Source organism: Homo sapiens, chromosome 13 (genome assembly GCF_000001405.40).
Source record: "Homo sapiens chromosome 13, GRCh38.p14 Primary Assembly".
NCBI lineage: Eukaryota > Metazoa > Chordata > Mammalia > Primates > Hominidae > Homo > Homo sapiens.
In genome coordinates this window covers 44,284,562-44,337,552 of record NC_000013.11, presented here as the reverse complement: position 1 = coordinate 44,337,552, position 52,991 = coordinate 44,284,562, and the positions used below count along the sequence as shown (strand labels likewise).

The 52,991-nt window shown below is 43.3% G+C and overlaps 1 long non-coding RNA gene across 1 annotated transcript, besides 7 other annotated features; it reads right to left on the bottom strand.

Annotated features, from left to right (window-relative positions):
* Positions 4,281-4,780: an enhancer, noted in NCBI's record as "H3K4me1 hESC enhancer chr13:44906909-44907408 (GRCh37/hg19 assembly coordinates)". NCBI's record gives its function as "activates a minimal SCP1, AML or CMV promoter by ChIP-STARR-seq in primed H9 embryonic stem cells {active_cell/tissue: H9 hESC(primed)}" and the evidence as "EXISTENCE:reporter gene assay evidence [ECO:0000049][PMID:30033119]".
* Positions 7,375-7,876: an enhancer, noted in NCBI's record as "H3K4me1 hESC enhancer chr13:44903813-44904314 (GRCh37/hg19 assembly coordinates)". NCBI's record gives its function as "activates a minimal SCP1, AML or CMV promoter by ChIP-STARR-seq in naive H9 embryonic stem cells {active_cell/tissue: H9 hESC(naive)}" and the evidence as "EXISTENCE:reporter gene assay evidence [ECO:0000049][PMID:30033119]".
* On the bottom strand, positions 19,285-26,311 carry LOC107984552 (uncharacterized). The gene is made up of 3 exons (XR_001749973.2): positions 25,462-26,311; positions 20,832-20,905; positions 19,285-20,320 (listed from the first exon to the last, which is right to left on the bottom strand). It is a non-coding gene; the product is annotated as an uncharacterized LOC107984552 (long non-coding RNA).
* Positions 24,386-25,585: an enhancer, noted in NCBI's record as "CDK7 strongly-dependent group 2 enhancer chr13:44886104-44887303 (GRCh37/hg19 assembly coordinates)". NCBI's record gives its function as "activates an origin of replication core promoter dependent on BRD2, BRD4, P300/CBP, MED14 and CDK7 cofactors, with strong dependence on CDK7, by STARR-seq in HCT116 cells {active_cell/tissue: HCT116}" and the evidence as "EXISTENCE:reporter gene assay evidence [ECO:0000049][PMID:35650434]".
* Positions 30,231-30,854: an enhancer, noted in NCBI's record as "NANOG-H3K27ac hESC enhancer chr13:44880835-44881458 (GRCh37/hg19 assembly coordinates)". NCBI's record gives its function as "activates a minimal SCP1, AML or CMV promoter by ChIP-STARR-seq in naive H9 embryonic stem cells {active_cell/tissue: H9 hESC(naive)}" and the evidence as "EXISTENCE:reporter gene assay evidence [ECO:0000049][PMID:30033119]".
* Positions 30,231-31,629: a biological region, named in NCBI's record as "MED14-independent group 3 enhancer GRCh37_chr13:44880060-44881259".
* Positions 30,430-31,629: an enhancer, noted in NCBI's record as "MED14-independent group 3 enhancer chr13:44880060-44881259 (GRCh37/hg19 assembly coordinates)". NCBI's record gives its function as "activates an origin of replication core promoter dependent on BRD2, BRD4, P300/CBP and CDK7 cofactors, and independent of MED14, by STARR-seq in HCT116 cells {active_cell/tissue: HCT116}" and the evidence as "EXISTENCE:reporter gene assay evidence [ECO:0000049][PMID:35650434]".
* Positions 35,982-36,171: an enhancer, noted in NCBI's record as "active region_7673". NCBI's record gives its function as "activates an Ori minimal core promoter by ATAC-STARR-seq in GM12878 lymphoblastoid cells {active_cell/tissue: GM12878}" and the evidence as "EXISTENCE:reporter gene assay evidence [ECO:0000049][PMID:35858748]".

Below are 52,991 nucleotides of genomic sequence, written 5' to 3'. Positions count from 1 at the left end.
TATACTTGATGTTTCTTTGTCTATATAGTCAGGCAATTGTATACTTTGTCTGTACAATTAGATTGCAGTTTCTTCTAGGACAGCGGCCATACTGATATCCCCAGTAATGCCAAGGACAATCCTGGGCATGTAGTTCAGATGCGATTCAGTTCTCCATGCAATTTTTTTAAAAAAGATAACAGGTAGGATAATCCACTACCTCCCACACCACCATTTTCCTCATTATAGTCACCAAATTCCCAATGACTTAAAGTGTAGATTGCTCTTGTTTCTATATAGATCCAAAATGATGGCTGGCCTTACTGAGCACTTTCTTTGTGCAGTGCTGTGCTACAAGAAACACCTCATTAAATTTAATCCTCCCAGTAACCTGATGAAGGAGATCGGTTTACTCTTCTCATTTTACGGATGAGGAAACTAAGGTCTGGACAGGCTGAGCAACTTTTCCTGAGGGCACATGGCTGGCAAGTGGTGGAACCAGATCTCACACTCAGCTCTGTATAAACCGAAGTCCATTCCTTCTGCATTTTGATGGGCAGCTTCCCGTTTGTCAGTCTTCCTTTCTGTTCTGGGGTGAAACAGCAAATGATAATGTTTATCATTTACTTGCACAAGATGGCCACATTTAGACTTTGTTGTAAAGCTTTATTTTTGTTGTGTAAAAGTTAAACCTCCAGAGTTCTGGTTCTTGCTCTGATTTCAGTGTGAGTCTGTGGCCAAGGATGCTTCTGGATGTGTGCAAATGAAATCTAGAATAGATCTCTGAAAAGAATTGATGGGAACTCCGCCTTCTTTGTCATCTACTCTGCAGAACTCAGTTTCCTGTGGTTTGTGAAGATGTCAAGGAGGCTGAGAGATGCTTCTACCTGGGACATTGAACTTTGGGGCAAGTGTCTGCTCCATGAGTCTTTCCAACAGAAGGAAGAATACGTTGTGTCTTCTAAGCACTTTACTTAAACTCATAGTTTAGTAAACCTCTTTTTTTTTAAAAAAAAAAGCAAAATATTTGTCAACTTGCTTTTCATGTCAGAGGGCAGATGAATTTGGGAGCAGAAATTCTGTCAAGGTCCAGAGTATTTTCTGCCTCTGCTGTCTTTCTCCACATTTTCCATTTCTTTGTGTGTGTGTCTAGAGAAATTGCATCTCAATGGTATTGTCCCTGTTTTTTTTTTTTTTTTTTTTTTTTTTTTGAGACAGCGTCTGGCTCTGTCGCCCAGGCTGGAGTGCAGTGGCCCTATCTCGGCTCACTGCAAGCTCCGCCTCCTGGGTTCACGCCATTCTCCTGCCTCAGCCTCTCAAGTAGCTGGGACTACAGGAGCCCGCCACCGCTCCCGGCTAATTTTTTGTATTTTTAGTAGAGACGGGGTTTCACTGTGTTAGCCAGGATGGTCTCGATCTCCTGACCTCATGATCCACCCGCCTCGGCCTCCCAAAGTGCTGGGATTACAGGCGTGAGCCACCACGCCCGGCCAGTATTGTCCCTGTTTGACCCAGTGTGACAGGGTGGAGGAATGCTCTAAATCATTCCATGAAACAGGCTCAGTCCTCTCTTGAGAGAATTCAAGTCACATATGTGCAGCCAGACCCACCCTTTACTCCATAAACAGGGCTTTCTGAACTCCTAAGATCTCCAGAGAAGAAAATGGCACAACAGCTTTTATGGAAATGAACTTCAGTGTCTCACAGCCCAGTGAATGCAGTCAGTTTTATTAGCTAACTGAAATCCTAGCTTGAGAGGAAGGACATCTTCAGACTGTTCTCCCTTTCGTATGGCCTGGGTTGCTGTCTCTAATGTTCATCTTCTCGTAGAATTATCTTCTGAGAGTGACGACCCAAACATCAGTGCCAGAGCCCATCTGTGTACACACACAGATAAGTGAGTTGACTCAGCCTCTCTGGGAGCCTCTTGGTGGCTGGGACCATGGTTGCAATGGAGCACTGCAGCAGTCTCCTTAGGACTGCTCATGAATGGTCAGGCACTGATCTGATTTTGATTGGCCTCAGCAGGTGGACATTTTGGAGCTATTGGGCTATTGGGCTACAGAGCTATTGGGCCCTGTAACAAGTGCTTGTGGGCTCGAGTAGTGGTTCTCCAGCATGGGTGTGTTGGAAAGAATACAATGCTGAGACTCTTTGAAATAGGATAGGACCTGCGCCTTTGTATTTTATGAATTCTCCGGGAGATTCTGTTGCATACCATTGTTTGAGAATCACTGTTCTAAGTTCAACACTAATTATTATAAATGTTTTAACTTTGTTGGCTGGCTAGCTAGATGTTGTACTTATACATGAAAGTATATATATATATTTTAGTGACAGGGTCTAGCTCTATTGCCCAGGCAGGAGTGCTGTGGCGTGATCATATCTCACTGCAGCCTCGAACTCCTGGGCTCAAGTGATCTTCCCTCCTCAGCCTCCTTAGTAGTTGGGACTACAGGTGCATACCACCATTCCCAGCTAGAAAGTATATTTCTTGAGGGTGACCTTTTACAAAATTATTTCTTATTGCATCTCTAAGGGAAGAGATAGAAGGTACCAAAGGTGCTATCTTCTTACAAGGCAATCAGAAGAAACCCTGAACCACTGATAAGGACAGTTACTAAGCAACCACATGCTGGCTAGCAGGATTAAAGTGCCTCACATGTGAAACCGCTTGGCCTGGGGATCCAAAGCTCTAGCCTCCACTTAAAGAATTGCCATTCACTTTATTTTGCTTCTATGATTATTCCTGGTAAACACGCCTTAAGATGCCATCCTCATCAAATACTTAAATTCTAAATTGTATTTCAAATGAAAGCTGCATAAATTATGCAGAAGGTGCAAACAGAAGACTTAAGTAAATAGTTCTTGATGAAGGGTAATTGGGTAAACTAATTTGCACTTGTATGTGAAGTTTTGCTAAACGAACATTTTCTTAAAGAAATGGGTAACAATATTGTCCATGAAGATAACAGAATCTTGCAAAAGAGCTTTAGTCAGTAGATGCCCAAACAGCAAATCCTTGTCCAAGTTCCTCTTATCCATGCCGTCGGAGCTGAATGGCTGTCAGCCCTGCTGGGATCAGAACATTTGAACTTTGGTTTTGCAGTGTGGAGGGGTTTCCATGCTGCTACTTGCTCCTCAACACCCTCACCGCCCTGGCTTTATTCCCAATGACAGGACACAGCAAGCTACATGTGGAAATTTAAAAAACAAGAAGAGAAAGAAAAAAGTCAAAACCAAAAGGAAAACTGCCACCAGATGCTTCAAGAAGCTTATTCCTTTGCTGGAAAATTTTTACAGGGACCCAATAACTGCCAATGTCTCCATAAATGAAGTGTGTATTTTTAAAAAAGCCCTAAGCTTAGAGTCCGCAAAGAAAGCAATGTCCTCAAAGGTGAGTGGTTCATGCCCACATCCTGTTAGCTCCTGAAGGACACACTGTGAGTCTTCACAAGAGTCATTTTCAAGCCCAACTGTTCAAGCCAGGACTGATGATCCCCCTTCCATGGCAGACACAGTGGATCCATGTTTACCAGGTTGCATTTTCCAAATCCAAATTTATAACCAGGGTAAATATTTGTTTTTGGAAGCAACTACACAGAATATTTGAAGCCAGAATGGTTGTTAAAAACTGCAGATGTGTAAATATGTCACCTAACTTGGTACTGGAGTTCAATGACCACATTTTCAACTCTAAGACAAGTATAAGATGACGGTTTTGGACAGCTTGCCCTCCAAACTTGTTCCAGCTAGGAAGGACTTTGAGGGGCCTTATTTGAGGTTGTATTTGCTTGTGCTGTGCTCAGATTCTAATTCTGTAAAGAGACTGTGAAAGGGCACCTCCTGTCTTCTCTAGGCACCCCCCTATTTCTTTCCTTTGGGAAGAGAATATATTTTCTGAATTAAAAATATATAAATGTCATCTTTGGTCTAAATGGTTATGAATACTGGACTGGAAAAGTCCATTGTTCTTCTTTGTTTCTGCTTTTTTTCCTTTCCGTGGTCAGCTTTATATGGGCAGCTCTGCAGAGCCATGAACTTGGACCAGGGTGCCTCAGCTGTTGGGGCTGCTAGCGGGGATGGGCAGAGTTAGTCAGGAGCACACAGGCTCCCGGGCAATGTGTGTATCAGGTTGTTATATGGCCTACCTGTGTGCTATTTGGGTCCACATCTAACATACCAGTCTCCTGCTGCTGTAGAAATGCAGATGTGGGCTCAGTATATCTTCCTCCATTCAACAAAGACACGCCTGCCACTGCCAAGCCCAGTGCTCACTGTGCCCCAAGTTGGAGATAATGGGCCAATGATGACTTGGAAACTTGGTAGAAGGAGGAGAAAGCCAAGCACATTTATTAAAATCCTGCTCTGGGCCAGCTGTTTGATATTTCTATTTCCTTAAAAACACCTCCAAACTACTTTGTGAGATTTGACATACCTACTTATGGACGGCCTACGTAATGGGTGAGAAAACTGAGGGCTTGATTAGTTAAATCATTTATCCAAGATCAAACAGCCAGTAAGTGGCTTAGACAGGATTTCAGCTCAAATCGGCCTGATACAAAATCTCTACCATCTCTATGGTCTTACAGTGGAATTGGGATATTGTATAATAGAATCCATCTGATCTGGTAGGAGAGCAAAACGTTTATTCAGTGAAGCTTCTTCTGTTAGACAGAGCTAAGGGCAGCCATTCCTCTCTGTATCTTGTCTGCAGGGGACATTTGCAGGGAGTAGGTGGGGAGTGAGATGGGTGGGAGCTGCCTGTCACTCGCGGGCCTTCCTCTTTTGGGGTAATTCTCTGCTGCACTATGTCCTGGCTGGAGGCAGCAGCAGCAGCAGGGAGGGCTGTTTTCAGAGGCGTGGGGCCTCCTGTGACTGCAGAACTGGCTCCTAATTGGATCATCCCCTTGGTGGGTTCTTGGCTGTGTGCCCAGCTTCCCAGACTAACTGTTCTCTAGTCTTCTTGCCAGTAGCCTTCTAACAAGCCCCATTTCTGCTTAGTTTAGCTCAGTGAGTTTTCGGTTGTTTGCAAACCAAAAACCCTGACTGGGCCATCCTCCTGGATATCTCTGCAGACCTGCCGCACACAGCAGCCAGGATGCAACCTCAACATGTGGGAGGTGCAGTTGCCTTTTACTCCTCTCCACTCTCCCTTCCCAGACTCATTTGTCTTTTGGTAGGGAAGGTACACAGTCCAGACTCCTCTCATTTTCCCATCAGACCCTCAGGAAAGACTGAAATGTATTGTATTTATCTTAAAGTGAAAAGGCTGATAAGAGCTTTAAATAGACTCCTAGGGGAATTTGCAATTTAACAGGACAGTAAAGAAACCCTAAAGGCAAAGGGCTGAGCTGCATCTGTGGAAACTGAGACCCCCCCGGAGACTTAGGAGGTTTCTTTTTTGAAAAGGGGGCTATGTTCCAAGACTCCTGTGGCTATGACTAAGCAGGCCCCTGTTGGATCCCAGCCCAGGATATCTGTGGAACTGCAGAGAACCTCTGAGAGCCAGAACGTTTGCTGGAAGGGCTTGTTTAGCTTCTGACAAAGGAGGTGGTGGAGGGAAGCCATGGTGAGAAGAGCTTGTCTCACTTCCACCTGCCATGAGGTGTGCCACTAGGGTGGGATTTGAGAGCATTCTCACTTTTAATCCAGACAAGCCTTTCCTCCTTCAGGGACTACCCCAGGTGGTCTTGACTGTAAATCCTGTCTGTGAAACCCCAAGTAAGTTTCTGAAAATATACAGGAGAGATGTAGAGGTAAACTATGGGTGAAGCCGAGTTTCTGTAGCATGAGTACTATTTTCCATTCACTGGAGTACTCTTCCAGGCACTGATAGGGTGACAGAGGTACCACATCATCCAGGCACTGATTGATAGGGTGACAGAGGTACCACATCATCTCCTCCCATGGGGAGGCCACCAATGAGACACCAGCCCTCTAAGGGGGTGGTGATGGGTGACGGGAAAGGAGATTTCTCTCTAGGGTACTATCTATTACCAGAAGATTTCAAAATCTCTGTATCCAGACTCCCTCTACACACGGGCTGTGGAAAAGTGACTCAACCACTCTGAAAACCTCAACACAACGGAAACCTCAGTTTCTTTTTCTGAAAAATAGGCAAAATAATGACATTTACCCCAAAAGGCTATCGGGAGGACTCAGTGAGATAATAAAGCTCCAGAAAGGCATTTAGAAGATGGTAGAGAACTATTCAAATGTAGATTCTGATGCCAGATTATTTTAATGCTAAACTGAATGAGACATCCTTCCTAATAAAGACAGCTTCTTCTATATGGTCACTTCTGAGACTCTGTGTCGGTGGCTTTTTGTTTTTTTTCCTGTTACCCGCAGGGAAAATAGAACTTCTCAAACCCCACTTAGTCTCCTTTTACTCTCTTTGACCCAAGGGTGAGAAGAAAGGGGCGGGTCTGCCCTGGGAATGGACGCTTAGAGGAGAGTGCGGGAAACTGGGTTTTCAGAACTAGAATTTCACTGAAGAAAAGGATGACATAATGGTTAGGTTTAAGTTTTTGGAGTAGAAGCCCGAGGGGAGAGCGTCTCTACAGTGGGGTGTAAGCTCTGTTTCATAGTAGAAGGGTCAGGCTTTGCCCACAGTCATTGGAAAGCTCTGCACTCTCACCTCCCTGGGAGGGCTTGTGATTCCGATCAAGGGGACATGGAGGATCCTGGCATTGGATCCTAAATCGGGGAGGGTGTTCTCGTGGCTACAAGCCTCAAGAAGCCAGAAGGCCCAGCCTGCGCACCTTTTGGAGCAGTGATTAAGAGGATGGATTTGAGGTTTGAACAATGACCTTGACACAAGTTGTATGAAATTGAATGTTACTTAACCACCACAAGCATCATTTTTCTCATCTGTTAAATAAGAACAATATTAGTACCTGCCTCACAGGTTGTGAGAATTTGTGAATATGCATGTAAAGGACCTGAAATTGTCTATAAAGCATGTAAGTAGGGTGACCAACAAATCTGGTTTGGCTGGGTCTGAGGAGCTCCCAGAATGTGGGAATTTGCAGTTGTAAAACCAGGGCAGTCCAGGCAACGTGGGACAAGTTGGTTATCCTATATGTAAGTGCTAAATATGCGGTAGTGATAAAGTCATGGGCCATGGCCACAGGGATGGAAATATGAGAAGGAGCCTTGCTTCTTACAGCAGACACTGACCCAAGGCACCTGTTTGGGGAAATCCCCCAGTAGCCCACAGTGAGGGAAAATTGGTGGCAGCCTCTCATGAGGCTGGGACCCTTCCATGGTGGAAGAACACAGCTGGAGCAGCCCACACAGCAGGCTGCAGGGGGACAGTTCTACCAGCAGCTCTAGGGAACGCAGGTCCAGCCAGCAAGGGTGGATCTGGGCTGTGCACCAGCCTTGCTAGTCTGCCCCCGATCTGCAGGGAAACCAGGGCAAGCGTGCTGCTTGTGGCAGGAGTGGGCCACTGCACTGGAGGCCTTGGGGGCAGAAGCCAGCAGAACACCAGGAGCTTTCTCCGAGGGCCGCAGCCCCACAGCCTCCTGGACGGAGATGGGCAGGCAGGTGGTCTGCCAAGAGGAGGTCTTCAGAGAAAACACAAACAATCTCTGAATGATTGGTGACTTGAAAATATCGACAGGGGAAAAAGAAGAGTTAGACTCCTGGACTGAACGTTGAAAGACCCCAAAGCTCATCCTCACCTCACTGTCACCGTGTGCTATGGCCTGAGCAAAGTCTCTTCTTCTTCCTGGGGCCCCTGCTCTCCATCCATGAACTGAAGATGTGGGTTGGCTCATCCCTGGTGGCAGTGCCCTCAGCTTTAACATTCTCTTACTCCATGATGCCCCAACTCAGGCGGAGGGTGCGGGGCAGACCTGTTTCCTTTCACTATTATGGAATATGTGAGTTCTGGATTTAAAAATATGTATTCTCAACTGAGGAGGAAAAGTACTTTATAGCACAGTTTTCAGCCCCGCCCCCCTGCTTTTTCTTTCTTTTTTTTTAATTATACTTTAAGTTCTGGGATACATGTGCAGAACGTGTAGGTTTGTTACATAGGTGTAGATGCACCATGGTGGTTTACTGCACCCATCAACCCATCATCTGGGTTTTAAGCCCCACATGCATTAGGTATTTGTCCTAATGCTCTTCCTCCCCTAGCCCCCCACCCCTTGACAGGCCCTAGTATGTGATGTTCCCCTCCCTGTGTCCATGTGTTCTCACTGTTCAGCTCCCACTTATGAGTGAACATGCAGTGTTTGGTTTTCTATTCCTGTGTTAGTTTGCTGAGAATGATGATTTGCAGCTTCATCCATGTCCCTGCAAAGGACACAAACTCATTCTTTTTTATGGCTGTATAGTATTCCACAGTGTATATATGCCAGATTTTCTTTATCCAGTCTATCATTGATGGGCATTTGGTTTGGTTCCAAGACTTTGCTATTGTGAATAGTGCTGCAATAAACATACATGTGCATGTATCTTTATAGTAGAATGATTTATAATCCTCTGGGTATATACCCAGTAATGGGATTGCTGGGTCAAATAGTATTTCTGGTTCTAGCTCCTTGAGGAATCACCACACTGTCTTCCACAATAGTTGAGCTAATTTACACTCCCACCAACAATATAAAAGCATTCCTATTTCTCCACATCCTCTCTAGCATCTGTTGTTTCCTGACTTTTTAATGATCACCATTCTAACTGGCGTGAGATGGTATCTCATTGTGGTTTTGATTTGCATTTCTCTAATGACCAGTGATGATGAGCTTCTTTTCACATGTGTGTTGGCCACATAAATGTCTTCTTTTGAGAAGTGTCTGTTCATATCCTTTGCCCACTTTTTGATGGGGCTGTTTGTTTTTTTCTTGTAAATTTGTTAGATTCTGGATATTAGCCCTTTGTCAGATGGGTAGATTGCAAAAATTTTCTCCCATTCTGTAGGTTGCCTCTTCACTCTGATGATAGTTTCTTTTGTTGTGCAGAAGCTCGTTAGTTTAATTAGATCCCATTTGTCAATTTTGGCTTTTGTTGCCATAGCTTTTGGTGTTTAGTCATGAAGTCTTTGCCCATGCCTATGTCCTGAATGGTTTTGCCTAGGTTTTCCTCTAGGGTTTTTATGGTTCTAGGTTTTATGTTTAAGTCTTTAATCCATCCTGAGTTAATTTTTGTATAAGGTGTAAGGAAGGGGTCTAGTTTCAGTTTTCTGCATATGGCTAGCCAGTTTTCTCAGCACCATTTATTAAATAGGGAATCCTTTCCCCATTGCTTGTTTTTGTTAGTTTTGTCAAAGATCAGATGGTTGTAGATGTGCGGTGTTATTTCTGAGGCCTCTGTTCTGTTCCCTTGGTCTATATATCTGTTTTGGTACCAGTACCATGCTGTTTTAGTTACTGTAGCCTTGTAGTATAGTTTGAAGTCAGGTAGCATGATGCCTCCAGCTTTGTTCTTTTTGCTTAGGATTGTCTTGGCTATACATCAATGTGCAAAAATTCCAAGCATTCCTTTACAGCAATAATAGACAAACAGCAAGCCAAATCATGAGTGAACTCCCATCACAATTGCTACAAAGAAAATAAAATACCTAGGAATACAACTTACAAAGGACGTGAAGGACCTCTTCAAGGAGAACTACAAATCACTGCTCAAGGAAATAAGAGAGGACACAAACAAATGGAAAAACATTCCATGCTAATGGATAGGAAGAATCAATATCATGAAAATGGCCATATTGCCCAAAGTAATTTATAGATTCAGTGCCATTCCCATCAAGCTACCATTGACTTTCTTCACAGAACTAGAAAAAACTACTTTAAATTTCACATGGATTCAGCCCCTTTTATTGCCGACTGCTCCTACCCTAAATAACTCATGATTTCATTATTTCTGTCAAAGGGCCCTTCATCTTCTCTGTCAGCCACTTTCTTCACGATACTTAACAGGTCTTCTTTTCCATTTTTCCTGCTTGAAAGTGCCTGCTCAACATGACCAGCTAACTCTACTTTTACCAGCACCAATAACAGCAACACTAAAGAGAAGAATCCTCCATGGCTTCCGCTTAGCAAAAGGACTGAGTCACCACCTCAGTGCTCCAGACCACCCCCTTTCTAGGCCTGACAGCCCTTTCTCAACATCCCCCCTTTCTCCTGCTGCAGGACTTGCCAAGGGAGCCAGGACCCAGGAGCTACACCCTGAATCTCTTGGCATCCCCTTCTCTAAGCCTTTGCTCAATGTGTGCCCTTTTACAAGCATGTCCGCCCCATATGAGGGTTAAGCCCTTGACCTACCTTACTGTGCACCCCACCCTTGCCACTCCAGAGCAGCCTCCTAGGCTCCTGACTTCCAAGACCCTTCCTCCTCTCAGCCTGGGCTCATCACTGCTCACAGTGGGGTCTGTGGACTACAGCATCCTGTAGTCCTGGGGTTCTGTTAGAAACACAGGGCTCAGGCCCCACTCAGGCCTCCTGAGTCAGAGTCTGCATTTTCACAGGATCCCAGGTGATTCCTTTGCAATGAGTGTTGGAGAAGTGCGACCTAGTGGGAGGCATTTTGCTTTTCTGCACTGGCTTGTTTGAAGTCCCCTCAAAGCCAGGCCCATGTAGTGTAGCCTTTTGCTGCCTGAGAGCACTCAGCACAAAGTCTTAAAACAATGGGTAGAAGTTAAAACAGTTCTCGTAATGGGTGGTTATTACACTTTTACCAACTGGAGTGAGATAGACCGTCAAATGCATGAAAGAGAAGTAGTGAAAATGGGTTCTCCTTTGTCCTTTCTCTGTCCCCCAAAGACATGCGCATGCACATGCACACACACACACACACACACACACACACACACACACACACACACAAAGCCTATATAGATCTCCATGGGAATCCTACTGACTTCAAGGATGAACAGAGTCAGTCAGCAGCGACCCCACCAGCAGACATCACTGAAGTGCTGCCCACCAGCACCAGGACATCTAGTCACCACCTTGGCATTTGTTTACTGATGCAAACCAGGCACTGTCTGGACACATCCTTGTATCCTGACTTGGCTTCTCTCTCTCTTTCTCTTTTTGAGAACCTCACCCATCGCTTGTTTAAACACTAAAATGAAATCTCAGCAGGCCTTGCCAAACCCAACTTTAACAATGATGATGACTCTCTGCGAGGTTCTTCCTTCCAAGGTCACAAACACTTCACATATATGATCTTAATCCTCATGCCTTCTTGAAGAATATGAAGCAGAGAGGACTCTCCCAGCACCTTTTAAATACAGATCCAAAATAAAGGCACAAGATGGAAAAGTGACTTTATCATGACTACATATCTAACCCCTAAGTTGATCATATATGATCAGGTCCTTTACATGTGTTAGCAAAAACCTTATGGGGAATCCTTTACCATCGGTTGTCAGAGCAGGAAAAATTCGACATTGGTTTACAGCTAGGTCAACTAAGTGGGTGCTTGTCAACTGAAAATGGATGACACCGGGATTTCGGCCTTACTTGGAAGTGGTCTTGAAAGATGGCTACTAGGGAAAAATCCTCCCAATGTGTGGGGCTTCAGGTGGTGCACTGGCCATCCACTTGATGTGGAAAGAGAAGTGGCCAGGTGTTAGAATATATATATATATATAAACTTCTGGGCAGTGATGAATAGATTGGATGGGTGGTCAAGCTTGGAAAGAGAAAGATTAGAATAATGTCTGGAGTAGAGACCCTTTTATGGAAGACATATCTGTGTGAGATCAAAGTATGATGTTTGTATCATGTTTGAAAGCCCTCCTGAGAACCACAGAAGAGGCACTAAGAAACCAAGTGGGCAGAATGGCACAGCCAGTCATCATCAGCCCAATTTGATCATTGGTGATCCCAGTGGTGGCCTGATGGATGTGAATGGAGTAGCCGTGGTAGAAAAGATGGAGGGTTCATATTGGCTCAGCAGAATGGGCTTCCACTTACTAAGGCTGATTTAGTTACTGCTGCTTCCAAATATTAGCTTGCCAGCTACAGAGATGAACTCTGGCCCCTCAATATGGAGCCAGCCACTTGGTGGCAACTTGCTTACACTGGGCTCCTGGAAGAGTCAAATCTTTGTTCTAATAGGAGTTACATATTCTAAGTATAGGTTTTCTTTTTCTTGACCACAGGTCCTCAGCCAGCACTACTATCTGAGGACTTAACAGAGTTTTTGAACCACCAACATCGAATCCCATACAATATGGCAACTGACCAGAAATCCTTTTCTTAGCAAGGACATGTGAGAGAGGGCCCTGTGAATATAGGACCCACTGGTTATACTGTATACAATGCCACTCAGAAGCTGCTAGCCTGACAGATCTTTTGGATGGTCTGTTGCAGGCAGAGTTATAGAGCCAGCTCCAAGATGATAATCTACAAAGATGAGGCTCCATCCTCCAGGATACATATTGAATCAAAGATTTTTATGTAATGCTATGTCCACAATGGGAAGAATACATGGGTCTGGGAACAAAGAGGTAGAAACATAATAGTGACATTTACCATCACTCCCAATAGCCCACTGTTGGGGGACGGAAATTTTTCCTTCCCACTCCCACAAATCTGAGTTCTTCAGGGTTAGAGGTTATGGTCTCCAAAACTGGACACATAAGAATCCCATTAAATATAAAGCTATGGCTGCTAACTGGGAATTTTGGACTCCGGGTATCTAGGTACCAGCAGAACAAGAGTCACCATCTCGGCAGGGAAAGTAGGGATCCCATTACCCAGTGGAGCCAGGAGGGAGATGAGTGGCCTGCAGATGATATACTTGGGTACATCTTGATATTCCCTTGCTCCACTGTGATGGTAAATAAAAAAGTGCTACAACTCTGGCCTGAGAAGGTCATGGTGGCCAGAGACTCAAATTCTTCAGGAAAGAGAGTTGGGTTCATGACACCAGGGAAGTCACGGGGGTCAGCAGATGTGGTGGCTGAAGATAAGAGGAATCAAGAAAGGGGAGCAGTAAAGGGAAATGCTGCTTATTGCTGTGTTCTTGATAACAGGTGCAGCATTGGGGGCTACAGTTCATTCCACTAGAATGGATCCTAAAGGGGTTGTGGTTGTCCCCCAAATGGATACGCTATAGTGGATCAGAGCAGTGCAAGAGGTGGACTGTGGTGGATACAAAATTGCATTGCTCAGAGCCTCCCTTCAAGGAATGGCTTGTTGCCCTTCTCATCAGCATGTATCTTCAAGCTGTTGGCTCCTTTAGGGTTTGCCTGAGCTGCAGAAAGCTGCTTCCTCCGAGGGCAGCCCACATCCAGTGACTGATTGAGGTGAGTATGCAAGCCTATCCATTTCAGCCCCATGTGAGACAACCTTGATAGGTTATTTGCCCTCCACAGTGAGCTGCTTGTGGGGCTGGCCAAGATTTTGCTGTGCCAGCATTGGTTTGTTTTCCCCTCTGGAAAATCCTCCTCCCCGTCTCTTCCACAGCTGTCGATCTCCAATAAATACTCTGTACATCAAATTCTATCTCAGAGGTTGCTTCTGGAGAATCCAGAATCACCACTGAACTGCAGGAGTTGGTACCAGGAGTGGTTCAGGAAAGCAGGCAATAAGGTGGGGTTGTGAAGCTGGATCACTCACCACCCAGCTTGCAAAGAGGGAAGAGGGAGTGCAGGTAGCTCCTGACACAATGTGGCAATCCACTTGCTTAGAGCAATTTGTCATGCATTTGAGAAGATTGAAGGAACCAGTAATTGTAAATACTAGTTTTACTCAGTGATTTTTAGAAAAGCCCTTAGTATAATTCAGATATCTGTCTTAAATTAAAGATCATAATTCAACCTCATTGTAAAATTCAAAAGAATTCTTGGGGGCTTTAAGAACTTTTATTGGCCAGGAATAAGTACCTAGGCATTCTCTGGATACCCAAGAAATAAGAATTGACTCACCTTGAGTAAAGAGTGGCAAATCTCGTGCTAGATATCACATTTTAAATTTCTGCAATTACTAGGTAATGTTTGGCTTACCCAAATTTTATTTTAATTGGTGGAAGTGACCCACCCTCTCTTTAGTAAATACCAATACCTGGGCATTAGTGAGTAGCTTCATGCAGAAATCCTGATACGTCTTGGTATTCCCTTGCTCCCCCTCACTGTCCTTCATGCTTTGAGCTGTCTAGAAGCCTGCCTTGCAGGCCCCGCATGCATTCACCTCCCTGAGTCCCGACCGGCTTGCAGTGCTTTAGGAAAGGCAGAGCATTTGGATCCCTTGGTGCTAAAGACCATGCTGTAGAAAATCTTGCCTACCTGCCTTTGTCAAAAGGCTTTTCAGCTTAGATTTCAAGCCTTCTTCTGTAATCAGGTGCTTGTAAACAGTTCTGGGAAGCTTCAGTTTCATGAGTGGGCAGCTGCATTTACCTGGACCTGGTTTTTTCCCAAATAGCTGAGCGGAGCCCTGAGTAAACTTGTTTCTATGTGTTTACAGAGACAGTGATGCAATGAGGCAGGTTAAATTCTGCCGCATGTATGGGAATCCCCAAGGAACACATCTAGGTTATAAGTCATTACTCTTTACCTGTAAGTACATTTCTGCCAAGAGGCCTGAACACACAGGCTGGGAGGTAGATACTGGCTAGCTGTTTTGTTTTTTTACTTGTGCTTGTTTTATAGTAAATACTGTTTTACTTCCTTGATTTTATGTAACAAATTATACTTTCCAGACCTCTTTCAACTGTTATCACATTTCATCTTCTTAATAGCCTTGTGAACTAAACAATTATCATCTCCATCTGATATATGAAGAAATAAACTTCACATTCATTTACTGTGATGTTTGGAGAACCTGAGGATGAATATCTTTGAAAAAAATTCTTGGAGATCCCAACTTTTGATTTAAATTATTTTTATTATAGCATTACATAAAAATGCACAAATATGAAAGTAGCCATACATTTCTTATGGTTATGTTTATTATAGAACCATTAAAAATGCACTAATTAAATACAAACAAGACAACACCAACAATAACATTCAAGTTAACAACACTGATTTCATGTGTTAGGTGATGTTTTGCTGAAACTAAATTGCTAATATTGGGCTAAATGGTAGGCTGATGTATCTACATTTTTATAGCCCACTTGTCAATATGAATCCTTGGATTAGTCTGAGTCATTGTGTTTACCATAGTCACTATTCTTCCATTTTGACATGACCTCATTTTAAACTATGAATCCATGGTTGTGAAGGACCAATCAATTGAAAAGTATAAATCAAATGCCATGCTAAAATTTAAATATTTAATGAAAAAATCTTCATTGCATATTTGCCATAGTATTTACTGTTAATGAACCATTGGAGACTGGTACAAACCAAAACAGGATTCAGAACTATGGCTGTAGGGTGATGCCTCCATCCTTCCACCATGATGGTTAATTTTGTGTGTTAACTTGACTGGGCTAAGGGATGCCCAGATAGCTGGTAAAACATTATTCCTGGTGAGTCGGTGAGGGTATTTTGGGAAGAAATTAGCATTTGACTTGGTGAACAAAATAAAGCAGATGGCCCTCCACCATGCCTGGGCATTTTCCAATTATTTGAGGGCCTGAATAGAACAAAAAGGTGAAGAAGGGGCCAATTTGCTCTCTCTGCTTGAGCTGAGACATCCGTCTTTTGGACTCAGACAGGGACTTACACTATTACCATCCTCTTTCTCACCTCCTCGCCCCCTACTCTCAGGCCTTCTGACTGAGTTATGCCACCAGCTTTCCTGGTCTTCAGCTTGCAGTGGTAGATCACGGAGCTTCTTGGTCTCCATAATTGCATGAACCAATTTCTACATCTCTTCTTATATATGTCTCTCTCTATATATTCTATTGGTTCTGTTTTCCTGGATAACCTTGACTAAAACACCCACTATATTTCTCCATTTGAAGTACCTTCTGTTAGTAAAGTTTTCTGACACCCCCACCCTTCTATGTTTATGAAAATCTGTCCCTGTTAAGTTGGGAAACTTTTCATAATAATTGAGATTCCTAAGATGACTAAAATGTCCTGGTTTTAGGGAAAACCAAAGTGAGAAGCCTTCGTAGGATGTGCATTTGAGCTTCACAAGAGGCAGAACTCTCTCTAAATCGCTTGCTTTCTGATATGTTGTAAAGCTCTCAGCATAGATTGCTTGATACAAAATTTTAAATGTTCAAAGCTTGAGCAGATTTAGGACTCATCTAATCCAATTCATCTAATCCAAATCCCTTACTTTATATAAGGGGAAACCAAATCCCAGGGAAATTAAATAACTTGTGCAAGGAAAGGTCACACAGGCAGATATTGGTGGCATCAATAATTACCTCAACATCACAACCTCTCTGCTGCATCAGACAGCTTCCCTGCTTTCAAGTCTACTTATCCGCAGAGAAGCCATTCAAAACAGAGTCTGCTCACATCTCAAAGAAAAGGCTGGATTCAATTGCTCATCACAAATTCTTGAAAACTGATTTGTATTGCCTGTCTCTTTCCAGTTTTTAATTTTCTTAACCAATTTCATCTACGTTATCAAGAAATGTAGTCTTGAGTCATACTTAATGGAGATAGGGCTAATTAAGAGCAGAACTGTAGGCAACGAAAAATCTTATATGCCTGGTTGAATGAACATCCACTTTCTAAATCCCATGATAAAGACATACATTGAAGATGTGAACCAAACACAAACTGAAAATTGGAAGAATACAGAGCTGATAGTCAGGAGGTCTTCCCATCTTATTATTCACACAGTAAGTAGAGTAGGGATTGGCAAACTATGGCCTTCAGGCCAAATCCAGTGCTTGTGTTTGTTAATAAAGTTTTATTGGAACATGGCTGGGCAACATAGCAAGACCCTGTCTCTACAAGAAATAAAAAATTCTGTGCCCCATTTGCTTACCAAATGCCTATGGCTGCTTGCATGCTGGTAGAATTGGTTAGAACAAAGACCATATGGCCCCCAAAGTCTAAATTATTTACTATCTGACCTTTTCCAGAAAAAGTTTCTAGACCCTTGAACTTGATGTGTGTCATAATCTGGGGTTTGTGACTCCATTAGGATCTCTAGACATACTTTTGAAATTCTACCAGGGCGTTTAAATGTTGTGTTCCCATGTCTATGATAATCTGGAGGGAGAAAAAAACATAAGCCTGCTCCACATCACTTGAATGACTACCCTAGACCTAGTCATAGTGCCTTGCATTTTAATGTTTGCATTTAGATTTGATTTTATGGTCATGTTAGAAACATGAGAAGGTGGAAAGACCTCACAGCAGGCTGGACAAAGTCCCTTTAGGAGCATCCAAGTGTGTTAACCCCCTTGCCTATGACTTGGAGGCATCTGCCCTGGAGTCAGGTAAATTTAGCACCAGAGAAAAATACTCAGGCTTTCTCTACCCCCGGGAGACTCATCCTGGCACAGCCAAACCCACTGTCCTGCTCAAAGGGAAAAGAAGCTTAGTTGTTTTTGCTGCATGGGAGAATGAGGAGGGGTCCACAATAAACTTTGTGTGGGGTGCATTTTTCTTAGTTACTTCACCAATTAATGTCCAAGGAATTCATGAAGCAGTCAGTGGTTTTCCAAGGACCTAGGCTTTTGCTATAGGAAACCGGTGTTACTCCGTCTGGACAGAGTGATTGTACTACTCACTCCCAGATTAGAAATGTGCCTCTCACAGAGAAGTAGGAAGTTGGGTTTGATCATCCATTTAAAATGGTGTCCTTGAGGCATTTAGGCATCCTTGGGGGTCTATGATAATTAAGTCAGAGTCATGAAGAAAAATAGGGAGATAAAACCAGACAGACTTTTAAAAGTTCACAGCCTTTGAAAAATAAGACTGATTGGTTCAAGAGGGAACTTTTAGTCCCTCAAGTGAAGAAAGCAGAATTTCACTTATAAAGCTTGAAACCCATGGCAAGGCAATCAAAATACTGATTTCCCCAAAGTATAAAGGCTCATGTGATATTTCAAACCAAGTAACTGCTTAGAGGAACTCAATTTCAGTCTTGAGTAGTTAAGATTAAGTTCACATGACAAACTGGAACATTCCTTTTGGAGAGAATTATGTAGCAGGAGGCACTAAGACAATTCATAGCCCTAGACCCAGAATTCCATGCCTAGGAATTTTCTCTTTAGGAAATAATGCACAGAAAACAAAATATATAAGCCAAAATGATCACTGCTGCGTCATCTCTAAGACAAAAAATAAGAAAGCAATTTATGTCAAAAATATTAATCCTGGGGGAATATATAGTAAATTATATCAATCTTATAAAGCTATTAAGGCAAATAATTATAAAGAACATGTCAATATATGCTATAATTTAAGTGAAAATAATAGGAAGCAAAACAGTATGTTCACTATAATTGTAGGTATGTGCATTTTACATGCCAGAGGTAATATCAAAAAACAAAAATTGTTTAATTAGGTAGCATGATACTATGGGTGACATTTCAAATATTTTTTTGAATGATGTGTTCTTTCAATAAGGAATGAGGCATTTTCTAATTAAAAAGCCAAAAGCTCAGACAAGGCCAAACATTAAGAAAACATTTTTTTTTTTTTTGAGATGGAGCCTCGCTCTGTTGCCCAGCTGGAGTGCAATAGCACAATCTCGGCTCACTGCAACCTCCGCCTCCCAGGTTCAAGCGATTCTCCTGCCTCAGCCTCCTGAGTAGCTGGGATTACAGATTGCCACCATGCCCAACAAATTTTTGTATTTTTAATGGAGACGGGGTTTCACCATGTTGGCCAGGCTGGTCTCGAACTCCTGACCTCAGGTGATCCACCCACCTCGGCCTCCCAAAGTGCTGGGATTACAGGTGTGAGCCACCGCGCCTGGCCACATTGTATTTTTATTTTGGCATAGATGTGATATGTCAGGAGAAAGTAAATGTTACTCTATTCAAAACATTACAAAGATTCTGATCAAAAGAATCTAGCCACCAAAAATCATTCAGTTCCCCTGCTCATGAAAACTAATGATCACTGAGCACCGACTGTGTGGAAATTTCCTTTGGTCTTCAAACAGCTCTTTGTGGCAGGTGCAATGATTATCCCCATTTTTCAGATGAGGTAACAGGCATAAAAAGGAGAGGTAATTTGCCCACAATCACCCAGCTAATTAGTGGCAGATCTGGGATTTAGTCCAAGTCTGTCTGACTCCAGGACCACTGCAGCTGTTGACTTGGAAACCCTTCGGGACTTTATGCATACCAGAGACAGACTAGAAAACTCTTGGAATGAGTAGGTTCTTGGTAATCACACAGACCTGGGTTTGGATCCTGGCTTTTTGTATCAGCCAAGATGCTTTTGATGAAAATGAAAGAGAACCTGACTCATCCCAGCACAGATGCTTAGGAAATTTATTATCTCATAACACGAAGTCCAGAAGTTGGGCTAGCTGTGGGTTGGTGGGGTTGGCAGCTAAGTGGTGTCATCAAGGACGCTTGCCATCTTTCCCCCTTGCCTGTTTGCCATCCTCGGTGTTATTCTCCTCGGGAGCAGAATGCATTCACATTGTTGCTAGACCAGAAGAGAGAGATCTCTGACTGGGGAGCCCGCTCTCAGGAAAGGGAAACTTTCCCTGGGAGACTTCCAGCAGAAATATGTCCCAGGAATATTCTTGAACTCATTCTTGGCTGGGGATCATGTAGCCTGATTACTTTATATTAGCATGATGTGCATGAATGGCAGGGAGTCAACCACGATGCTCATTACACTCTGTTCTTAGTCACCTAACTTGTTTACATTTCCATTTCTTCATCTGTAAGGTGGCAGATTTGAGGATGCAGTGGGATAAGGGTTGGATGCGGCTGGCCAATGGGCAACATTCAGTAGTTATTAGTTGAGTATGTCAGTTAGTGGGGGAAGTGTGCTGGTTGTATAAGCCTGGGCTCTCTGGGGTGCAATCTTAGTCTGCTTAATACTTTTCACCAATCCTCACGCTTGCAGTGATAGAGTGACAACTTGGTAAAGAATGAAGTGCTAGTATTTCCCAAATTTTTAACTGTTCTTTTCTCCTTCTTCTTGTCCTGAACCTTTACTCCACTTCTTTATTGAATTTATAGAGTTGATAATAAAAATACATAAACCCAGAGTTTTAAGATGTTATAGAGCTCCATTATTAAAAAGTGAAAATTGGACTTCACTGAGAATTCACAATTTTCAAGATCCAAGCAAAATGTGGTAATTTCTGCTGTTTCCCACCCCTGCCAGGCTTTGTTACTTGTGTTCCTTTAAGGAGATTTCTGGTTTATTCTTTAATGCTAGAATTTATTTCTCTGTGTTATTATTCAATTCTTACATATACTAGGTGAAAAACAATGAGTTTTTACAAATTGTAGAATTCATGCACCTAAACAGTTGTGGTTCTTCCTGTAAAAACAGAAAGCATACATGTTATGGACTGAACGTTTGTGTCCCTGCCAAATTCATGTTGAAGCTTTAATTCCCAGTGTGGCTATATTTGGACACAGGGCCTCTAAGAAATTAATTAAGGTTAAATGAAGTTCTAGGGGTGGCACCCTGATCCGGTTGGATGTGTGTGCTTAGAGGAAGAGACACCAGAGAGCTTGCTCTCTCTCTTTTCCCCATGTGAGGACACAGTGAGAAGGCAGCAGTCTGCAAGCCAAGAAGGGAGCCCTCACCAGGACCTGACCATGCTAGCACCTTGATCTTGGACTTGTAGCCTCCTGAATTGTGAGAAAATACATTTCTGTTGTTTAAGCCACCCAGTCAATGGTATTTTGTAATGGCAGCCCAAGCTGAATAATATAATTCATTTTCTCAGTTAAGTGTTCCTGTATGACTGAGTCTCCCCTGGAACAGTATCAGACACTGCCTCTGACTATTTTGCATACTAATGTGTGGGCTGAGCTACTCTTACCCATTCTGTGTGTTCTCCCCATCTCTGGTGCACATGCATGTGACAGAATGTTATCTGGAGGTCAACTTTAGGATCTGTGAAAAACAAGAAAAAGAAAACTGGTTTGCAGTGCATGTTAGCATGAATACATGATTCCTTCCCTCCTTCTGTCCTTTCTGCCTCTCCCTTCTTTCCTACCTCCTAGTGTCACATGGATCAAACCACTGAATGTAACTTGTAGTTCCTGTCGAATCAATCAGTGAGGTCACAGAAATCATAGGCATGTTTTGTCATTTGAGTGAATGAGCCTTGGTCCCACATTGAAAACAAAGTACTAGTGCATCTTACCAGTGTATGTGGGTACAAAGACACCACTGATTTTGGCATCCCTGGTTGAATGTCAAGGGATACGGATAGGAAGTATAATGTGGTTACTTCTATAGCCAGTTCTTGCTTAATTCTCCAGGCTTTACCCGTTTGTTGCAACCCCAAAGCCCTGCAAATACATTACAAACTATAAAATATCAATGGATTAAAGGCAACGGGGTTCAACCTACAAGAATATGACAACAGGGTAATAAATTGTTTGTGTGCATTTTATTGTGAAAAAAATACATAATACTTAGAAATGTTTTAAAAGAAAACTACTACCTAGATTTCTTTCACCCAAGTACAATTGTCTTTGTTTTTTATGTTTCTGGACAGCTATGGCTGTATGTCTAAATTTTCAAATTGTTGTAATCATAACGCATATGTACTTCTGAATAGAAGTAGATTGGAAGCATTCTTGAACTTGACATTCTCAATTTCAATTATTTGCCTAGGACTTCAAAGATCACAGTGGTTTGTAATGTTGAGGGCTTTGATTTGGAAATGGCTAGATTTTAAAGCTGATGGGCTGGGTGTGGTGGCTCACACTTGTAATCCCAACACTTTGGGAGGCTGAGGGGGGCAGATCACGAGGTCAGGAGTTCAAGACCAGCCTGGCCAACATAGTGAAAATACAAAAAATTAGCTGGGCATGGTGGTGGGCACCTGTAATCACAGCTACTTGGGAGGCTGAGGCAGGAAAATCGCTTGAACCCGGGAGGCGGAGGTTGCAGTTAACTGAGATCGCACCATTGCACTCCAGCCTGAGCGAACGTGCGAGCCTCCGTCTCAAAACACACACACACAAAAAGCTGGTGTGCAAGAAAGTAAGAATCACACAGTCAGTAAACAAGCCCAGCCCACCATTGGTGGGACCAGCATTTCAACACAGCTTTTGTGCTTTCATATGAAGCTTGCAAAGAACTCTCATGACGTGATAAAGACGTTGTTTCTTTGCAGATTTAGGTAAATTTAGTTAAGTAGCCTAATGATGTAATATAATGCATTCTAGAATTTATTTTATTGGCAGAATTTATTTTTATAGCTTTATAAGCAAATCCTGAGTTTATAGACTCCTTAAGAGTCTTGAGGGGTTACTTAACATTTTTAGCTATTGCATTTTAAAGGGAAAATTGTATGCTACAATGGTTTCCACTTATTTGGGAATTTGCAGAGATATTAGGCTATACACCTTGTGAATATCAATAGTGTACTGTATTCTATCTTTTCACGTGACAGTTTACTTCTTATAAATATTTTCCCATGGTGTTACATAATCCCCATAAAGATCATATTAAATGGCTACACAATATTCCATTGATTTGTTGTATGATCATTTACCAAACCATTGTACTACCACTCTACATTTAAATTGTTTTCAGTTTAGCACTACTCAAGATAATGTTACAATGATAAACTTTTTGTCTCCTTTTGAAATATTTTCTAGGGATACATTCCTAGAGGTGGGTAAAAGAGGATGGACATTTTAAAAGAGGGTTGACTTTTGGTATATATTATTATATTGTTTTCCAAAAGATGTATGACCATTTACAATATGACCATCAATATATTAATACCAGTCGAGTGATGCAAAGTAGACAGCATTGCACATAATGACTAAGGTTTTCTGTTAGTTAAATGGGTATATAATGATTCAGTATTATTGCTTTACTTTCCAATGCTTTGACTTGTGCCTAAGTTGAACATTGTAAATTTATGTAGAATTTAAAGTTCTCTTTTAAATGATTGTTAAAGCAAACTAAATATAGACTGAGAATATATTCCATATTTGAGTCCTTGTGGACAGACTGCAACCAATTTAATAGGTAGACAAGATTGAAAACCTAACTTAGGAGTATGCACCTGTAACAATAGCTGAGTCTTGGCCAATCCTAGCAGCCATACTTCAACCACTCATACACTGCTGAGTGTTCAAACTGTGTTCAAGTAAGGCAAATGCAGAGTTGTAACCAATCCAACTGTTTCTGTATGTCACCTTTGATTTCTGTATGTCACTTCCCTTTTTTTGGTCTATAAATTTGTGTTCTGACTACGAGGCACCCCTGGAGTCTCTCTGAATTGGTTGTGATTCTGGGGGCTACCAGATTCATGAATCATTCATTGCTCAATTAAACTCCTTTAAATTTAATGCGGTTGAAGTTTTTCCTTTAACATGACGTATTTGTTCGTATCCTTTGCTGGACTTCTTTTAGAGGCTCATCCTGAGCTTTGGAGTCGAGGATTTGAATCCCAACTCTGCTATTTACTACCTGTGTGATCTTAAGCAAGTTAGTAAACTTTCCCAGTCTCTGTTTCCTCCTCTGGAAAGTGAGGATAGTCATGTGTCTCTCATAGAGTTGTTGAAGGATTCATCAGGATGGCACATGTGCAGAAGTACTGAGCACACACATTAAAATGACTCATTAGTTGTTAGTCACGCTACATGGGTTTGGTTTGTTGGTTGGTTTTTACCCCAGTCTGATCCCTCAGTGGCTTTCCTGTGCCTCTGGAGATAAACCCTTCTTGGCCTCTCAGTAGCCTGACCACCTCTCTTGTCTATGCTCATTCTGCCAAATCCACCCTTCACGGGAAGTGTCTCAAATATTTCTCTGCTTCAGAATTCTATCTATGCCTTCCTACCAGCAGTCCCTCTACTCATTGACCCCACCAAACTTCTTTATCTAGAAAACTCTGAATCACCCTTTAAAACATAGCCTCCAGAAGCTTCCCTGCTCCTCCAGCCTCCCTTTACTCCTCTCTCTTCCGTAGACCCATGTGTATCTCTCTATAGCATTTACTGAACTATACTACATTGTCAATTGACTTGTTATTTTCCTCAGATAGACTCTAAACCTCATGTGAGTAAAAACCATGTTTTATTTGATTTTACAGCCTCACTTGTAGCACAGGGCTTGCCATGTGGAAAGTGTTCAATAAATATTTGTTGAATGAATGAATCAGTACCTACATTACTCATCAGGCATGGATCCAAATGTCTCAAAGAGGAAAGAAAAGTCACTTTCACAGAGCAACCATTTGCCATCACTGGAATTGGTTGGATTTAGAGCAGCATAATGAGAGAAAGGGTTTCACTCAACAAGGGACAGCTGGAGATGTGTAAATTGTGGAACTACAAAATATCTATGTATGTGCTCTTAGTAACCTGCAATCACCAGTCATGGTTCTGAATGATGTTCTAAAACCTCTGAGACATTGCTGTAGGCTACCGTGTTCAACAGTGGGTGATGCATACACTGAGGGCAAACCACAAAGAGGAATCCCTAAATTATGATGGGCAGTGGTTGCATTGAAGGAAGTGATTAATCCCCCAAGATGAATATTTTCAAAGTGGCAACATCTATTTGGATGACTAAGTTCTGATTCAATTGTCTGAAAAATAAAAATTGATACATGCTTTGGCACATCTCTTAAGTGGTTAAAAAATACACACGTAAGGGGCATGGGTAGAGTCTAGCATGGGAAACCTTGGAATAAGCAAAACTAGAGTTAGATCTTGAAAGAAATGGGTAAGTGGGGAGTAAGCTTTTCTAACAAAAATAAGACATGAGGTGGGGAAAGAGTGAGGGGTCAGTTTCGGGTGAAGCAGAGGGGTAAGGGTGGAGTAGGATAGGGGGCTTACAGAGGTGCTAGAAGGCCACCTCAGGAATTCCTTGTTAGTGCAACTGTGCAGCTGAATGAGGGAAAGCCAGGGGCCTACTGCCTTCTAGGATGGGCTCCTAGAAGCAAAGCCTTGGATAGGATTTGGATGTGTGTGCTTTACTGAAGAGGTGTTCTCAGGAAATATCGACTAGGGAGTGAGAGGAGCAAGATAGAAGAGGGGAAGGAACTCAGCGAAGATCAGGTCTCAGGTGGAGATTAACCTCAGCTCTGTCCACTGGGGGGATTGGGTAGTCTCTTCATGAGCCCACTTCAGAATTGTGCCTGTCTTGAGGCCAGGGGGCTGGCCCTTTGTGCCATCACTGGCTGTTGGCCATCCTCAGAGGCAGAGTGCGGTTAACCTCCCCGCTGAGGTGCTCTGGTCAGCCAAGGGCAAACCTCCAGAAAAGGGGAGCAGCTGTGGGTAGAGAACAACCAAATTCTCAGCAGCCAGGAGATGGGAGCCCCACAGGGCAGAGAGGGGATCTGGATGAGGCCCAAACATCTCTATCTACATTCATGGTCACAGCTGATGAATTATTTTCTTCCCATTGCACATGGCTGCATCCCTGCCCCTTTTTAGGACTTTACTCAAATGTCTCCGTAAAGCTGTCTGTGGACTTACCAGTATGGAGGAGTGATCTCTTTCTTTAGATGTCCTAAGATGCTTCATCCATCCATACGTCACCTGCTAGATGGTCAGCTCCCCAGTATCAGGTCCTGTGTCTCATTCAGTTTTGTTGATCCCAGCACGGTGGCCAGCACATGGGCAGCGGGTGGTGGGGGGAGGTTCAGGATAAATGTGGTTAGAATGACAGAATGATGCTGTAGCCCCAAACAGGAAAGACTTCGGCTGTAAATCCATTTTTTTCTAGGTTGGGTCCTAAATGCTCTTGGTTTATTATCAGAACATAGCTCTGCTAAGTCCTTTATAATCTTGCTTTTCCCCCTTGAGCATTAATATAATCTTTTTTCTATCCCTTTGCCTGTGTACTACTAGTACAGCTTGCACAGTCGTGAAATTATAGCAATTCTGGAACGGCAACTTCGGGTGTTTTGTAGGATGCTTTCAGAAGACTAGCTTTTGAGCTACCCAGTGTTCAATCTCGCAGATGAATGTTGGGCCTATGAATTTCGTATTGAAGTGATGTATTTGACATGCCCATGAATACATGCGTCTGCCACACTGTGGCCTGCAGCCAGGCTGCAATGCTGAGCCTGCCTTCTGGATCCTCTTTTGAGAAGTCCCTGTAGAAAGCCTGCTAATTGCTTACCAGCAGTGGAGCAAGATGCCTTGGAAATTGCCCCATTGAACCTTCTTTTGCCCTTCAAAATGTCCTGGTGTTGCCTCTGTACTTCACATACTGAAGAAGGACCATGTAGAGGTCATGTAGGGCTTCCCAAGGCAGCATGGAGCCAGTCACCGTGGCCTGCAAGCTTCAGCTTGCTGAGTGTTTGGTCTCAAGGTGGAGAGTGGTGGGGGTTGGCAAGGAGCCTGTATTCTGGCAGAAGGACAGCATTTTCTGTACATGTTCTTTTGGAAGAACATTCAGGATGGTATGTGTTTCATCACACTATGCAACCTGATATATCCTGGGCAGGCTGGATTCATTATTTACCTTGTATAGTTTAATCAAACCGAATCTCCTTAAAAATGTTATTGGCAGAGGTGGGGAGTAGGTATTCCATGAAGCCTCTGCTGCCAAGTGTTAGAGTGCTTGACTTTTCATAATCCACACCGTCTGAAGGCCAAACATGTCATCTATTCAACTTAAGGGAAATTAAGTGATTCAGAAAAAACAGTGAATTCTGATTTCTTTTCTAGATTGAGGATCTGTATGTGGTCAGGTTTTTTTTTTTTTTTTTTTTTTTTCTTGAACAAAGCTACTTGCTGGCCAGAGAGAGGCAAATAAATAAGTCACTTACCACAGGCAACCAGGGTGCCCATTTGGGACTGGGTGATGTTCGTCGTGATGGGACTAATTAACTCTGGAAATGCTGAACAGGTCATGGTTAAGACCCTTTTGAAATGATTGGTGCCAGGCTTTTCCTGGGCATTAGTCCCTGTCCTCCCCAGATCCCTCACTCCAGCTACTGCAGGATGCAATTGACCAATGGCCAGAGAGACACAGCTGACGCCACGCTGAAGTGCTGAAAGCAGACAGCGCTGTCATTCATCTCTCTTCTGCTCCCGGGGCAAGGGGTGGTGACAGCTTCTTGTTCTTCTCAGGTGCCACCAACCCCCTTTTGATCTTCAGTCTGGTTAAACTAAAAAAATGTTTTAAATGACTCCATCTACTGAGAATTTCAATGTTGGCTCTATTACATTCCTTAATTTACGCTTGTTAATTTTGTCTGACTTGGCTTGCTTAGATTCCTTTGGACATATGATCCTTATGAATAAAACATTCAAGGGCCAAATGTTTGAGTGGGACATCTTGACGTGAATATTCCTGGAGAGTGGCAGAAAGCGTGGATCAGGGCAGGTGCCTCTGTCCCAGAGTGAGACCTAGAAACAGCTGTGGTGTGCTGGAAGGAATCCTCAAACCTGGAGTCTGACGATGTTTAAAGGCTGATTCTGCCACTAATGAGCTACTTGATCAGGCGGATTGCTTCCCCTCAGTTTCTTTAGGAGACGGTGTGCTGTGTAGTACTAGCACTCTCATTTTGCTGTCTCTGGGGGAAGATTATGCATCCTTGTCGCATTGTACTAGGTGTGGCCATGTGATTTCTGGCACCCCTCCCTCCTGCTGGCGAAGGACTATATATCCCTGCCCTATTGACGTCAGGCTTGGCTGTGAGATTTACTTTGGCTGGCAAAAGTGAGTATGAGGAATTGTGCCACTATTGTATAGATGCTTTAAGAGACATTGTGGTTCTGCTATCTCCATTTCTCTCTGTTACTGAGTCCTGGAGCAAAGAAGGCATGGACAAGGGCTGTAGCTGACCCATCATACATGTGTGACATGAGTGAGAAACAAACCTTTGTTGAGGCAAATGCTTAGATTTTTGGGGTTGTACATTGTTGTAGCATCGCTTAGTTTAAACACATTAATGCAACAGGGAATAATGTGATCTACTTGGTGGGCTTTTTATGAGAACTATTTGAGAGAATTAACCAAAAAATGCATTGCTTGCCTATGAGGTCCCAGGTACTGTATTCAAGGTATAAGGGCCACAAAATTGTGTAAGGCATGGGTCATGTCCTTCAAAGAGCTCATAGGAGAAGAGACAGAGATTTCTAAAAGTTATGTCAGTAACATTGTATAGTAGACCTATGCTTTTTGCAAGGCATTCAGACTGGGCCGTCACACATTCTCAAATTAAGGAAAACCTCTTAACATTTGACATCCCCCAGAAAATGCTGAAAGAACAGTGAGTAGAAAACAAAAAAGGCATGATGATGTGGATGCTGGGCAGATGGATGGGACCCCTCAGGAATTGAGTAGCTCACTCATTAAACCTAAGCCTTACAGATCAAAATACTTTATCAAACCCTCATGGAAATATTTTAAGCACGTGGTTGCTTGCAAGAAGTCAAAACCATAAATGTAAATGATCTAAGAACGAAGAGTATGTGGTATTTAACCTGGCAGTACATGACATGCAGTATAGTTTATTGCTTGATAAATGGCTGGTCTAAAATTAGAGAATTGGGCTAAAGTTAGAGAATAAAATTCAAGGAGATCCACGATGTTCTTGTTCTAATCAGAGGTTGTTCAGTTATCCAAAAGAGAAACCCACTCAAAGCAGTTCAGTTTAGAACTGGGGAGTGGAAGGATAAAGGGGAATCTTGTGCACTGGAAAGGCTCCCAGTCTCTGGTACCCCTGTCTGTCTCTCATCTCCATTTCTCACTGAGAATGTCCCATGTTCCTCTCTTGAAGCTAGCTTTCCCAGCAACCCTGCAGCCTCCTCACTCAGTCTTGCCTCCTTCTGCCTTGCTGCTGTGGCTGTGCTGACCTGGCCCCTGTCTATGTGATGATGATGGTTAATTTTATGTGTCAACTTGACTGAGCCATGGGGTACCCAGAGAGTTGGTCAACATTATTCTGTAGGTGTCTGTGAGGGTGTTTCTGGAAGAGAGGAACATGTGAATGTGCAGGCTGGGTGAAGAAGATGGTCCTTCCTAACGCGGGTGGGCCTCATCCCATCAGTTGAAGCTCTGCATAGAACAAACAGGCTGACCCTCCCCTGAGGAAGAGAGACTTCCCCTAGCCTGTCAGCCATTGCCTTTTTTCCTGCCTTTGGATTTCGGGTAGGTCTCTCCTGGGTCTCCAGCTTGCCACCTGCAGATCTTGGGACTTGGTAGCCAACCTCCATAAGCATGTGAATCAATTCTTAATAAAAAATTTCTCTCTCTCTCTCTCTCTCCCCCTCCCACACACACATGATGCATATTTATATCATATATATATATACACAATGAACTACATCCTATTGACTGTGTTCCTCGGAGGAGCTTTTACTAATACAGCCGTTGCATGGATTCAGGCTCACAGATTCCTTGGCTGTACTCTCTAAGTCTCAGTAGAATTCCTGTGGAAGAGTGACTCTGATTTTCTCTCAGCCGGGTGACTGTGGCCCCATCAGCCCTGGAGGGGCATCATGTGGCCTCTGGGAGCCACCCCACTCAGATTAGGGACAGGGCAGGTTCTTGAAGGTATTATGGGTGGAGAACAAATGAGTCACATTCTCTCACAGATTTCCTTTCCAGTTAATAGAACTAACTTCACTTTTATAGACTTGAGAAGAGATTTTTGCACTCTTTATGAGGCCACCATGGGGCTTATATATCTGAGTGTTTCATTTCCCAAAAGGCTGGTACAATAAATGGCTCCCTTCTGACCTTCACTTGCTTTCCAATTAAAAAAAAAAAAAAACAGGAATAGCAACACTTTGAGCTTATTCTTGCAAATGTCCTTTGATGCAGTTTAGGAACAATACTATTGTTCCACCATTGCCCTCCTAGAGCACTGGGCCCGGAATCACCGGGGCCAGGAACCACTAGTTCATTATGGGCTCTTCTCTCTACCAGATATGTGACATGGGGCCTCAGTTTTCTCCTCTGTAAGAGGGGGTTAGCACTCACTGCTGGAGATACAACGAGTGTTGTACAAAGCCTGCTGACAATTTCATTCCATTTAAATGTTAAGATTGTTCAAGAATTCCAGGATATCTTAGCTAGAAGCTACGTTCATTGTAAAGATAATGAAACTGAGACTCAAAGAGACAGTATTATTGATGCGGACATAAACAATGATTCTCACAATTCTCTGGTTTGTTCTGCTCTGACCCTTTCACCTTCCACAAGGCGGTTTGTTTTCTTAGCTGGGAGGGTCAGGGATCCCAGGCTGCCTCACTTCTTTTCTTTTCTCTTTTTCTCTTTTTTTTCTTTTCTTTTCTTCTCTTTTCTTTTTCTTTTCTCTTTTCTTTTTTCCTTCCTTCCTTCCTTCTTTCCTTCTTTCTTTCTTTCTTTCTTTCTTTCTTTCTTTCTTTCTTTCTGTCTTTCTTTCTCTTCCTTTCTTTCTTTCTTTCTCTTCCTTTCTTCCTTTCTTTCTCTTTTTTTTTGTGTGTGTATGAGTGCAGCTGAAGCTAGCAGGTCTCTTCCTCCTTTTAAGGACTTTCTTCCTTTCCCTGGGGCCACTCATTGGACCCCCTCTGAGGTTAGGTGTGCGATCTTCCTCCTTTATAAGGAATCCAGGGCAGCAAGCTGCTCTTCTCAGGGCAGACTTGCCTACGGCAGGCAGGGCTTAGACTCCTATGACAGGAAGAGTCAAAAGCTGTAGATCTGAGTGAGGCTTCAGTCTGTGGCAGGGAAAAGGCACACCACACAGGCGTGCCAGCCCTGTGGCCAGGTTTTTCGGGATGTACGGTTTGGCAGAGCCGAGCCTGGGGTGCCCAGAAAACAGCTTTTGATGTAACGCCATAGAGGTTTTTGAACTCGGCCTGCAATGCCTTTAATCTCTCTTGGCTCCGATTTCCCAGGTTAATTTCCTGACATCTAAGGAGCTTTGTTTAGCGTGTGTAGCTTCCTGCCTTTTATGTCAGAGCCTGCGAACTGACGGAATCGTGGAGTGAGCCAAGAAACTGGGGGTGGGGGCAAGCCTTGGAGGCTCTCTTCCTTCTTTATTTTCCTTAGTCGCACACTCACCCTTAGTCACTTTTTTCCTTGGATATTAGCACAATAGAAGCCTCCTTATGTAAGATGTAAAAGCAGGGAGGGAGGGACCTGGGAGGGCTTGGTGAAAGAGCCTGGTCATTGTGTGAGTGAAGTCCTGGGGGAGGTTTTACTCTGGTTTTGCTATTTTGCAGTGATATCTAATTAATGCCTTTGGGGAGCAGTCACTGAGGGCCAGGGCCCTGTGTCCCCCCATCCCAGTTCTCTCCACTCTCTTTTCTCTGCCATTCAAAGACCCTGGCAACCCCAGACTGATGGAGAGAGACAGAGTGAGTGATTACCCCCACTCCGTTGCCTGGCGTGTGCTAACTCCTCTCTTTCCCCTCTCACCTCCATCTTCTCAAAGGGTGGCCTCCTCACCAGTTCCTCATTTACATTCTCTTTATTTGCTTGACATTACCATTCTATCAGAATTTGCTCAGCTGCTTGTTTATCCTTTGTGTGGGTGAGTTCCAGCGTTTCTGGCCGCTTCTGGACAGCTGGCCTGTGCCTCTTTGACTTAGTGCATAGGCACTGAGCAGGCACCTGAGTAAGTGTTTTAAATTGTGGCAGATGTTGCAACACTTACCTCTTTCCAGGGGCTGTGGTGAGGCTCAATTAACATTTCAGACACCCACACTGCAAGTGCAAAGTAGTTAAGTTTGAGAACTCAAATGTAAAGAAAACAAACCGATCTCTTACTCAGTAGCGGCCGAATTCATTAGCTGGGGAGATGTAGGGAAGCCCTCCTGCCACTTAGGAATTATTTAGAGAATATTAGATGAGAAGGGACATCAGAGAGCATCTCCTATAAGCCCACTATTCCTGGGTCCATGTTGGCCATTTTGCTCTTTGTTTTTATAGCCATTGAGTCCTCAGTGCCCAGGGCAGTCCTTGCCATTCAGCAGGGGCTCAGAATTGATTGTTGAGTGAATAACTGTGACTACTCACACCCTGGCATCTCACAGAGGAGCACAGATCTACTGAAGTTAGATGGGATTAGGAAGATTACAGCCTGTCTCCTGCCTCCGAAGGGAGTGACTTTCCACTTAATTGACTTGTTTGTTTTGGTTGTCTAGTGTGGATCCCTGACTGCTTCAAAGGCACTCAAGCTCAGTCTGAGGGCCTTTAGGAAGCATCTCAGAACTCCCCCACTTGCTGAGGAAAGCCCAGGTGGGCACCAGCAGGACACCTGAGGCCATCTTTGTGGCAATTAAGAAGACTTGTTGAGATTGGAGGTGCGAGTGGGGGTGAGTCTCCCTCAGGCTTGGCTGGGTCTGACAATCCGAGTATGCCGTGATATTGATAGCGACAGGAGGCAGCCAAATGCCTAGGTAGATAGGGGCAGGTCCCTGGTGAAACCTCACCTCCAAGCTGAAGAGTTTAAAGCCTGAAAGTCAAGTTGCAAGTTAAATCCTTGGGCTGGATTGAGAATTTATATTTGGCGTGCTTTCCTCTGATTGGTCCTCGCACTTCACCTATTTTACATATACCTACTCTTTCCTAATTGGTTTTCTATACTGTTGGGCCCACCTTTGAGTGATGTCTTTGCTTTAATCTTTTTTGCATACTCACAAACCAATCAGCACACACTCCCCATTCTGAGTCCATAAAACCCTATGGACATAAAAGACACCAGCCCAGCCACATGGGGAATGTTCCTGCCTTTGGGTAGGGGGAACAACCCCGTGTCCTCTCTCTGCTGAAAGCCGTTTTCATCACTCAATAAAATTATTCTCTGCCCTCCTCACCCTTCAATGTCCAGTGTATCTTCATTCCTCCTGGGTGTGGTACAAGAGCTTGGGAATCACCGAATGTGGGTACAAGGTATAACCCAGGTGAGCTGGGGAACGCCAGCATGGCTGAGTGAGGCCCGGGGCTGGCAAAGTGACCAAGAAGAAAAATCCTACATCAATATTTGGCCAGAGACAAGTGCTCCTGAAGGCAATGCTGTTTGCGATAGCATCCCCCTGAGGGTTGTCTTCAGAGAAGTTGTTAAGGGGGCACACAACCACACAAATGTGCAGGGCTGGCTTCGGTGGAGCCCAGGGTATTTTTCACTTGAAAGTCTACCCTTCTAGCAGTTAAAAACAAACAATGAAATTCTTAGAAACAAAACCACTGTGAACAAGAGATTGTCTTGGTTCAGGAATTCCCACAGCCTCTGTAACTCTTGGCCTCTCTGTTTTTCTGCCTCTGTTTCTTTGTTTCTGCCACTTTGCCTTTCTGTTTGACTGTTTTTGACACACATATATGCACATGCATGCACATGTACACACACACACACACACAACGCAGTTAATTCTTTCCCCCAACTTTCATTATCAGCAGCCGTGTACCTTCTGCTCTGCAGCACAGACAAATCTTGGGTAAATGGGGAGGATACCAAGCATTAAAGTTAAGCTGACTTGTATTCCAAAGGACTGATTTGAAATTGTCCAGAGCCTCAGGAGGAATTGCCAAGGACATTCAGAGAGGCCATTTGGATCCCCAGGGGGATGATGCAGCAGGTGCAGAGGGGACAGTGGTGTCACTGGCGAGGAGCCCAGGAATGATCATCAGGGACCACTGGAGTCACATGGGAATGAGCCCTAACATAGGTCCCTGCTGCTTCTTGGCAGGCCCATCTCCTTTCCTGCCGCTGGCCATTTGGTGACCTCCCAGAGGCTGTGGAGTCAGACAGGCTTGGACTGCAAACTCCAGCTCCGGCCCAAGTTAGGGGCTAAAGCCAAAATAGCAAGGGAATGCAAAAAAAAGGTAGCTAATGGGAGGTTTTCCCTGCTTCTAGGCCATGCCTATGGAAAAATGCCAGTGATGGGAGTCCAATTCTAGAAACTTCTTGAGCAAGACACTTTATAGTCCTGAAGTTAGGCTTTCCTATGCTTGTTTATGGTACTGAGGCAAGGCAATGCCATGATTTCTAATTCAACTCTTTTTTTTGTTCATTCCTTCCTATTTCCTCTACCACCTAGCTACCTCCCCAGGGTGTTCATAGGAATAAAGAGAGTATGTGGAATTGCTGTGAGCTCCTTATAAGGAAAGTGTTACATAAACACAGAGTATTTTTATGTGTGCATATAAAATATATCTTCTCTGGCTAGAAGGGCCTTATTCACGGAGCTAAATAAAACAGGTTTATTTGGAATAGTAGCAATCCCAAAGGACCTGAGTATTGCAAAAAGCTTGTGTTTTGGGAAATATTAGTCAAGGGGAAAACTGTTTCTAGCATCAGTTTTTTTCCCCCATCTGTGAAGTCTTTTTTTTTTTTCCTTACACCACCGGCCACCCCCATCTGTGAAGTTTAACTTGTCTCTTACTGTCTTTGTTTTATCTTGATGAGGTTCCCCATGCATACTCATACGCTGGCATCTCTGCATAGTCCCTAATGTGGTTTGAGGCAATGGTGTGCTGGTAAATGTTTTAACAACTCGCTCTTTGTGGGGGATGACGGGGGCCTTATTTTGTAGTATTTGCCAGTTTTCATGATGTAAATGCTCCTTACCATGGCCAGTTTCAAGCTATCAACATGAGTGATTGCAGAGTTGGCAAAGATCCCCTACAGTAAGCTACCATTATATGGCTTTCCCACCACACAGATAAAGTATACATAAACAACTTCAAGAGCACAGGCAATACTAAAGTGTAGTAATGAGAAGTAATGAGTTTTGAGAGTTTATTACATTTTCAAAAATATAATTTATTTAATTCTTTTGATTTAATTTTTATTAATGGCTGTGTTAACAACTGGCTTGCAAAATTTCAGAATATTTAATAGTTGCTTCCCTGGAGCTGGTGTGAGCTGCCCCCAGCACAGCACTGGATGAGGTGTTGACCTTGATATAGCCTTGACTCCTCTGAAGCCCGTGGTTCACTTTGCCAAGGCATCTATTGGGTATTTCCACCTGGATGTCACACTATGATGGCAAAGTAAATGACTGTGAGAATAAACTCCTCATTTCCCCACTCACATCCCTTTCTGCCTTCATCCAAGTTAAAAATCTTAAAGTCACCTCTTTCCTCCTTCTCTCTCGGTCTTCCCGCTTGCTAGCCAACTATTACCAAGTCTTCCTTTGAAACATCTCTTAGTCATTCTCAAACTTGGCTGCACACTAAAGTCACCTGAGGAGCTTTAAGCAAATCCTGATGTCTGGGTTCCACTCCTACGTATTCTGGTTTAATCAGTCTAGGGTGCAGCCTGGACATCATGATTTAAAAAAGCTCCCAAGGAGAAACTAATGTGCAGCCAGGGCTGCCAATCACCATTTTTTTCTTTCTCGTTGTTATTATCTTCTAATTCAGTATAATGAAACACAGACTTGGTGATCCAACAGACTTCGGTGTGAATCTTGGCTTTGCCAAAGGGTATTCTTTTTAAGCTCCCTGAGATTCTCTTTCGCCAACTGTACAGTGGGAATAATGACCCTTTTAACATACGGTTATGTAAAAATGCCTCAGCTGAGCAGATATACAAAGCAGCAAGCAAAGTGTGACATGGAGGCTTGTATCATGGACCAAGTGAGGAATCACTAAAGCCTGAAATACAGTGATTGTCTACTGATATGTCTTTCTAAAATCTGATGTTTCACACCTATGCTCCAAGTCCTCTGTTTTTTCTCAATTGCCCAATGAATTAAGTCTGGACCCTTTAACCTGACCACATGCCTTCATATCTCACCCCAACCCACGGTGTCAGCCTCATACCTGCCCCATTTGCTCCCGTGTAACCTGTGGCCCAAACTCAGCAAAGTTTTCAGGGGTCTTCAAGCTTCCACATCTTTGCGGCTGCTGTTCCCTCTGTCTTGAACACCGTTCCTTTCCTCTCTCACCTGAACTTTCCAACACAGCTGTTAAAGTACAACTCAGAGGTCACTCTCTACAAAGTCTTCCTTGACTGCCTCTGACAAAATTAATGATCCCTTCTTTGTGTTCCCACAGCCTTTGGTACAAACCTTATTTAGCATTTGACTACATTATTTTAATGATTTGTTTTCATATCTGCCCTCCTTCAACTGTGGCTGAGTCATCTTGGTATTCCCCAATGGCCCAACGCAGATGTTTGCGAAATAAATGGGTGCATTTCCTGTCTCATTTTTCATCACTCTCTTGTCCTCCTGTATAAGAGATATGCCAATAGACTAGGTGGAGCGATCCTAGATCAGAAAACAGTACTTATAAGTATCTTAAAAGCCCCATTGAAAAGATATTTAAAACTCCCAGAAAAAGACTCCTCTCAGATCCCACATGGCAAAGCATATTGAAGTGAGTGGTGGCAGACAGGTGAATAGCATACCCTTCACCCTCAGAGAGGCTGTGAATATTAGTCACCCATGCAATGCTGCCAGGAATCCCTCTGGGGCTGGCCCAAGTCACAGAACATGTGTGGATTGTTTTCTAAGCTGTGCTGTGTTAAAATAGCAACTCCCGGTTTGCCTCAGGTGTAGAGTTTAGGTTCATGGTTCACTGGATATTTTAGGAAAATAGGAGTGAACATTCCAATCGCTTCTCTCCCCACTCGTAGTGTGTGAGGTTGTTTGTTCACATGGCTCAGACTCCGCAGAGAGCAGATTGCTGATAATGGCCATCCCGTCTCCTGGCCCTCTCCCAGAAGAACCATATTTAAGCTCTCAGTTGATGTGAATGCCCGGAAAACATTACTCTCCAGGGTAAGCTCAGGGGTGGTGTTGAGGGGCTTTGGAATCCCCGATAGAGCCAGAGCCCTGGGCCTACATTAGAGAAGAGGCTAATTTAGCTGTTTTCTGGGAGGCCATAGGTCTAACCAGATTGTAAGAATGAATAAATGAATTAACAGAGGAATCCTTCCCCTAAACTTGAAAAAAGAATTTGAAACCCTACTGTAGATTTAACCATTAATTCTCCCCTCTCATCGGTCTTCCCCAGTCTCTCCTCCAAAGATTCACCCCCTTGCTTTTGAGCACTGACTTGTTGAATGCTCTTCACTGAAGATCATTTGACCAGACTAACCTTCAGTGGCAGACAGTAAAAAAGGCCATCAGTGACCAACTCCAGGTATGGAGGCTGGACGGCTCTCTAATGAACTCCGGCTAATGCAGAAGAGAAAACACTTTAAAAACCAAAACAGGTGAAGGTCAAGGAATGATGATAGAGTAGAAAATGCCTTCATTCCTTTCATTCAAGAAAATGGCATGCAGGTGGTTGTCACTGGGTGGATCCAGTGGGCATATGTGCCAGAAATGGCATTGATGGGATGGAACTGGAGGCTGGGGACATGTTGGTGAAGTGGTGAGGTAGTGACAGGGAGGAGGGTTTGCAGAGTTCCTGCTGATTCTTATGAAAGCTCCAACAAGGGTGAAGAAAATGGATCATAATCATAGAAAACGGCTACTCCAACTCCACGTGGTTAAGTAATGGACAGGGGAGTGTCTGGGAGTGAGGGCAACGCTACCTCGTATCTACCTGGACAGGCATGGATGACATTTACTTGTCAGAATCTTCAGGTGCTAAAGAGTATACGTTCTATGAAAACAAGTGTGCTTAGAAATGCGAATGCAATTAAATTACAGGATTCAATTAACAAATACTATGTGGGATGGTGAAAGATATTGTAGGATTGCAGAGCTGTGGTTTGAGGTGCGATACCCCACAGAGAGTGTGCAGCCACCACCTGGCAGTGAGGTGAGTCTGCTGAGACAGGCTTCTCTTGATTGCCTCTCAAGGTGCTCAGAGGCTCCTGCCATCTTGGAGCGTTTGTCATTGTGATTCCAAGATAGGAATTTGCAAAGTTCTGTTTACTGGCTGTACCCAGGGATGGAGGTGGAGGTTCAGAGGGCATAGTCTTGGCCACACCACCATATTATGGGGCCAAATCAAACACCCAAATAATAGAGTGCAGGGAGTCACACCCTTATGTCACTTGATTCTCATTATATCCTTCTGAGTAGACAGGGCATTAGTTGATTCATTCAGTCATTCATCTATCCATTCTACACATACTAAGCAACATGTACCAAACTTTGTGCTAGGAATTAAGAACATAGACAGACCTTGGTTTCAAGATGCTCAGAGCCTAAGAAAGAATATTAACTTTGGTACCAGAGTGTGAAAACATCAGACTAGAGAGCTATACAGGATGGTCTGAGGACACACAAGAGAGGTGCTGGATCCAGCCTTGGAGAAAAGTCCAGGCAGTCTTGAGTTGACCTTGAAGGATGAGTAGGAGTGAGTCAAATTACAAGGAGGCAGGGGGTAGGGTTCAGATTCCAGGAAGTGGGAATTGCATTTATAAAGATATAGAGACACGAGAAAGTGTGATGATGCGGAGGGAGTAGGCATTAGAGTATGACTGGAGCAAACCAGGCGGAGGCCTAGAAAGAAAAAGTCAGAGAGATAGAAGGGGTCATATCATTGAAGACGTTGTATATCATACTAACTTTTTAAAACTTTTTTCTAAAGTAGTGAGAAACAATTGAATATTTGTTTTAAATCAACTTCATTGAGTTATTTTTACATGCAATAAAATGCACTTATTTTAAGTGTGCAGCTTGATGAGTTTTGATGGACACATTTACCTGTGTGGTAAATAGAACATTCTTATCTCCTCCAAAATTTCTTGAGCCCCTTTCTGGGTAACACTTTGCCTAACTCCCAAATCCAGACAACCACTTACCTGCTTCCAGTCACAATAGATTATTTCTGCTTATGCTAGAGTTTCATATCAATAGAATCATACAGTATGTTCTCTTTTATATCTGGCTGCTTTTACTCAGTATAATGTTTTGGAAATCCATCCATACTGTTGGCTGTGTCAGAGGTTCATTCCTTTTTATTGCTGAGTAGTATTCTGTTGTATATCACAACTGGTTTATCCATTCATCTATTGATGGCTATTGGAGGTTCCAGTTTTGGACTATTCTAAAGTTACTCTGATCATTCATGTACAAATTATTTTTGGTATGTGGATGTGAAATCTTTTTGCCATGAGTTATTATTTATCTTGAGTAAATAACTATACAAATATCCAATAAGCACATGAAAAGATGTCCAACATCATTAGTCATCAAGAAATGCAAATTGAAACTACAATGGGAGACTAGTACATTCCTATTAGCATGGCTAAAATTACAAAGACAGACCATAACAAATGCTGGTAAGGGCGGGGAGGAACTTGGGCTATCATATACTGCTACTGGGAAAACAAAATAGTACACCCACTTTGGAAAACAGTTTGGCAGTTTCCTATATATATTCATATACTCACCATATGACCCAGAAATCCCACTTCTAACTTTTTTTTTTGAGACATAGTGTTGCTCTATCACCTAGGCTGGATTGCAGTGGCACAATCATAGCTCACTGCAGCCTCAAACTCCTGGGCTCAAGCAATCCTCCTACCTCAGCCTCCTAAATAGCTAGGACTGCAGGTGAGCACCACCATACCTGGCTAATATAATTGATCTTGTTTTTTATAGAGACAGGGTCTTGCTGTGTTGCCCAGGCTGGTCTTGAAGTTTTGTCCTCAAACAAAGCTCCCACCTTAACCTCCTAAAATGCTAGGATTACAGGCATGAGCCACCATGCTCTGCCTACTAAATTTTTAACCATAGAATAACTTTGATAAGGGTAGCAACAGGAACAGATTTGGTTCTTAAAGGAACACTCTGGCAGCACTGAAGATGATAGATTCTGTGTTTAGTCTTCAGAAGCATTCATTTTGATTGTTGAAACATAGCCCATCGTGTTTAAATATTATTTGTGACTAATTATTTCCTTATTGTGGATAGTTAGGTAATGTTAGGTATTTTGCTATTGAATAGTATTCTGAATAAACGTCTTCATGCACAGAATGGGTTTGTTTCTGCTGAATTGCTTCCTTAAAATGAGTTTCTAGGATTGAGATCACTGAGTCATTGTTCTTAAAATTTTTATGCTTTTTTGGAGCCAAGTGTTGTCTGACTGCCTAAAGATTGTACCAATCAATAACAGCATTTATATTATTAATTATTTTTCATAGATCAGAAAAGAGAAGCTCAGATTAGTGAATTAGCTAACACAGGTAGGAAAATACACAGCTGTGCTTTGGAACTGTGTCCTGGACCCATCCTTAGTCTAGTGGTCCTTTCTCTCCTGCTTGCCTCTGTTAATCAAATTGTTTCTTCTAGTCACACTTGGATCTACATGAGAACCCGTCCTCTGTGCCACGGACCCTGCTAGATCCGAGGACTACAAAAGAAGAAAATGCAGTTCTTTTTTTCGAGGACCTTATGGTCTAGGGACCTTCCCCATTTCCCTCCTCTCTGCCTCACTGGCATGGAGAAAATCTCAAGTGAACAGACTGAATGACAAAAGGAAGGAAAGAAAAAGTGTTAAAGCCATATGCCAGGCTATGGCTTGGATAATAATTTTGACTCAGCTTCCAGGACCATGCTGAGAATAGCGAGCAAATTGCATCCCATGTTGTGCCAGCATTTGGCTGGGTCAGCCAGCCACTTGGGTGAAGGCCTGGAATTAAAAAACCTATCTCAGTGGGACATGACAGCAGAGATTCAGTGTGAGCTTAAGAAGGAGGGAGAATACAGAAGCGTTCAGCGGGGAGAGTGACAAGTTGAAGCAATAGCCGGGGGAGTCTGATGGAGGCATTCTGAATCGAGTGCATTTTATTGTGAACAACTCACATTTCTTGAGTTCTTTCTGTGTGGTTGGCATTGTTCTAAGTACTGGAAGAAAGTAGAAGAAAAGGGTTTGGGGGCTGGAGATCAAGATGTTCCAAGAAACATCTGGCAGTAATCAATGCAAGTAAGGTAGGAGGTGGAGTATGGAGGTGGTCCCGTCACATTTTAGTGTGTTTCAGCTCTCTCCCTCCATCCCTCACTCCATTTCAGCACCCCCTTTCTCTACCGTCTCCCCAACAGCATGTCCTGGGCCTCCAGACTCACAGGTAGCTCTGTGCTGCTATCCCGGCCCCTCACAGAGACACCTTGCCCAAGTCTGCCCCCCTATGCTAGGATGACAGCCCCAAATGCCTGCAGATGCCAGTCAGGTCAGATGAGTGAGTAAAGAGGGGTGTTACAGGGGACCAGTGGTGGGGGCTGTGCGGAAATAGATAGCTCCTCACCATCTCAAAGGAGGAGCTGCTACTGCTCTGCCAGAGGAATACTGTTGATGTGAATGGAACTGGGCATTACTAGATAGCCCAAGGTTCCAGGAGTGGGGAAATGAGTTTATATGAGATTTTCACTGTGTTTAAATTTTGGAGATCCAGTGAATTTAAACATTTTTTTCCCCACAGTTAGTATTGGCTAAATAAAATAAGACTTTGGGCTGGCCTCCACTGGGGGCCTCTCATCTGCGCTTCTGTTTTAGGCAATGTCATGTTTCTTTTTCTTTCTCTCTCAAAGACTGTCTCTCACTCCTAGGGTCTGCTCCCTCAGGACCCAGGGAGGTGGCTGATCAGATAATTAAGTTCTGAGCTTCATAATGGCTTCATGGTGACAAATTTGCCATTGCCTTCCAAGCTATGACCTGGAGGTACTGGGGCTGATAGGGAAAACTGAGGCCCCATAGGAGGTGGGAGTGATCTCAGGGTGGGCTGGCCCTTTTGGTCCTAGCCCTCAACAGACCCTATGGGCAGCCCATGAGCTCTGACCCTATCTAGAGTTAGTTCCCTCTTCAAGTTTTCTGGGGGAACTCAGTGATTATTTACAAATGGCTGCACGTGGGCCTGGGGCTTGGGATGGAGAAGGGTTGGCTCTGGGGGAAGGCAACTGCAGAAATGCAGGAGTGACTGGCCCAGAAGCCTTCTCTGTGTAGCTTAGGTTTAGCATTAAGGCCCTATCTGCATTGCCCAATATAGTAGCCACTAGTCACATGAGGCTATTTAAATTTAAATTCATTAAAATTACATAAAATTTAAAAAAATGTTGGTCCTCGGTTACACTAGCCACATTTCAAGTACTCAATAGGCACATTGAGCTGGGTGGCTACTGCATTAGCTGGTGCAGATCTGGGACATTCCATCACACAGATAATTCTATTGGACAGCACGGCTGGGCCACCAGCCCATGAGGAAACAGGCCTGGGGATCCGGAGAACTGAATTTTGGTCTTAGTCCAGGTACCCACTGGCTTTGTGACACAGTCAAATGGTTTAATTCCTCTGGATCTTGTTTCTTCATTGGTAAAAAGGAGATAACATTTTTCTACAAGATTCCCTTGAGAATCAAATAAAAATACAATCGTGTTGGCATTATAGTGATTAATAATGTTAACAAGGCCCATGACTTCCTAGCCAGATGCTGTCCTGAATGAGGGGAAGAAGCCTTTACTCCTCTCACTTGGTCTTCAATCTAATTCTTGGATTTTACTGTATTAACTTTGCTTAGCATAACCTCAGAAAGATTCCCTAGGTTCATGTAGGCAGGGAGGATGAGCAAGAAGGAAGAACTGTGATGTGGATGCTGCTCCATGAGTTGGGTAATGCCCAGTTTGCACAACTGTCCAAGGTAGACTGGGGGAGGTTCAGGGTTTCTTCACTGGAACCAGTGAAGAAAGGAGAACTGGAGGGGTCAAGCGGATCTGGTTAGCAGTGGATATTGGTAATGCTGAAAAGCTGCAGGGGATCAGCTCTAGTGCCTGGCATGTGGTAGAAGCTGAAGAAATACTTGTTAAATGAATGAATGAACCATGCAGAGGGTAAAGACTAATGGGCAATGGGCAACTTCTGATGACCTTGGCTGCTCTGCTGACTTCTCCATCAATATAAAGTCTTGAGTTAATGGGGCAAGGGAGTGGAGCAGGATTAACCTGCAAATAGGATGCAGAAAATACAAAGGATGTATTTCTTGGGCATCTGCTATGTTCTAAGTATTCTGCATGTTTCTGTGTATTTCTTACAAATATCCTGCAAGGTAACTGTCTTTATCTCCATTACGTAAGTGTGAATTGCCCAAAGTCACATATTCTTGTGCAACCATCAGTTGCAGATCCAATATTTAAACCTTAAATCCATACCTTCCTGCCTATGCCAAATGACCCCTAAACAGGTAGCATGTTCTCTCTGAGGACATGTTGCCCAAGCTTTAATGCAATAAGTTGCAGTAATCTCTGAATTTTAGGGGGACTCTTGACTTGACTAATGCTTCTTTTGGTTTAGTTTTTGTTTTAAACTGGCTTGTTTCTGCACAGCACCATTTATACAAGGAATTCACAGCACTTTGTGATTAGGTTCCTTGAACATGCAACAGCATTAAAGTTGTTTTTTATCCCATCTGTAAATGCAGAAAATACAGTGCAAGGAAGTCATGTGACTTGTCAGAGTGTAAAAGTGAGTCATTGGTGAAGTGTGTACAGAAATGAGGACTGTTAAGACTATTTTGAGAACTGACATGAATCTAGGATGTATAATATTATGTATCTATTGTTGTAGTTATGGAATTGTTTAATATTTTTTGCTTCTTTAACTTCAGTGCTTGCAATTGTATATTCCAGAATGCAACAAAGCAATGCCAAGAGGCTTTCAATGACAGAACACAGGCATCAGTTACAGGCCGTTCTGCCTGGAGATTAGTTTCTCTTATGCGAACAGCATGTTGAGTCACATCAGATCTTACTTACTACTTTTGTTTCTATTAATGGCTTTGCAAACTCTCAACTTGCAAGTGTGTCTGCATGGCTAAGGATGTTTGAAGGAATGAACATCAGAGAATTGTAGGGGAGCCCTCTGCCCTGGTCCTTCCTGGACCTTTCCTTTCACATTTACCCCCTAGATGAGGTCTTTCAATTGCAGATGTAACCACGTCCCCTCATGTTCCAATGAGGACCAACCTGGGAGCCTAGATGTTCTGAGACAGGGTCTCCCAGGCTTGGAATGCCCAACTCTGTTCTCGAAGTTGCTGGAAGGCAGCCTGGACGTAAGAGAAGAAAAAAAAATTAAGTCAATCATGTGTACAACTCCACAGTGGCTCTGATACCGAGTTCCTCAAAATGTGTTTCACAAGATGTCAGTTCCATGAACCGCTCTGTGATAAACAGATTCCAGGTCCAAAGATCTGGGGAAAGTTGTGGGTGATGTCACCCATGCAGAGACCCACAGTGTAAATCAGCATATTGGAAATGACAGGAGGCCCTGTAGAAAAGAAACCCATCTCTTTTCGTTTAAGATACTGATATCTTTTGGATGTTTGTCTCCTCCTAATCTCATGCTGAAATTTGGTCTGCGGCGTTGGAGGTGGGGCCTTTTGGGTCATGGGGATGGATCCTTCATGAACGGCTTGGTACCCATCTTGTGGGACTGAGTATGTCCTTGCTCTTAGTTCTCATGAGCTTTATTTGTTAAACAGTCTGGCACCTCCTTCCTCTGCCTCTCTTTCCACTATGTGATCTCTGCATGGCAGCTCCGCTTGCCTTCTGTCACGAGTGGAAACTTCCTGCAGCCCTCACCAAAAGCAGATGCTGACACTATGCTTCTTGTACAGCCTGAAGCACTGTGAGCCAAATACACCTCTTTTCTCTATAAATCACCCAGGCTGAGATATTCCTTTAGAGCAATGCAAAAGGACTAAGATAGATAGTTTTTCTAAAATTTTCTTGAATGTGGAACTCTACTCCCCCTCCCCCATCACATCTCTGAATATCCCAGGAAAATACTGACCACTGAGGGAAGAGGCAGATGCAGAAGACTGGATCTACTGGCTGAAAGAGTGAACCCACTTCCATTGCCTGTTACTCAGATTAGTAAATCCCAGACTCTGTTTAGTAAATCACCATGGTAGCAGGAAGCTGACATAATAATATTCAAAGCACATAAAAGTGCATTCACTTTGACCAGAAAAGCTCCCCTGTCACATGCAATGCTTAGCAAAAAGAAAAGGACTACAGGCTGGCCCTCCCAGAAGCCTGATCATTCTCAGTGACTTCCTCAGAGAACTCCTGCTGACTCCTCACTCAGCGTTGGCCTTCTTCACTGTATACTCTCTGAGAACCTGTTCCTTTCCTTCAGAGCACTCATCTCCATTGGAATTAGTGATCCACTATCATGGTTATTGGTTTATGGCTTTCATTTGACTAAAAGCAGCAAGAGAATACAGACTAATCCTTAATAGGTCTTCAGTAAATATGTGTCAAAATTTTTTATTAAATCCATTAGGGGTCATAAAAAATCCACATCCCTTGGGACTCATTAAACCAGACACTTCTTCACCCTCTAGGCAAAAATCTGTATGAGTTTGCTAGGGCTACTGTAACAGATTTCTACAAACTTAGTGGCTTAAAACAACAGAAACTGACTCTGTCATAGTTTCAGAAGCCAGAAGCCTGAAATTGGGGTGTGGAGGTTGATTGCTTCCGAAGGCTCTGAGGGACGCTCTGTTCCAGGCCTCCCTCGGCTTCTGGAGGCTCCTGGGAATCCTTGGTGTTCCTTGGCATGTAGACATATCACTTCAGTCTCTGCCTTGGTCTTCTTCTCCTCTCTGTGTGTCTCCTCAGAGATGCCCATAGAAAAACTCCGAATCTCTCACGTGTAACAAATGTTTACATGAAACCTTCTGCCGCAACACCATGTCCTTTCCCACCAGCAATTATCCACCCACATCCTTCTATCTTTTTTTGTGGACATCCAAGGTTCTCTAAAAACTGGAGGCTTACTCCTCTCACTCTCATTAAGTCTCTCAACAGACATTTGTTGGTCTTCCCTGAAGGGTAATAAGATTTCCCCAGATGGAGAAGACAAAGGCATTTCTGGTGGTGAAAACATAAGGAGCAAACCTTGGTCTGGTTGAGAAACAGAGAATAGTTAATCTCTTTCTTTCTCTTTCCCTGCTTCCTCGTGCCTGCAAGCCACAGAATTCCCAAATTACCCATTCACACACCTTGTCCTTAGCCACAGCAGGGCCAGATTGGTGTGGCTGCAACTATAGACAGGAGAGCTGCTGTAAAAGAGGTTGCTAGGTTGTGAGCAGAAAAACCCAGGCAGTTAACAAAATCAGAACTAGGAATTCCACCTTCCCCCTGGAAACTCACCTCTTGGATGAACTACATGATGACTGTGAAGTCTTGGGTAGCGGCTGCCCCTGAAAGAAGTAAGGCTGAATGTAAACTTGCTCGTAGAGAGTTTTGGTTCTGCATGATAATTCACTTCCTCCGGGGGTAAGATGAGAGCCAAAGAGCTAATCTAGAAAATTGAACTAGAAAAATGTCCTGCCCTACTTTCAATAAACTATAGAATTTATGGCTTCCCTTATGAATGTACATCTCAGGTAAATATATTGGTGGAGCATGGGAGGTGCCCTGTCTTTGAGCATTGAAGCGGGTCACCTTTGGAGCCATGGTTACCTGTTGGGCTAGGATTCCCCGTCCCAGAAAAGCTCTCCTCTTTGCGAGTCCCTTGCACACCTTCATCTTTCCCCTTTCAAGCCCCAAATATGCACTGTTACAGAGTAACGCCACTGGGCAGAATAATATCTGGCATAGAATAATACCTCTTATTGTCCCATATTACTTCGGATGAGGTGTTGAGGGCATAATGACGGCTCCATCAATATACCAAGAAGAAAAATGAAAGAAGAGGCAGTGTTTTGTCTTTTTCTGGTCATAGGGAAGGGGAGAGAAGGTACGTCTGAAATAATCCATTTGGTGTTTTCATCTACTCCCTAAAAAAAAAAAAAAAAGTAAAATGTGAACCCACATTTTATGAGGAAGAGCTTGAGAAAAAGAAATGAAATGCTGAGGAAATTTCTTAATGATTGCCAAATACATACCTTGCCTGAAGAAAAATATGTTTCTGAGAATTTTGTAGGAAAAGAGCAAAGAACAATGCAGTAACATCAATGTCTATGTCTGTGGAGGCAGGAAATATTTTCTCAAAATTAAACTTCAAACAGATATTGATGATTTCAATATTGAGACACTTAGACAGAGGAAACCTCGGATGGGTTTTAAAATTTCACTTTCTAATATTCTTCTCCTTTCTTTACAGGATGCCAAATATAAGAACTTCAGAATTAAATCTAAGGGATGTAGTACTTGGTATTCTGGAAGTATTCACTAGCAAATATGTCAGACCCTAATAACGATGGGTCTGACATATTTACACGAGAGAGAAAAGACATCTTTTTAATTCTTTCAGATCAGGCATATGAAATGTATTTCATTAACCCTGATGCATTAGAGACCCTCAGCTCACATATTTTATTTTGCAAAAGAGCACTATGTACATTTCTCTCTAATGTCTGCTTGCTTTGAGAAATCTTTTTACCCTTCACACACAGACACACACACCAGATGCGTATCTTCAAGGTATGTAAATTTCCAAACTATATCCTCAACTAGGTGAGTTGCAAAATGGGTCATTCAGTTCTTTCAACCAAAGAGAGAAACCATCATTTGAAGGTTTCCTTCCCAAGGCTGGAGTGTGGAGTGGAGACTTGGGGGAGGAGGGTGGACTTTTACTGGGACAAATGATAGAGGGTTTGGGAACCTTCCACTCTATCGATGAGGAAACTCTCATCTTAAATAATACTTGCTGCACCAGGTGTGCTCACTGAATCCTTGGACTGCATGACACAAGTGCTGATGAAAGTCAAGCCAAAGAAAGCAGCCAAGGAGGGACCAGAGCGGAAGGAAGATATTTCCAGATGCGATTTGAAATGAGATCATGAGTTGATGAGGTGAAGACATGCAGGCTGGCTGTTTAGAAGACAGGAGCTGCAGAAGGTGTCACTGCTTACAGCTTAAAGGGACAGGAACATCAAATATTAAAAGTTCTACATATGGCACAAAAGATTGTTTTAGAATCTGAAAATGTTATAAGAATACAGATTTAATTTTAAGTGGTTTTGCTGAAAATGATTTTCAAAAGCCCAGTAGTTGTTTTACATGATATGATGGTGCAGTGGTTGAATCGTGGCTGCCAAAAACATATGTCCCCATTCTACCCCCTAGACCTGTGAATGCAACTTTATTTGGAAAGAGTTCTTTGTTTTTTCTTTTAATTAATGAATTAGTTAATTATTTCTGTGCCTGTGCTTACCCCACCCCCTTTTTTCTAACTTAAAGTTAAGAATCTGTAGACGAGATCATCCTGGATACCCCAGGTGGGTCCTAACCCCATTGATAAGTGTTCCATAGCCACAAAAGAGAATGCACAGAGACACAGAGGAGAAGGCCTTGTGAAGAAGGTGGCAGAGACTGAAGTTACACAGCTACGAGCCAAGAAATGCCTGGAGCCACCAGACACCGGGAGAGGCAAGGGAAGTTTCTCTGCTAAGCAATTTCAGAGGGAGCCTGGTGCTGCCAGCACTTTGATTTTGGGCTTCTGGCCTCTAGAACTGTGATACAAAAAAGTTTTCCTGTTGTAAGCCACTAGTTTGTTGTAGTTTGCTACAGCAGCCCTAGCAAACGAATACAGGTGGTTGTAGCAGGATCGTAGCACCCAGGCAGACCTGGCTGTGAATCCTGACTCCTCCTTTTCCTAGCCTTTTGCAAGTTATTTAGCATATCTAAATATCAGCTTTGGCATCTGTAAAAGTGCTAAGATACTGGCACCTGCCTCATAGGTGTGAGGAGCAAAGGAGTCAGCATGTGGAAAGAATGGAACACAGTGAATAGGTGCACAGTAACGGTGGCTGATGTCATTATACAGACAATTGTCTCCCCTACTTTAATCCATGTGCCCTGGTGGGCACACATCACCCCCGTGTGCTGTCTGGGAAGGGGTTCTGTCTCAGTTCCAGATCCACCTTTCTATATTCTGCTCTGCTGGGCTGGGACTCTGCTGACTACACATCTCCTTTGCCAATCAGGGACCCTAGGGGGAAGCCGGTTGGCACAGGATGGGAGGAGAGACTTGGCCCTTCTGTTTGCCTGCCTGTGCTGTCAGCAGCATCCCAGCATTGACCTTTCACCCTGGAAGCAGCATTGGTTCCAGTGCGTTGTGGTTTCCAGTTTCTTGCAGTACTCCTGGAACCAGCCCCATCACAGCTGCTTTGAGGTACCAGCACGAACCAGGCAGTGCCCCCTCCACAGGAGTCTGAGTTCCAGCTTCTGAGGGGCTCCTCCTTCAAGCTGCTAGGAGCTGACGACCCCAGGCTGCTTCCTAAGTTTCCCTGCCCCTTAGAGAGGGTAGCTACTTCTTATATCCAGCACTAGAGGTGTTTGCTACTTCCTAATAAGCTTTTTTTACTCAGGGTTCCCCATTTGCCTCTCATATACCCCTACCCCCGTTTAACCAATTTCCTATAATAAATCATCTTTGTTAAAATCGCTAGTGACGTTTTGCTTTCTGACTGTACCTTGGCAGATACTACACTCTATGTAGGTTGCTTGCTTTCCTGTGTGTACGAGAAATGGTTGGTACAGCCGAATAAGCGCTGAATTAAAACCAGAAAGATGTAAGTTTGTTCCTTGGCTCCCACTTTCTAGCTGAGAAATCTTGGCCAAAATACTTGGCTTGTTTGAGAGTCCAATTTTCTTATTTGTGAAGTGGGATTAATCATGTTTATCTTGTAGGAATACATATAGTTGGATGAGATAATGTCTAAAAAGCATCTGGCACCTAACAAATATTTGAAAGATGTTGGCTGTCATTATGTATCAGAAACAAATCTTTGCATTTTGTATCTCTTATAGGTTCCTCTGCTTTTCACTCTTGGGCTTATAAACTCCTCTGGGCACACCTGGACTTTCTTATTTCAGCTTCCTTGGTTCATTTAGGGTATTTGTTTTAGATAAGAAGACTGAAGTTCTATTGTATTAATTAGCATGACCCCAAGCAACTTAAGAATGAGGACATGATAGTTATGAGTGTGAAAGGAGTTGGCTTTAAACTGAACAATAAATCAAAGATGAAAAACAAGACCCTCATTGGGGAGTGCCACCGGGATGTCTTTGATAGCATGGTGCTCACCATTGTTCACTCAGCAATCTTTTCTATATGGACGCACTCCTGACTTTTAGAAGCACAATCAATAAGAGGCTATTGACATCCCTGGGGGTGGTGAAATGTGCATTAAAAATTAAACAAATATAATCTGGCTGGGACTGTTTGCCTGAGAATTAGTCAAAACTCATTTGAAGCCACTTCCATGTTTAAAGACTTTTTCAATGTCAAAAACGTAATCTGTCAGCCACCAAACATTCTCTAGCCACCTGCTGTAGGTAAGAAAGCATTCAGGAGGGGCTGCCAGAATTAAAGGCAAATGAAAACTTTGATCTTAGCCCATGTGGGATTTTGAGTATACTAAGGAGACCAAACTGATGGGCCTGAACTTAAATAGAATATCTGCACATGTGATTCCTCTAAGCTCTACTATTACAGGATTTTCCAGAACTTCCAGGAAGACTCCTGATGCAGAGCCTGAGGCATAGGAAATACCACTGAAAACTTCTCAGAATCTGTTGGGAATGATTTCTCCATTCCGTCTTCACATCCCTTCCATCCACCCTCAATACCCTGAGGTGTTGCGGGGCATCATCACGTCAAACTACAGGAGGCTTAACCCATCCATTTGGTTCTCAATCATTCCTGTTGTCCACCATCAAAGTTTATCCTCCCTACTCTCTCAGGACCCTACTCTCTTTCTCTATATGAAAATATTCAGCTACTCAGCTATATAAACCAGGTCCTACACTAGACACTGGGCTAGGCCTCCTGACACAAAGATACATGGGCCATAGACTGTGGCCTCAAGGAGCTTACAGTCTCAGCAGGAGAGACAGGTGAACACTGTGTGTATGAAATCTTGGATTCTAGGATGATATAGCCCAAAGAGGGAGTAGCCATTCTACAAAGATGTGATGAGAAAGAGTTTCACAGACCCTTCTAAACGGATTGTTTAGGGAATATAAATTTAGAATGTGAGAAAAAGGGAATTGCAGGCACTATGACAGAATAGAGAGGAGGCAAGCAATACGTTGAAGTCTGAAAATACAGATGGATAGCAGGTTCTAACCTCAGGGGACCAGGAGAAAGAGAGGGGCCCAGGATGGTGGTAAAAGAATTGGTTTGGGAGACAGCACAAGAAAAAGGGTTCTTGCTTTAACTACCTTTGTTTCATGCTGCATTTGGAGAAAGTGCTTGGGGGAAGCAACAGGGCCCTGTGCTCCTGTCATCAGAATCCCTCGGCTGGGATTCTGATGACAGGTCTGCTGTGTTCCTCCCTACCTTCTGGCCCAGGAAACAAAACAGTGGATGTTTTATTCCAAAGATATCCATTGGGCATCTCTCGCAACATGGCTCTGTGCTAGTTATAGTGGGAGGTAATTAGTATGCTTTTTGACAAGTATTTTTGAACATCTATTATTTTCCTAGCACCATGCTAGCTGCTTTAGAGGCAAATGAAAATTGACAGTTTCTGCCATTAAAAATTTGCAATTTTTATTGGGAAGCCAGATTTATGTGTGGATCTCCATGTAACAGAGTCATGGCCAAGGGGGAGGTATACAGAGGATTCCTCAGGGGTACAGAGAAGCAGCACTCAGCCCAGCCTGGAGCTTCTGGGAAGGCTTCAAGAGGTGATGGAAGCTGAGCTGAGTGTTGAAAGGTGGGTAAGGGGTACCTACGTCAAAAAGATAGACAGAAACTCCAGACGGAGGAAGGAACATGAGTGATGGTGCAGAAACGCCAAACAACAGGCTACATATTGGCAACTACAAGTGCTTTAGCACAGCTGGAGAATAAAGTGTAAGTCAGGGAAAGGCCAACAAGGAAATAAGAAGCATAGAGTTCAGTTCATGCAGGACCTGAGGGGCTGGGCAAAGTGTGGACCTTTATTCTCTTGTATTGGGGAGCCATAGAATGTTTTATGTTGAGAGGGACAGGCTTAGATGTCATCTAACTGCAGAATAGAAGATGGCTCAGGGGAGAGCAGATGGGGAGAGAGCACTGGGGAAAAGAACTAATGTATGCTGGGCTTAATACCTTGGTGATGGGTTGATAGGTGCAGCAAACCACCATGGCACACGTTCACCTAGGCGACAGACCTGCACATCCTGCACATGGACCCCAGAACATTAAAATAAATTATCATTCTTAGTGCTTAATGTGTTTTATATTTCTTTAATAAATAATACTTAGAAAAGAAAAAAAGAAGATGGCTCAAAAGGGTCAACAGTGGAAGCAGGGAGTCAGGAGTCTTATTCAACAGTTCAGGCAAGAGACAGTGAGCTCCTCAGCTAGGAAAAGGCAGGGTAGGCAGGGAGGAGGGGATGGGTCTAAGGACTGTTTAGGAGGTAAAAGAAGAAATTGGCTTTAATGATGGGCTGGCTGAGGGAGATGAGATAAAAGAGAAGGATGAATCAGGTTGCAGCTTGGCTGAATGGGGCAGCTGAGATAGGGAATATGAGAGAGAGAGCAGAATTTTGAGGATGTGGGGAAAGTTTATGAGTTCAGCTTTGTTTGGATGAATATGAAGTACCTGGAGGGCGGAAAGAGGACTTATTCATATCCTTCGCCCACTTTTTGATGGGGTTGTTGGGTTTTTTCTTGTAAATTTGTTTAAGTTCCTTGTAGTGATAGACTGGATAAAGAAAATGTGGCACATATACACCATGGAATACTATGCAGCCATAAAAAAGAATGAGTTCATGTCCTTTGCAGGGACATGGATGAAGCTGGAAACCATAATTCTCAGCAAACTAACAAAGGAACAGAAAACAAAACACCACATGTTCTCACTCATAAGTGGGAGATGAACAATGAGAACCCGTGGACACAGGGAGAGGAACATCACACACTGGGGCCTGTTGGGGAGTTGGGGGCAAGGGGAGGGAGAGCATTAGGACAAATACCTAATGCACGCAGGGCTTAAAACCTAGATGATGGGTTGATGGGTGCAGCAAACCACCATATCACATGTATACCTATGTAACAAACCTGCACATTCTGCACATGTATCCCAGAACTTGAAGTAAAATAAAAAAAAAAAAAGAGGACTTGTTCAGCAGGGAGTTGGATATCTAACCTGAAGTTGCTAAGAGAAGCAGGAGTGACCGTGAGCATCATCAGCATATGGGTGACAACAGAACTGAGA